The sequence below is a fragment of the Saccoglossus kowalevskii genome, chromosome 21, assembly GCF_978046115.1.
Source record: "Saccoglossus kowalevskii chromosome 21, keSacKowa6.1, whole genome shotgun sequence".
Lineage (NCBI taxonomy): Eukaryota > Metazoa > Hemichordata > Enteropneusta > Harrimaniidae > Saccoglossus > Saccoglossus kowalevskii.
Genome location: NC_140661.1, coordinates 13,575,747 through 13,647,835, shown reverse-complemented (window position 1 = coordinate 13,647,835; position 72,089 = coordinate 13,575,747). Strand labels below are relative to the sequence as shown.

Sequence of the window (72,089 nt, the reverse complement as noted above, 5' to 3'; positions counted from 1 at the left end):
GTAGATTCAGATGTTGTAATCTTTGTAGATTGAAGTTTTGGAATCTCTGTCGATTCAGACTCAGCTGTCCCTTTGTTCGGCAGTAGTGTTGTTATCGCCGTGATAGACGCAGTTTGTGTATTTAAATCGCGTGTTATTCTATCTGTGGTAGATTCAAGCATTGCTATTTTCGTTGTAGATTCAGGTGTTGTAATCTTTGTAGATTGAAGTGTTGGAATCTCTGTCGATTCAGACTCAGCTGTCCCTTTGTTCGGCAGTAGTGTTGTTATCGCCGTGATAGACGCAGTTTGTGTATTTAAATCCCGTGTTATTCTATCTGTGGTAGATTCAAGCGTTGCTATTTTCGTTGTAGATTCAGGTATTGTAATCTTTGTAGATTGAAGTGTTGGAATCTCTGTCGTAAATTCAGACTCAGCTGTCTCTTTGTTCGGCAGTAGTGTTGTTATCGCTGTGATAGACGCAGTTTGTGTATTTAAATCACGTGTTATTCTATCTGTGGTAGATTCAAGTGTTGCAATTTTCGTTGTAGATTCAGGTGTTGTAATCTTTGTAGATTGAAGTGTTGGAATCTCTGTCGTAAATTCAGACTCAGCTGTCTCTTTGTTCGGCAGTAGTGTTGTTATCGCCTTGATAGACGCAGTTTGTGTATTTAAATCGCGTGTTATTCTATCTGTGGTAGATTCAAGCGTTGCTATTGTCGTTGTAGATTCAGGTGTTGTAATCTTTGTAGATTGAAGTGTTGGAATCTCTGTCGATTCAGACTCAGCTGTCCCTTTGTTCGGCAGTAGTGTTGTTATCGCCGTGATAGACGCAGTTTGTGTATTTAAATCGCGTGTTATTCTATCTGTGGTAGATTCAAGCGTTGCTATTTTCGTTGTAGATTCAGGTGTTGTAATCTTTGTAGATTGAAGTGTTGGAATCTCTGTCGTAAATTCAGACTCAGTTGTCTCTTTGTTCGGCAGTAGTGTTGTTATCGCCTTGATAGACGCAGTTTGTGTATTTAAATCACGTGTTATTCTATCTGTGGTAGATTCAAGCGTTGCTATTTTCGACAATGTTATCCAATTTGTTGAATCAGATGTTATATCTGTGGATGTTTCATCCGTAGCAATTCTTGTAGTAGAATCAGATATTGTAATCACTGTGGTAGATTCAAGTGTTAGTAGATTTGTGGTAGCTTCAGGTGTTGTTGTCATTGTAGCCTCAGGGGTTGGTATCTCTGTAGTAGATTCTGACATAGTTTTGTTACTGGTGGGCGGTAGTGTCGTTATTCCTGTAATAGATCCAGTTTGTATAGATGAGTCAAGTAATGTTATATCAGTGGTAGTTTCAATTGATGATATTTCTACAGTAGATTCAGGTGCTGTTTCTATTGCCGTGTTAGATTCAGGTGTTGCTAATGTCGACATAGTTTCTTGCACAGTCATCATTGGTGTAGTTTCAAGTGATGTTATCTTTATGGAAGACTCGGTTAATGTAGTTGCTGCAGTAGATTCTAAGTTTGTTATCCATTGTGTTGAATCATATGTTGTTATACCTGTGGAGGATCCGTCTGTATTTATCCTTGCAGTAGAATCATGTATTGCATTGTTTGTGGTAGATTCAGGTGTTAGTAGATTCATGGTAGCTTCAGGTGTTGTTGTCATTGTAGCCTGAGGTGTTGGTATCTCTGTATTAGATTCTGGCATAGTTATGTGACTGGTGGGCGGTAGTGCCGTTATTCCTGTAATAGATTCAGTTTGTATAGATGAGTCAAGTTTTGTTATATCAGTGGTAGTTTCAATTGATGATATTTCTACAGTAGATTCAGGTGCTGTTTTTGTTCCAGAGTTAGATTCAGGAGTTGCTAATGTTGACATAGTTTCTTGCACAGTCATCATTGGTGTAGCTTCAAGTGATGTCATCTCTATGGAAGACTCGGTTAATGTAGTTGCTGCGGTAGATTCTAAGTTTGTTATCCATTGTGTTGAATCAGATGTTGTTATACCTGTGGAGGATCCGTCTGTATTAATCCTTGCAGTAGAATCATGTATTGTATTGTTTGTGGTAGATTCAGGTGTTAGTAGATTTGTGGTAGATTTAGGTGTTGTTATCATTGTACCCTGAGGGGTTGGTATCTCTCTAGTAGATTCTGGCATAGTTATGTGACTGGTGGGCAGTAGGTTCGTTATTCCTGTAATAGATTCAGTTTGTATAGATGAGTCAAGTTTTGTTATATCAGTGGTAGTTTCAATTGATGATATTTCTACACTAGATTCAGGTGTTGTTTCTATTCCAGAGTTAGATTTAGGTGTTGCTAATGTTGACATAGTTTCTTGCACAGTCATCATTGGTGTAGTTTCAAGTGATGTTATCTTTATGGAAGACTCGGTTAATGTAGTTGCTGCAGTAGATTCTAAGTTTGTTATCCATTGTGTTGAATCATATGTTGTTATACCTGTGGAGGATCCGTCTGTATTTATCCTTGCAGTAGAATCATGTATTGCATTGTTTGTGGTAGATTCAGGTGTTAGTAGATTCATGGTAGCTTCAGGTGTTGTTGTCATTGTAGCCTGAGGTGTTGGTATCTCTGTATTAGATTCTGGCATAGTTATGTGACTGGTGGGCGGTAGTGCCGTTATTCCTGTAATAGATTCAGTTTGTATAGATGAGTCAAGTTTTGTTATATCAGTGGTAGTTTCAATTGATGACATTTCTACAGTAGATTCAGGTGCTGTTTTTGTTCCAGAGTTAGATTCAGGAGTTGCTAATGTTGACATAGTTTCTTGCACAGTCATCATTGGTGTAGCTTCAAGTGATGTCATCTCTATGGAAGACTCGGTTAATGTAGTTGCTGCGGTAGATTCTAAGTTTGTTATCCATTGTGTTGAATCAGATGTTGTTATACCTGTGGAGGATCCGTCTGTATTAATCCTTGCAGTAGAATCATGTATTGTATTGTTTGTGGTAGATTCAGGTGTTAGTAGATTTGTGGTAGATTCAGGTGTTGTTATCATTGTACCCTGAGGTGTTGGTATCTCTGTATTAGATTCTGGCATAGTTATGTGACTGGTGGGCGGTAGTGTCGTTATTCCTGTAATAGATTCAGTTTGTATAGATGAGTCAAGTTTTGTTATATCAGTGGTAGTTTCAATTGATGATATTTCTACAGTAGATTCAGGTGCTGTTTTTGTTCCAGAGTTAGATTCAGGAGTTGCTAATGTTGACATAGTTTTTTGCACAGTCATCATTGGTGTAGTTTCAAGTGATGTCATCTCTATGGAAGACTCGGTTAATGTAGTTGCTGCGGTAGATTCTAAGTTTGTTATCCATTGTGTTGAATCATATGTTGTTATACCTGTGGAGGATCCGTCTGTATTTATCCTTGCAGTAGAATCATGTATTGCATTGTTTGTGGTAGATTCAGGTGTTAGTAGATTCATGGTAGCTTCAGGTGTTGTTGTCATTGTAGCCTGAGGTGTTGGTATCTCTGTATTAGATTCTGGCATAGTTATGTGACTGGTGGGCGGTAGTGCCGTTATTCCTGTAATAGATTCAGTTTGTATAGATGAGTCAAGTTTTGTTATATCAGTGGTAGTTTCAATTGATGACATTTCTACAGTAGATTCAGGTGCTGTTTTTGTTCCAGAGTTAGATTCAGGAGTTGCTAATGTTGACTTAGTTTCTTGCACAGTCATCATTGGTGTAGCTTCAAGTGATGTCATCTCTATGGAAGACTCGGTTAATGTAGTTGCTGCGGTAGATTCTAAGTTTGTTATCCATTGTGTTGAATCAGATGTTGTTATACCTGTGGAGGATCCGTCTGTATTAATCCTTGCAGTAGAATCATGTATTGTATTGTTTGTGGTAGATTCAGGTGTTAGTAGATTTGTGGTAGATTCAGGTGTTGTTATCATTGTACCCTGAGGTGTTGGTATCTCTGTATTAGATTCTGGCATAGTTATGTGACTGGTGGGCGGTAGTGTCGTTATTCCTGTAATAGATTCAGTTTGTATAGATGAGTCAAGTTTTGTTATATCAGTGGTAGTTTCAATTGATGATATTTCTACAGTAGATTCAGGTGCTGTTTTTGTTCCAGAGTTAGATTCAGGAGTTGCTAATGTTGACATAGTTTTTTGCACAGTCATCATTGGTGTAGTTTCAAGTGATGTCATCTCTATGGAAGACTCGGTTAATGTAGTTGCTGCGGTAGATTCTAAGTTTGTTATCCATTGTGTTGAATCATATGTTGTTATACCTGTGGAGGATCCGTCTGTGTTTATCCTTGCAGTAGAATCATGTATTGCATTGTTTGTGGTAGATTCAGGTGTTAGTAGATTTGTGGTAGCTTCAGGTGTTGTTGTCATTGTAGCCTGAGGTGTTGGTATCTCTGTATTAGATTCTGGCATAGTTATATAACTGGTGGGCGGTAGTGTCGTTATTCCTGTAATAGATTCAGTTTGTATAGATGAGTCAAGTTTTGTTATATCAGTGGTAGTTTCAATTGATGATATTTCTACAGTAGATTCAGGTGCTGTTTTTGTTCCAGAGTTAGATTCAGGTGTTGCTAATGTTGACATAGTTTCTTGCACAGTCATCATTGGTGTAGCTTCAAGTGATGTCATCTCTATGGAAGACTCGGTTAATGTAGTTGCTGCGGTAGATTCTAAGTTTGTTATCCAATGTGTTGAATCATATGTTGTTATACCTGTGGAGGATCCGTCTGTATTAATCCTTGCAGTAGAATCATGTATTGCATTGTCTGTGGTAGATTCAGGTGTTAGTAGATTCGTGGTAGCTTCATGTGTTGTTCTCATTGTAGCCTGAGGTGTTGGTATCTCTGTAGTAGATTCTGGCATAGTTATGTGACTGGTGGGCGGTAGTGTCGTTATTCCTGTAATAGATTCAGTTTGTATAGATGAGTCAAGTTTTGTTATATCAGTGGTAGTTTCAATTGATGATATTTCTACAGTAGATTCAGGTGCTGTTTTTGTTCCAGAGTTAGATTCAGGTGTTGCTAATGTTGACATAGTTTCTTGCACAGTCATCATTGGTGTAGCTTCAAGTGATGTCATCTCTATGGAAGACTCGGTTAATGTAGTTGCTGCGGTAGATTCTATGTTTGTTATCCATTGTGTTGAATCAGATGTTGTTATACCTGTGGAGGATCCGTCTGTATTAATCCTTGCAGTAGAATCATGTATTGTATTGTTTGTGGTAGATTCAGGTGTTAGTAGATTTGTGGTAGATTTAGGTGTTGTTATCATTGTACCCTGAGGGGTTGGTATCTCTCTAGTAGATTCTGGCATAGTTATGTGACTGGTGGGCAGTAGGTTCGTTATTCCTGTAATAGATTCAGTTTGTATAGATGAGTCAAGTTTTGTTATATCAGTGGTAGTTTCAATTGATGATATTTCTACACTAGATTCAGGTGCTGTTTCTATTCCAGAGTTAGATTTAGGTGTTGCTAATGTTGACATAGTTTCTTGCACAGTCATCATTGGTGTAGTTTCAAGTGATGTTATCTTTATGGAAGACTCGGTTAATGTAGTTGCTGCGGTAGATTCCAAGTTTGTTATCCATTGTGTTGAATCATATGTTGTTATACCTGTGGAGGATCCGTCTGTATTAATCCTTGCAGTAGAATCATGTATTGCATTGTTTGTGGTAGATTCAAGTGTTAGTAGATTTGTGGTAGCTTCAGGTGTTGTTGTCATTGTAGCCTGAGGGGTTAGTATCTCTGTAGTAAATTCTGGCATAGTTTTGTGACTGGTGGGCAGTAGGTTCGTTATTCCTGTAATAGATTCAGTTTGCATAGATGAGTCAAGTTTTGTTATATCAGTGGTAGTTTCAATTGATGATATTTCTACTGTAGATTCAGGTGCTGTTTCTATTGCCGTGTTAGATTCAGGTGTTGCTAATGTCGACATAGTTTCTTGCACAGTCATCATTGGTGTAATTTCAAGTGATGTTATCTTTATGGAAGACTCGGTTAATGTAGTTGCTGCGGTAGATTCTAAGTTTGTTATCCATTGTGTTGAATCATATGTTGTTATACCTGTGGAGGATCCGTCTGTGTTTATCCTTGCAGTAGAATCATGTATTGCATTGTTTGTGGTAGATTCAGGTGTTAGTAGATTTGTGGTAGCTTCAGGTGTTGTTGTCATTGTAGCCTGAGGTGTTGGTATCTCTGTATTAGATTCTGGCATAGTTATATAACTGGTGGGCGGTAGTGTCGTTATTCCTGTAATAGATTCAGTTTGTATAGATGAGTCAAGTTTTGTTATATCAGTGGTAGTTTCAATTGATGATATTTCTACAGTAGATTCAGGTGCTGTTTTTGTTCCAGAGTTAGATTCAGGTGTTGCTAATGTTGACATAGTTTCTTGCACAGTCATCATTGGTGTAGCTTCAAGTGATGTCATCTCTATGGAAGACTCGGTTAATGTAGTTGCTGCGGTAGATTCTAAGTTTGTTATCCATTGTGTTGAATCATATGTTGTTATAATTGTGGAGGATCCGTCTGTATTAATCCTTGCAGTAGAATCATGTATTGCATTGTATGTGGTAGATTCAGGTGTTAGTAGATTCGTGGTAGCTTCATGTGTTGTTCTCATTGTAGCCTGAGGTGTTGGTATCTCTGTAGTAGATTCTGGCATAGTTATGTGACTGGTGGGCGGTAGTGTCGTTATTCCTGTAATAGATTCAGTTTGTATAGATGAGTCAAGTTTTGTTATATCAGTGGTAGTTTCAATTGATGATATTTCTACAGTAGATTCAGGTGCTGTTTTTGTTCCAGAGTTAGATTCATGTGTTGCTAATGTTGACATAGTTTCTTGCACAGTCATCATTGGTGTAGCTTCAAGTGATGTCATCTCTATGGAAGACTCGGTTAATGTAGTTGCTGCGGTAGATTCTAAGTTTGTTATCCATTGTGTTGAATCAGATGTTGTTATACCTGTGGAGGATCCGTCTGTATTAATCCTTGCAGTAGAATCATGTATTGTATTGTTTGTGGTAGATTCAGGTGTTAGTAGATTTGTGGTAGATTCAGGTGTTGTTATCATTGTACCCTGAGGTGTTGGTATCTCTGTATTAGATTCTGGCATAGTTATGTGACTGGTGGGCGGTAGTGTCATTATTCCTGTAATAGATTCAGTTTGTATAGATGAGTCAAGTTTTGTTATATCAGTGGTAGTTTCAATTGATGATATTTCTACAGTAGATTCAGGTACTGTTTTTGTTCCAGAGTTAGATTCAGGTGTTGCTAATGTTGACATAGTTTCTTGCACAGTCGTCACTGGTGTAGCTTCAAGTGATGTCATCTCTATGGAAGACTCGGTTAATGTAGTTGCTGCGGTAGATTCTAAGTTTGTTATCCATTGTGTTGAATCAGATGTTGTTATACCTGTGGAGGATCCGTCTGTATTAATCCTTGCAGTAGAATCATGTATTGCATTGTTTGTGGTAGATTCAGGTGTTAGTAGATTTGTGGTAGATTCAGGTGTTGTTATCATTGTACCCTGAGGTGTTGGTATCTCTGTAGTAGATTCTGGCATAGTTATGTGACTGGTGGGCGGTAGTGTCGTTATTCCTGTAATAGATTCAGTTTGTATAGATGAGTCAAGTTTTGTTATATCAGTGGTAGTTTCAATTGATGACATTTCTACAGTAGATTCAGGTGCTGTTTTTGTTCCAGAGTTAGATTCAGGAGATTCTAATGTTGACATAGTTTCTTGCACAGTCATCATTGGTGTAGCTTCAAGTGATGTCATCTCTATGGAAGACTCGGTTAATGTAGTTGCTGCGGTAGATTCTAAGTTTGTTATCCATTGTGTTGAATCAGATGTTGTTATACCTGTGGAGGATCCGTCTGTATTAATCCTTGCAGTAGAATCATATATTGCATTGTTTGTGGTAGATTCAGGTGTTAGTAGATTTGTGGTAGATTCAGGTGTTGTTATCATTGTACCATGAGGTGTTGGTATCTCTGTAGTAGATTCTGGCATAGTTATGTGACTGGTGGGCGGTAGTGTCGTTATTCCTGTAATAGATTCAGTTTGTATAGATGAGTCAAGTTTTGTTATATCAGTGGTAGTTTCAATTGATGACATTTCTACAGTAGACTCAGGTGCTGTTTTTGTTCCAGAGTTAGATTCAGGAGTTGCTAATGTTGACATAGTTTCTTGCACAGTCATCATTGGTGTAGTTTCAAGTGATGTTATCTTTATGGAAGACTCGGTTAATGTAGTTGCTGCGGTAGATTCTAAGTTTGTTATCCATTGTGTTGAATCATATGTTGTTATACCTGTGGAAGATCCGTCTGTACTTATCCTTGCAGTAGAATCATGTATTGCATTGTTTGTGGTAGATTCAGGTGTTAGTAGATTCGTGGTAGCTTCATGTGTTGTTGTCATTGTAGCCTGAGGTGTTGGTATCTCTGTATTAGATTCTGGCATAGTTATGTGACTGGTGGGCGGTAGTGTCGTTATTCCTGTAATAGATTCAGTTTGTATAGATGAGTCAAGTTTTGTTATATCAGTTGTAGTTTCAATTGATGATATTTCTACACTAGATTCAGGTGCTGTTGTTATTGCAGTGTTAGATTCAGGTGTTGCTAATGTCGACATAGTTTCTTGCACAGTCATCATTGGTGTAGCTTCAAGTGATGTCATCTCTATGGAAGACTCGGTTAATGTATTTGCTGCGGTAGATTCTAAGTTTGTTATCCATTGTGTTGAATCATATGTTGTTATACCTGTGGAGGATCCGTCTGTATTTATCCTTGCAGTAGAATCATGTATTGCATTGTTTGTGGTAGATTCAGGTGTTAGTAGATTTGTGGTAGCTTCAGGTGTTGTTGTCATTGTAGCCTGAGGGGTTGGTACCTCTGTAGTAAATTCTGGCATAGTTTTGTGACTGGTGGGCAGTAGGTTTGTTATTCCTGTAATAGATTCAGTTTGTATAGATGAGTCAAGTTTTGTTATATCAGTGGTAGTTTCAATTGATGATATTTCTACTGTAGATTCAGGTGCTGTTTCTATTGCCGTGTTAGATTCAGGTGTTGCTAATGTCGACATAGTTTCTTGCACAGTCGTCATTGGTGTAGTTTCAAGTGATGTCATCTCTATGGAAGACTCGGTTAATGTAGTTGCTGCGGTAGATTCTAAGTTTGTTATCCATGGTGTTGAATCAGATGTTGTTATACCTGTGGATGATCCGTCTGTATTAATCCTTGCAGTAGAATCATGTATTGCATTGTTTGTGGTAGATTGAGGTGTTAGTAGATTTGTGGTAGCTTCAGGTGTTGTTATCATTGTAGCCTGAGGTGTTGGTATCTCTGTATTAGATTCTGGCATAGTTATATAACTGGTGGGCGGTAGTGTCGTTATTCCTGTAATAGATTCAGTTTGTATAGATGAGTCAAGTTTTGTTATATCAGTGGTAGTTTCAATTGATGACATTTCTACAGTAGATTCAGGTGCTGTTTTTGTTCCAGAGTTAGATTCAGGAGTTGCTAATGTTGACATAGTTTCTTGCACAGTCATCATTGGTGTAGCTTCAAGTGATGTCATCTCTATGGAAGACTCGGTTAATGTAGTTGCTGCGGTAGATTCTAAGTTTGTTATCCATGGTGTTGAATCAGATGTTGTTATACCTGTGGATGATCCGTCTGTATTAATCCTTGCAGTAGAATCATGTATTGCATTGTTTGTGGTAGATTGAGGTGTTAGTAGATTTGTGGTAGCTTCAGGTGTTGTTATCATTGTAGCCTGAGGTGTTGGTATCTCTGTATTAGATTCTGGCATAGTTATATAACTGGTGGGCGGTAGTGTCGTTATTCCTGTAATAGATTCAGTTTGTATAGATGAGTCAAGTTTTGTTATATCAGTGGTAGTTTCAATTGATGACATTTCTACAGTAGATTCAGGTGCTGTTTTTGTTCCAGAGTTAGATTCAGGAGTTGCTAATGTTGACATAGTTTCTTGCACAGTCATCATTGGTGTAGCTTCAAGTGATGTCATCTCTATGGAAGACTCGGTTAATGTAGTTGCTGCGGTAGATTCTAAGTTTGTTATCCATCGTGTTAAATCAGATGTTGTTATACCTGTGGAGGATCCGTCTGTATTTATCCTTGCAGTAGAATCATGTATTGCATTGTTTGTGGTAGATTCAGGTGTTAGTAGATTCGTGGTAGCTTCAGGTGTTGATATCATTGTAGCCTGAGGTGTTGGTATCTCTGCAGTAGATTCTGGCATAGCTATGTGACTGGTGGGTGGTAGTGTCGTTATTCCTGTAATAGATCCAGTTTGTATAGATGAGTCAAGTTTTGTTATATCAGTGGTACCTTCAATTGATGATATTTCTACTGTAGATTCAGGTGCTGTTGTTATTGCCGTGTTAGATTCAGGTGTTGCTAATGTTAACATAGTTTCTTGCACAGTCATCATTGGTGTAGTTTCAAGTGATGTTATCTTTATGGAAGACTGAAGTGCTGTTGTTGCTGTGGTAGATTCCGGCAATGTTATCCAATTTGTTGAATCAGATGTTATATCTGTGGATGTTTCATCCGTAGCAATTCTTGTAGTAGAATCAGATATTGTAGTAGAATCAGATATTGTAATCACTGTGGTAGATTCAAGTGTTAGTAGATTTGTGGTAGATTCAGGTGTTGTTATCATTGTAGCCTGAGGTGTTGGTATCTCTGTAGTAGATTCTGGCATAGTTATGTGACTGGTGGGTGGTAGTGTCGTTATTCCTGTAATAGATTCAGTTTGTATAGATGAGTCAAGTTTTGTTATATCAGTGGTAGTTTCAATTGATGATATTTCTACACTAGATTCAGGTGCTGTTGTTATTGCAGTGTTAGATTCAGGTGTTGCTAATGTTGACAAAGTTTCTTGCACAGTCATCATTGGTGTAGCTTCAAGTGATGTCATCTCTATGGAAGACTCGGTTAATGTAGTTGCTGCGGTAGTTTCTAAGTTTGTTATCCATTGTGTTGAATCAGATGTTGTTATACCTGTGGAGGATCCGTCTGTATTAATCCTTGCAGTAGAATCATGTATTGCATTATTTGTGGTAGATTCAGGTGTTAGTAGATTTGTGGTAGCTTCAGGTGTTGTTGTCATTGTAGCCTGAGGTGTTGGTGTCTCTGTATTAGATTCTGGCATAGTTATGTGACTGGTGGGCGGTAGTGTCGTTATTCCTGTAATAGATTCAGTTTGTATAGATGAGTCAAGTTTTGTTATATCAGTGGTAGTTTCAATTGATGATATTTCTACTGTAGATTCAGGTGCTGTTTCTATTGCCATGTTAGATTCAGGTGTTGCTAATGTCGACATAGTTTCTTGCACAGTCGTCATTGGTGTAGTTTCAAGTGATGTCATCTCTATGGAAGACTCGGTTAATGTAGTTGATGCGGTAGATTCTAAGTTTGTAATCCATTGTGTTGAATCAGATGTTGTTATACCTGTGGAGGATCCGTCTGTATTAATCCTTGTAGTAGAATCATGTATTTCATTGTTTGTGGTAAATTGAGGTGTTAGTAGATTTGTGGTAGCTTCAGGTGTTGTTGTCATTGTAGCCTGAGGTGTTGGTATCTCTGCAGTAGATTCTGGCATAGTTATGTGACTGGTGGGCGGTAGTGTCGTTATTCCTGTAATAGATCCAGTTTGTATAGATGATTCAAATATATTTATATCAGTGGTACCTTCAATTGATGATATTTCTACTGTAGATTCAGGTGCTGTTTTTATTGCCGTGTTAGATTCAGGTGTTGCTAATGTTGACATAGTTTCTTGCACAGTCATCATTGGTGTAGTTTCAAGTGATGTTATCTTTATGGAAGACTCAAGTGCTGTTGTTGCTGTGGTAGATTCCGGCAATGTTATCCAATTTGTTGAATCAGATGTTATATCTGTGGATGTTTCATCCGTAGCAATTATTGTAGTAGAATCAGATATTGTAATCACTGTGGTAGATTCAAGTGTTAGTAGATTTGTGGTAGCTTCAGGTGTTGCTGTCATTGTAGCCTGAGGTGTTGGTATCTCTGTATTAGATTCTGGCATAGTTATATGACTGGTGGGCGGTAGTGTCATTATTCCTGTAATAGATTCAGTTTGTATAGATGAGTCAAGTTTTGTTATATCAGTGGTAGTTTCAATTGATGACATTTCTACAGTAGATTCAGGTGCTGTTTTTGTTCCAGAGTTAGATTCAGGAGTTGCTAATGTTGACATAGTTTCTTGCACAGTCATCATTGGTGTAGCTTCAAGTGATGTCATCTCTATGGAAGACTCGGTTAATGTAGTTGCTGCGGTAGATTCTAAGTTTGTTATCCATTGTGTTGAATCAGATGTTGTTATACCTGTGGAGGATCCGTCTGTATTAATCCTTGCAGTAGAATCATGTATTGCATTGTTTGTGGTAGATTCAGGTGTTAGTAGATTTGTGGTAGCTTCAGGTGTTGTTGTCATTGTAGCCTGAGGTGTTGGTGTCTCTGTATTAGATTCTGGCATAGTTATGTGACTGGTGGGCGGTAGTGTCGTTATTCCTGTAATAGATTCAGTTTGTATAGATGAGTCAAGTTTTGTTATATCAGTGGTAGTTTCAATTGATGATATTTCTACTGTAGATTCAGGTGCTGTTTCTATTGCCATGTTAGATTCAGGTGTTGCTAATGTCGACATAGTTTCTTGCACAGTCGTCATTGGTGTAGTTTCAAGTGATGTCATCTCTATGGAAGACTCGGTTAATGTAGTTGATGCGGTAGATTCTAAGTTTGTAATCCATTGTGTTGAATCAGATGTTGTTATACCTGTGGAGGATCCGTCTGTATTAATCCTTGTAGTAGAATCATGTATTTCATTGTTTGTGGTAAATTGAGGTGTTAGTAGATTTGTGGTAGCTTCAGGTGTTGTTGTCATTGTAGCCTGAGGTGTTGGTATCTCTGCAGTAGATTCTGGCATAGTTATGTGACTGGTGGGCGGTAGTGTCGTTATTCCTGTAATAGATCCAGTTTGTATAGATGATTCAAATATATTTATATCAGTGGTACCTTCAATTGATGATATTTCTACTGTAGATTCAGGTGCTGTTTTTATTGCCGTGTTAGATTCAGGTGTTGCTAATGTTGACATAGTTTCTTGCACAGTCATCATTGGTGTAGTTTCAAGTGATGTTATCTTTATGGAAGACTCAAGTGCTGTTGTTGCTGTGGTAGATTCCGGCAATGTTATCCAATTTGTTGAATCAGATGTTATATCTGTGGATGTTTCATCCGTAGCAATTATTGTAGTAGAATCAGATATTGTAATCACTGTGGTAGATTCAAGTGTTAGTAGATTTGTGGTAGCTTCAGGTGTTGCTGTCATTGTAGCCTGAGGTGTTGGTATCTCTGTATTAGATTCTGGCATAGTTATATGACTGGTGGGCGGTAGTGTCATTATTCCTGTAATAGATTCAGTTTGTATAGATGAGTCAAGTTTTGTTATATCAGTGGTAGTTTCAATTGATGACATTTCTACAGTAGATTCAGGTGCTGTTTTTGTTCCAGAGTTAGATTCAGGAGTTGCTAATGTTGACATAGTTTCTTGCACAGTCATCATTGGTGTAGCTTCAAGTGATGTCATCTCTATGGAAGACTCGGTTAATGTAGTTGCTGCGGTAGATTCTAAGTTTGTTATCCATTGTGTTGAATCAGATGTTGTTATACCTGTGGAGAATCCGTCTGTATTTATCCTTGCAGTAGAATCATGTATTGCATTGTTTGTGGTAGATTCAGGTGTTAGTAGATTCGTGGTAGCTTCAGGTGTTGATATCATTGTAGCCTGAGGTGTTGGTATCTCTGTAGTAGATTCTGGCATAGTTTTGTTACTGGTGGGCGGTAGTGTCGTTATTCCTGTAATAGATCCAGTTTGTATAGATGAGTCAAGTTTTGTTATATCAGTGGTAGTTTCAATTGATGATATTTCTACAGTAGATAACGGTGCTGTGGTTATTGCCGTGTTAGATTCAGGTGTTGCTAATGTCGACATTGTTTCTTGCACAGTCATCATTGGTGAAGTTTCAAGTGATGTCATCTCTATGGAAGACTCGGTTAATGTAGTTGCTGCGGTAGATTCTAAGTTTGTTATCCATTGTGTTGAATCATATGTTGTTATACCTGTGGAGGATCCGTCTGTATTTATCCTTGCAGTAGAATCATGTATTGCATTGTTTGTGGTAGCTTCAGGTGTTGTTGTCATTGTAGCCTGAGGTGTTGGTATCTCTGCAGTATATTGTGGCATAGTAATGTGACTGGTGGGCAGTAGTGTCGTTATTCCTGTAATAGATTCAGTTTGTATAGATGAGTCAAGTATTGTTATATCACTGGTAGCTTCAATTGATGATATTTCTACTGTCACTGTGGTAGATTCAGGTGTTAGTAGATTCGTGGTAGTTTCAGGTGTTGATATCATTGTAGCCTGAGGTGTTGGTATCTCTGCAGTAGATTCTGGCATAGTTATGTGACTGGTGGGCGGTAGTGTCGTTATTCCTGTAATAGATTCAGTTTGTATAGATGAGTTAAGTTTTGTTATATCAGTGGTAGTTTCAATTGATGATATTTCTACTGTAGATTCAGGTGCTGTTTCTATTGCCGTGTTAGAATCAGGTGTTGCTAATGTCGACATAGTTTCTTGCACAGTCATCATTGGTGTAGTTTCAAGTGATGTTATCTTTATGGAAGACTCGGTTAATGTAGTTGCTGCGGTAGATTCTAAGTTTGTTATCCATTGTGTTGAATCAGATGTTGTTATACCTGTGGAGGATCTGTCTGTATTAATCCTTGCAGTAGAATCATGTATTGCATTGTTTGTGGTAGATTCAAGTGTTAGTAGATTTGTGGTAGCTTCAGGTGTTGTTGTCATTGTAGCCTGAGGGGTTGGTATCTCTCTAGTAGATTCTGGCATAGTTATGTGACTGGTGGGCAGTAGGTTCGTTATTCCTGTAATAGATTCAGTTTGTATAGATGAGTCAAGTTTTGTTATATCAGTGGTAGTTTCAATTGATGATATTTCTACACTAGATTCAGGTGCTGTTTCTATTCCAGAGTTAGATTTAGGTGTTGCTAATGTTGACATAGTTTCTTGCACAGTCATCATTAGTGTAGTTTCAAGTGATGTTATCTTTATGGAAGACTCGGTTAATGTAGTTGCTGCGGTAGATTCTAAGTTTGTTATCCATTGTGTTGAATCATATGTTGTTATTCCTGTGGAAGATCCATCTGTATTTATCCTTGCAGTAGAATCATGTATTGCATTGTTTGTGGTAGATTCAGGTGTTAGTAGATTCGTGGTAGCTTCAGGTGTTGATATCATTGTAGCCTGAGGTGTTGGTATCTCTGCAGTAGATTCTGGCATAGTTATGTGACTGGTGGGCGGTAGTGTCGTTATTCCTGTAATAGATTCAGTTTTTATAGATGAGTCAAGTATTGTTATATCAGTGGTAGTTTCAATTGATGATATTTCTACACTAGATTCAGGTGCTGTTGTTATTGCAGTGTTAGATTCAGGTGTTGCTAATGTTGACATAGTTTCTTGCACAGTCATCATTGGTGTAGCTTCAAGTGATATCATCTCTATGGAAGACTCAGTCAATGTAGTTGCTGCGGTAGATTCTAAGTTTGTTATCCATTGTGTTGAATCAGATGTTGTTATACTTGTGGAGGATCCGTCTGTATTAATCCTTGCAGTAGAATCATGTATTGCATTGTTTGTGGTAGATTCAGGTGTTAGTAGATTTGTGGTAGCTTCAGGTGTTGTTGTCATTGTAGCCTGAGGGGTTGGTATCTCTCTAGTAGATTCTGGCATAGTTTTGTGACTGGTGGGCGGTAGGTTCGTTATTCCTGTAATAGATTCAGTTTGTATAGATGAGTCAAGTTTTGTTATATCAGTGGTAGTTTCAATTGATGATATTTCTACACTAGATTCAGGTGCTGTTTCTATTCCAGAGTTAGATTTATGTGCTGCTAATGTTGACATAGTCTCTTGCACAGTCATCATTAGTGTAGTTTCAAGTGATGTTGTCTTTATGGAAGACTCGGTTAATGTAGTTGCTGCGGTAGATTCTAAGTTTGTTATCCATTGTGTTGAATCATATGTTGTTATACCTGTGGAGGATCCGTCTTTACTTATCCTTGCAGTAGAATCATGTATTGTATTGTTTGTGGTAGATTCAGATGTTAGTAGATTCGTGGTAGCTTCAGGTGCTGTTGTCATTGTAGCCTGAGGTGTTGGTATCTCTGTAGTAAATTCTGGCATAGTTTTGTGACTGGTGGGCAGTAGGTTCGTTATTCCTGTAATAGATTCAGTTTGTATAGATGAGTCAAGTTTTGTTATATCAGTGGTAGTTTCAATTGATGATATTTCTACACTAGATTCAGGTGCTGTTGTTATTGCAGTGTTAGATTCAGGTGTTGCTAATGTTGACATAGTTTCTTGCACAGTCATCATTGGTGTAGCTTCAAGTGATGTCATCTCCATGGAAGACTCGGTTAATGTAGTTGCTGCGGTAGATTCTAAGTTTTTTATCCATTGTGTTGAATCATATGTTGTTATACCTGTGGAGGATCCGTCTGTACTTATCCTTGCAGTAGAATCATGTATTGCATTGTTTGTGGTAGCTTCAGGTGTTGTTGTCATTGTAGCCTGAGGTGTTGGTATCTCTGCAGTATATTGTGGCATTGTAATGTGACTGGTGGGCAGTAGTGTCGTTATTCCTGTAATAGATTCAGTTTGTATAGATGAGTCAAGTATTGTTATATCACTGGTAGCTTCAATTGATGATATTTCTACTGTCACTGTGGTAGATTCAGGTGTTAGTAGATTCGTGGTAGTTTCAGGTGTTGATATCATTGTAGCCTGAGGTGTTGGTATCTCTGCAGTAGATTCTGGCATAGTTATGTGACTGGTGGGCGGTAGTGTCGTTATTCCTGTAATAGATTCAGTTTGTATAGATGAGTTAAGTTTTGTTATATCAGTGGTAGTTTCAATTGATGATATTTCTACTGTAGATTCAGGTGCTGTTTCTATTGCCGTGTTAGAATCAGGTGTTGCTAATATCGACATAGTTTCTTGCACAGTCATCATTGGTGTAGTTTCAAGTGATGTTATCTTTATGGAAGACTCGGTTAATGTAGTTGCTGCGGTAGATTCTAAGTTTGTTATCCATTGTGTTGAATCATATGTTGTTATACCTGTGGAGGATCCGTCTGTATTTATCCTTGCAGTAGAATCATGTATTGCATTGTTTGTGGTAGATTCAGGTGTTAGTAGATTCGTGGTAGCTTCAGGTGTTGTTGTCATTGTAGCCTGAGGTGTTGGTATCTCTGTAGTAGATTCTGGCATAGTTTTGTGACTGGTGGTCAGTAGGTTCGTTATTCCTGTAATAGATTCAGTTTGTATAGATGAGTCAAGTTTTGTTATATCAGTGGTAGTTTCAATTGATGATATTTCTACACTAGATTCAGGTGCTGTTTTTATTGCAGTGTTAGATTCAGGTGTTGCTAATGTTGACATAGTTTCTTGCACAGTCATCATTGGTGTAGCTTCAAGTGATGTCATCTCCATGGAAGACTCGGTTAATGTAGTTGCTGCGGTAGATTCTATGTTTGTTATCCATTGTGTTGAATCAGATGTTGTTATACCTGTGGAGGATCCGTCTGTATTAATTCTTGCAGTAGAATCATGTATTGCATTGTTTGTGGTAGATTGAGGTGTTAGTAGATTTGTGGTAGCTTCAGGTGTTGTTGTCATTGTTGCCTCAGGGGTTGGTATCTCTGTAGTAGATTCTGGCATAGTTTTTTTACTGGTGGGCGGTAGTGTCGTTATTCCTGTAACAGATCCAGTTTGTATAGATGAGTCAAGTTTTGTTATATCAGTGGTAGTTTCAATTGATGATATTTCTACAGTAGATAACGGTGCTGTGGTTATTGCCATGTTAGATTCAGGTGTTGCTAATGTCGACATAGTTTCTTGCACAGTCATCATTGGTGTAGTTTCAAGTGATGTTATCTTTATGGAAGACTCAAGTGCTGTTGTTGCTGTGGTAGATTCCGGCAATGTTATCCAATTTGTTGAATCAGATGTTATATCTGTGGATGTTTCATCCGTAGCAATTATTGTAGTAGAATCGGATATTGTAATCACTGTGGTAGATTCAAGTGTTAGTAGATTTGTGGTAGATTCAGGTGTTGTTATCATTGTACCCTGAGGTGTTGGTATCTCTGTAGTAGATTCAGGCATAGTTATGTGACTGGTGGGCGGTAGTGTCGTTATTCCTGTAATAGATTCAGTTTGTATAGATGAGTCAAGTTTTGTTATATCAGTGGTAGTTTCAATTGATGACATTTCTACAGTAGATTCAGGTGCTGCTTTTGTTCCAGAGTTAGATTCAGGAGTTGCTAATGTTGACATAGTTTCTTGCACAGTCATCATTTGTGTAGTTTCAAGTGATGTCATCTCTATGGAAGACTCGGTTAATGTAGTTGCTGCGGTAGATTCTAAGTTTGTTATCCATTGTGTTGAATCATATGTTGTTATACCTGTGGAGGATCCGTCTGTATTTATCCTTGCAGTAGAATCATGTATTGCATTGTTTGTGGTAGATTCAGGTGTTATTAGATTTGTGGTAGCTTCAGGTGTTGTTGTCATTGTAGCCTGAGGTGTTGGTATCTCTGTATTAGATTCTGGCATAGTTATGTGACTGGTGGGCGGCAGTGTCGTTATTCCTGTAATAGATTCAGTTTGTATAGATGAGTCAAGTTTTGTTATATCAGTGGTAGTTTCAATTGATGATATTTCTACACTAGATTCAGGTGCTGTTGTTATTGCAGTGTTAGATTCAGGTGTTGCTAATGTTGACATAGTTTCTTGCACAGTCATCATTGGTGTAGCTTCAAGTGATGTCATCTCTATGGAAGACTCAGTCAATGTAGTTGCTGCGGTAGATTCTAAGTTTGTTATCCATTGTGTTGAATCAGATGTTGTTATACCTGTGGAGGATCCGTCTGTATTAATCCTTGCAGTAGAATCATGTATTGCATTGTTTGTGGTAGATTCAGGTGTTAGTAGATTTGTGGTAGCTTCAGGTGTTGTTGTCATTGTAGCCTGAGGGGTTGGTATCTCTGTAGTAGATTCTGGCATAGTTATGTGACTGGTGGGCAGTAGGTTCGTTATTCCTGTAATAGATTCAGTTTGTATGGATGAGTCAAGTTTTGTTATATCAGTGGTAGTTTCAATTGATGATATTTCTACACTAGATTCAGGTGCTGTTTCTATTCCAGAGTTAGATTTAGGTGTTGCTAATGTTGACATAGTTTTTGGCACAGTCATCATTAGTGTAGTTTCAAGTGATGTTATCTTTATGGAAGACTCGGTTAATGTAGTTGCTGCGGTAGATTCTAAGTTTGTTATCCATTGTGTTGAATCATATGTTGTTATACCTGTGGAGGATCCGTCTGTACTTATCCTTGCAGTAGAATCATGTATTGTATTGTTTGTGGTAGATTCAGGTGTTAGTAGATTTGTGGTAGCTTCAGGTGCTGTTGTCATTGTAGCCTGAGGTGTTGGTATCTCTGTAGTAGATTCTGGCATAGTTATGTGACTGGTGGGTTGTAGTGTCGTTATTCCTGTAATAGATTCAGTTTGTATAGATGAGTCAAGTTTTGTTATATCAGTGGTAGTTTCAATTGATGATATTGCTACTGTAGATTCAGGTGCTGTTGTTATTGCCGTGTTAAATTCAGGTGTTGCTAATGTCGACATAGTTTCTTGCACAGACATCATTGGTGTAGTTTCAAGTGATGTCATATCTATGGAAGACTCGGTTAATGTAGTTGATGCGGTAGATTCTGAGTTTGTTATCCATTGTGTTGAATCATATGTTGTTATTCCTGTGGAAGATCCGTCTGTATTTATCCTTGCAGTAGAATCATGTATTGCATTGTTTGTGGTAGATTCAGGTGTTAGTAGATTCGTGGTAGCTTCAGGTGTTGATATCATTGTAGCCTGAGGTGTTGGTATCTCTGCAGTAGATTCTGGCATAGTTATGTGACTGGTGGGCAGTAGGTTCGTTATTCCTGTAATAGATTCAGTTTGTATAGATGAGTCAAGTTTTGTTATATCAGTGGTAGTTTCAATTGATGATATTTCTACACTAGATTCAGGTGCTGTTTCTATTCCAGAGTTAGATTCAGGAGTTGCTAATGTTGACATAGTTTCTTGCACAGTCATCATTGGTGAAGTTTCAAGTGATGTCATCTCTTCGGAAGACTCGGTTAATGTAGTTGCTGCGGTAGATTCTAAGTTTGTTATCCATTGTGTTGAATCATATGTTGTTATACCTGTGGAGGATCCGTCTGTATGTATCCTTGCAGTAGAATCATGTATTGCATTGTTTGTGGTAGATTCAGGTGTTAGTATTGCTACTGTAGATTCAGGTGCTGTTGTTATTGCCGTGTTAGATTCAGGTGTTGCTAATGTCGACATAGTTTCTTGCACAGACATCATTGGTGTAGTTTCAAGTGATGTCATATCTATGGAAGACTCAGTTAATGTAGTTGATGCGGTAGATTCTAAGTTTGTTATCCATTGTGTTGAATCATATGTTGTTATTCCTGTGGAAGATCCGTCTGTATTTATCCTTGCAGTAGAATCATGTATTGCATTGTTTGTGGTAGATTCAGGTGTTAGTAGATTCGTGGTAGCTTCAGGTGTTGATATCATTGTAGCCTGAGGTGTTGGTATCACTGCAGTAGATTCTGGCATAGTTATGTGACTGGTGGGTGGTAGTGTCGTTATTCCTGTAATAGATTCAGTTTGTATAGATGAGTCAAGTTTTGTTATATCAGTGGTAGTTTCAATTGATGATATTGCTACTGTAGATTCAGGTGCTGTTGTTATTGCCGTGTTAGATTCAGGTGTTGCTAATGTCGACATAGTTTCTTGCACAGACATCATTGGTGTAGTTTCAAGTGATGTCATATCTAAGGAAGACTCGGTTAATGTAGTTGATGTGGTAGATTCTAAGTTTGTTATCCATTGTGTTGAATCATATGTTGTTATTCCTGTGGAAGATCCGTCTGTATTTATCCTTGCAGTAGAATCATGTATTGCATTGTTTGTGGTAGATTTAGGTGTTAGTAGATTCGTGGTAGCTTCAGGTGTTGATATCATTGTAGCCTGAGGTGTTGGTATCTCTGCAGTAGATTCTGGCATAGTTATGTGACTGGTGGGCGGTAGTGTCGTTATTCCTGTAATAGATTCAGTTTTTATAGATGAGTCAAGTATTGTTATATCAGTTGTACCTTCAATTGATGACATTTCTACAGTAGATTCAGGTGCTGTTTTTGTTCCAGAGTTAGATTCAGGTGTTGCTAATGTTGACATAGTTTCTTGCACAGTCATCATTTGTGTAGTTTCAAGTGATGTCATCTCTATGGAAGACTCGGTTAATGTAGTTGCTGCGGTAGATTCTAAGTTTGTTATCCATTGTGTTGAATCATATGTTGTTATACCTGTGGAGGATCCGTCTGTATTTATCCTTGCAGTAGAATCATGTATTGCATTGTTTGTGGTAGATTCAGGTGTTAGTAGATTTGTGGTAGCTTCAGGTGTTGTTGTCATTGTAGCCTGAGGTGTTGGTATCTCTGTATTAGATTCTGGCATAGTTATGTGACTGGTGGGCGGCAGTGTCGTTATTCCTGTAATAGATTCAGTTTGTATAGATGAGTCAAGTTTTGTTATATCAGTGGTAGTTTCAATTGATGATATTTCTACACTAGATTCAGGTGCTGTTGTTATTGCAGTGTTAGATTCAGGTGTTGCTAATGTTGACATAGTTTCTTGCACAGTCATCATTGGTGTAGCTTCAAGTGATGTCATCTCTATGGAAGACTCAGTCAATGTAGTTGCTGCGGTAGATTCTAAGTTTGTTATCCATTGTGTTGAATCAGATGTTGTTATACCTGTGGAGGATCCGTCTGTATTAATCCTTGCAGTAGAATCATGTATTGCATTGTTTGTGGTAGATTCAGGTGTTAGTAGATTTGTGGTAGCTTCAGGTGTTGTTGTCATTGTAGCCTGAGGGGTTGGTATCTCTGTAGTAGATTCTGGCATAGTTATGTGACTGGTGGGCAGTAGGTTCGTTATTCCTGTAATAGATTCAGTTTGTATGGATGAGTCAAGTTTTGTTATATCAGTGGTAGTTTCAATTGATGATATTTCTACACTAGATTCAGGTGCTGTTTCTATTCCAGAGTTAGATTTAGGTGTTGCTAATGTTGACATAGTTTTTGGCACAGTCATCATTAGTGTAGTTTCAAGTGATGTTATCTTTATGGAAGACTCGGTTAATGTAGTTGCTGCGGTAGATTCTAAGTTTGTTATCCATTGTGTTGAATCATATGTTGTTATACCTGTGGAGGATCCGTCTGTACTTATCCTTGCAGTAGAATCATGTATTGTATTGTTTGTGGTAGATTCAGGTGTTAGTAGATTTGTGGTAGCTTCAGGTGCTGTTGTCATTGTAGCCTGAGGTGTTGGTATCTCTGTAGTAGATTCTGGCATAGTTATGTGACTGGTGGGTTGTAGTGTCGTTATTCCTGTAATAGATTCAGTTTGTATAGATGAGTCAAGTTTTGTTATATCAGTGGTAGTTTCAATTGATGATATTGCTACTGTAGATTCAGGTGCTGTTGTTATTGCCGTGTTAAATTCAGGTGTTGCTAATGTCGACATAGTTTCTTGCACAGACATCATTGGTGTAGTTTCAAGTGATGTCATATCTATGGAAGACTCGGTTAATGTAGTTGATGCGGTAGATTCTAAGTTTGTTATCCATTGTGTTGAATCATATGTTGTTATTCCTGTGGAAGATCCGTCTGTATTTATCCTTGCAGTAGAATCATGTATTGCATTGTTTGTGGTAGATTCAGGTGTTAGTAGATTCGTGGTAGCTTCAGGTGTTGATATCATTGTAGCCTGAGGTGTTGGTATCTCTGCAGTAGATTCTGGCATAGTTATGTGACTGGTGGGCAGTAGGTTCGTTATTCCTGTAATAGATTCAGTTTGTATAGATGAGTCAAGTTTTGTTATATCAGTGGTAGTTTCAATTGATGATATTTCTACACTAGATTCAGGTGCTGTTTCTATTCCAGAGTTAGATTCAGGAGTTGCTAATGTTGACATAGTTTCTTGCACAGTCATCATTGGTGAAGTTTCAAGTGATGTCATCTCTTCGGAAGACTCGGTTAATGTAGTTGCTGCGGTAGATTCTAAGTTTGTTATCCATTGTGTTGAATCATATGTTGTTATACCTGTGGAGGATCCGTCTGTATGTATCCTTGCAGTAGAATCATGTATTGCATTGTTTGTGGTAGATTCAGGTGTTAGTATTGCTACTGTAGATTCAGGTGCTGTTGTTATTGCCGTGTTAGATTCAGGTGTTGCTAATGTCGACATAGTTTCTTGCACAGACATCATTGGTGTAGTTTCAAGTGATGTCATATCTATGGAAGACTCAGTTAATGTAGTTGATGCGGTAGATTCTAAGTTTGTTATCCATTGTGTTGAATCATATGTTGTTATTCCTGTGGAAGATCCGTCTGTATTTATCCTTGCAGTAGAATCATGTATTGCATTGTTTGTGGTAGATTCAGGTGTTAGTAGATTCGTGGTAGCTTCAGGTGTTGATATCATTGTAGCCTGAGGTGTTGGTATCACTGCAGTAGATTCTGGCATAGTTATGTGACTGGTGGGTGGTAGTGTCGTTATTCCTGTAATAGATTCAGTTTGTATAGATGAGTCAAGTTTTGTTATATCAGTGGTAGTTTCAATTGATGATATTGCTACTGTAGATTCAGGTGCTGTTGTTATTGCCGTGTTAGATTCAGGTGTTGCTAATGTCGACATAGTTTCTTGCACAGACATCATTGGTGTAGTTTCAAGTGATGTCATATCTAAGGAAGACTCGGTTAATGTAGTTGATGTGGTAGATTCTAAGTTTGTTATCCATTGTGTTGAATCATATGTTGTTATTCCTGTGGAAGATCCGTCTGTATTTATCCTTGCAGTAGAATCATGTATTGCATTGTTTGTGGTAGATTTAGGTGTTAGTAGATTCGTGGTAGCTTCAGGTGTTGATATCATTGTAGCCTGAGGTGTTGGTATCTCTGCAGTAGATTCTGGCATAGTTATGTGACTGGTGGGCGGTAGTGTCGTTATTCCTGTAATAGATTCAGTTTTTATAGATGAGTCAAGTATTGTTATATCAGTTGTACCTTCAATTGATGACATTTCTACAGTAGATTCAGGTGCTGTTTTTGTTCCAGAGTTAGATTCAGGTGTTGCTAATGTTGACATAGTTTCTTGCACAGTCATCATTGGTGTAGCTTCAAGTGATGTCATCTCTATGGAAGACTCGGTTAATGTAGTTGCTGCGGTAGATTCTAAGTTTGTTATCCTTTGTGTTGAATCAGATGTTGTTATACCTGTGGAGGATCCGTCTGCATTAATCCTTGCAGTAGAATCATGTATTGCATTGTTTGTGGTAGATTCAGGTGTTAGTAGATTCGTGGTAGCTTCAGGTGTTGATATCATTGTAGCCTGAGGTGTTGGTATCTCTGCAGTAGATTCTGGCATAGTTATGTGACTGGTGGGCAGTAGGTTCGTTATTCCTGTAATAGATTCAGTTTGTATAGATGAGTCAAGTGTTGTTATATCAGTGGTAGTTTCAATTGATGATATTTCTACACTAGATTCAGGTGCTGTTTCTATTCCAGAGTTAGATTCAGGAGTTGCTAATGTTGACATAGTTTCTTGCACAGTCATCATTGGTGAAGTTTCAAGTGATGTCATCTCTATGGAAGACTCGGTTAATGTAGTTGCTGCGGTAGATTCTAAGTTTGTTATCCATTGTGTTGAATCATATGTTGTTATACCTGTGGAGGATCCGTCTGTATTTATCCTTGCAGTAGAATCATGTATTGCATTGTTTGTGGTAGATTCAGGTGTTAGTATTGCTACTGTAGATTCAGGTGCTGTTGTTATTGCCGTGTTAGATTCAGGTGTTGCTAATGTCGACATAGTTTCTTGCACAGACATCATTGGTGTAGTTTCAAGTGATGTCATATCTAAGGAAGACTCGGTTAATGTAGTTGATGCGGTAGATTCTAAGTTTGTTATCCATTGTGTTGAATCATATGTTGTTATTCCTGTGGAAGATCCGTCTGTATTTATCCTTGCAGTAGAATCATGTATTGCATTGTTTGTGGTAGATTTAGGTGTTAGTAGATTCGTGGTAGCTTCAGGTGTTGATATCATTGTAGCCTGAGGTGTTGGTATCTCTGCAGTAGATTCTGGCATAGTTATGTGACTGGTGGGCGGTAGTGTCGTTATTCCTGTAATAGATTCAGTTTTTATAGATGAGTCAAGTATTGTTATATCAGTGGTACCTTCAATTGATGACATTTCTACAGTAGATTCAGGTGCTGTTTTTGTTCCAGAGTTAGATTCAGGTGTTGCTAATGTTGACATAGTTTCTTGCACAGTCATCATTGGTGTAGCTTCAAGTGATGTCATCTCTATGGAAGACTCGGTTAATGTAGTTGCTGCGGTAGATTCTAAGTTTGTTATCCTTTGTGTTGAATCAGATGTTGTTATACCTGTGGAGGATCCGTCTGCATTAATCCTTGCTGTAGAATCATGTATTGCATTGTTTGTGGTAGATTCAGGTGTTAGTAGATTCGTGGTAGCTTCAGGTGTTGATATCATTGTAGCCTGAGGTGTTGGTATCTCTGCAGTAGATTCTGGCATAGTTATGTGACTGGTGGGCAGTAGGTTCGTTATTCCTGTAATAGATTCAGTTTGTATAGATGAGTCAAGTTTTGTTATATCAGTGGTAGTTTCAATTGATGATATTTCTACACTAGATTCAGGTGCTGTTTCTATTCCAGAGTTAGATTCAGGAGTTGCTAATGTTGACATAGTTTCTTGCACAGTCATCATTGGTGTAGCTTCAAGTGATGTCATCTCTATGGAAGACTCGGTTAATGTAGTTGCTGCGCTAGATTCTAAGTTTGTTATCCTTTGTGTTGAATCAGATGTTGTTATACCTGTGGAGGATCCGTCTGCATTAATCCTTGCAGTAGAATCATGTATTGCATTGTTTGTGGTAGATTCAGGTGTTAGTAGATTCGTGGTAGCTTCAGGTGTTGATATCATTGTAGCCTGAGGTGTTGGTATCACTGCAGTAGATTCTGGCATAGTTATGTGACTGGTGGGTGGTAGTGTCGTTATTCCTGTAATAGATTCAGTTTGTATAGATGAGTCAAGTTTTGTTATATCAGTGGTAGTTTCAATTGATGATATTGCTACTGTAGATTCAGGTGCTGTTGTTATTGTCGTGTTAGATTCAGGTGTTGCTAATGTCGACATAGTTTCTTGCACAGACATCATTGGTGTAGTTTCAAGTGATGTCATATCTATGGAAGACTCGGTTAATGTAGTTGATGCGGTAGATTCTAAGTTTGTTATCCATTGTGTTGAATCATATGTTGTTATTCCTGTGGAAGATCCGTCTGTATTTATCCTTGCAGTAGAATCATGTATTGCATTGTTTGTGGTAGATTCAGGTGTTAGTAGATTCGTGGTAGCTTCAGGTGTTGATATCATTGTAGCCTGAGGTGTTGGTATCACTGCAGTAGATTCTGGCATAGTTATGTGACTGGTGGGTGGTAGTGTCGTTATTCCTGTAATAGATTCAGTTTGTATAGATGAGTCAAGTTTTGTTATATCAGTGGTAGTTTCAATTGATGATATTGCTACTGTAGATTCAGGTGCTGTTGTTATTGCCGTGTTAGATTCAGGTGTTGCTAATGTCGACATAGTTTCTTGCACAGACATCATTGGTGTAGTTTCAAGTGATGTCATATCTAAGGAAGACTCGGTTAATGTAGTTGATGCGGTAGATTCTATGTTTGTTATCCATTGTGTTGAATCATATGTTGTTATTCCTGTGGAAGATCCGTCTGTATTTATCCTTGCAGTAGAATCATGTATTGCATTGTTTGTGGTAGATTTAGGTGTTAGTAGATTCGTGGTAGCTTCAGGTGTTGATATCATTGAAGCCTGAGGTGTTGGTATCTCTGCAGTAGATTCTGGCATAGTTATGTGACTGGTGGGCGGTAGTGTCGTTATTCCTGTAATAGATTCAGTTTTTATAGATGAGTCAAGTATTGTTATATCAGTTGTACCTTCAATTGATGACATTTCTACAGTAGATTCAGGTGCTGTTTTTGTTCCAGAGTTAGATTCAGGTGTTGCTAATGTTGACATAGTTTCTTGCACAGTCATCATTGGTGTAGCTTCAAGTGATGTCATCTCTATGGAAGACTCGGTTAATGTAGTTGCTGCGGTAGATTCTAAGTTTGTTATTCTTTGTGTTGAATCAGATGTTGTTATACCTGTGGAGGATCCGTCTGCATTAATCCTTGCAGTAGAATCATGTATTGCATTGTTTGTGGTAGATTCAGGTGTTAGTAGATTCGTGGTAGCTTCAGGTGTTGATATCATTGTAGCCTGAGGTGTTGGTATCTCTGCAGTAGATTCTGGCATAGTTATGTGACTGGTGGGCAGTAGGTTCGTTATTCCTGTAATAGATTCAGTTTGTATAGATGAGTTAAGTTTTGTTATATCAGTGGTAGTTTCAATTGATGATATTTCTACACTAGATTCAGGTGCTGTTTCTATTCCAGAGTTAGATTCAGGAGTTGCTAATGTTGACATAGTTTCTTGCACAGTCATCATTGGTGTAGCTTCAAGTGATGTCATCTCTATGGAAGACTCGGTTAATGTAGTTGCTGCGGTAGATTCTAAGTTTGTTATCCTTTGTGTTGAATCAGATGTTGTTATACCTGTGGAGGATCCGTCTGCATTAATCCTTGCAGTAGAATCATGTATTGCATTGTTTGTGGTAGATTCAGGTGTTAGTAGATTCGTGGTAGCTTCAGGTGTTGATATCATTGTAGCCTGAGGTGTTGGTATCACTGCAGTAGATTCTGGCATAGTTATGTGACTGGTGGGTGGTAGTGTCGTTATTCCTGTAATAGATTCAGTTTGTATAGATGAGTCAAGTTTTGTTATATCAGTGGTAGTTTCAATAGATGATATTGCTACTGTAGATTCAGGTGCTGTTGTTATTGCCGTGTTAGATTCAGGTGTTGCTAATGTCGACATAGTTTCTTGCACAGACATCATTGGTGTAGTTTCAAGTAATGTCATATCTATGGAAGACTCGGTTAATGTAGTTGATGCGGTAGATTCTAAGTTTGTTATCCATTGTGTTGAATCATATGTTGTTATTCCTGTGGAAGATCCGTCTGTATTTATCCTTGCAGTAGAATCATGTATTGCATTGTTTGTGGTAGATTCAGGTGTTAGTAGATTCGTGGTAGCTTCAGGTGTTGATATCATTGTAGCCTGAGGTGTTGGTATCTCTGCAGTAGATTCTGGCATAGTTATGTGACTGGTGGGCGGTAGTGTCGTTATTCCTGTAATAGATTCAGTTTTTATAGATGAGTCAAGTATTGTTATATCAGTTGTACCTTCAATTGATGACATTTCTACAGTAGATTCAGGTGCTGTTTTTGTTCCAGAGTTAGATTCAGGAGTTGCTAATGTTGACATAGTTTCTTGCGCAGTCATCATTGGTGTAGCTTCAAGTGATGTCATCTCTATGGAAGACTCGGTTAATGTAGTTGCTGCGGTAGATTCTAAGTTTGTTATCCTTTGTGTTGAATCAGATGTTGTTATACCTGTGGAGGATCCGTCTGCATTAATCCTTGCAGTAGAATCATGTATTGCATTGTTTGTGGTAGATTCAGGTGTTAGTAGATTCGTGGTAGCTTCAGGTGTTGATATCATTGTAGCCTGAGGTGTTGGTATCTCTGCAGTAGATTCTGGCGTAGTTATGTGACTGGTGGGCGGTAGTGTCGTTATTCCTGTAATAGATTCAGTTTGTATAGATGAGTCAAGTTTTGTTATATCAGTGGTAGTTTCAATTGATAATATTGCTACTGTAGATTCAGGTGCTGTTTCTATTGGCGTGTTAGATTCAGGTGTTGCTAATGTCGACATAGTTTCTTGCACAGTCATCAATGGTGTAGTTTCAAGTGATGTTATCTTTATGGAAGACTCGGTTAATGTAGTTGCTGCGGTAGATTCTAAGTTTGTTATCCATTGTGTTGAATCAGATGTTGTTATACCTGTGGAGGATCCGTCTGTATTAATCCTTGCAGTAGAATCATGTATTGCATTGTTTGTGGTAGATTGAGGTGTTAGTAGATTTGTGGTAGCTTCAGGTGTTGTTGTCATTGTAGCCTGAGGTGTTGGTATCTCTGTATTAGATTCTGGCATAGTTATGTGACTGGTGGGCGGTAGTGTCGTTATTCCTGTAATAGATTCAGTTTGTATAGATGAGTCAAGTTTTGTTATATCAGTGGTAGTTTCAATTGATGACATTTCTACAGTAGATAACGGTGCTGTGGTTATTGCCGTGTTAGATTCAGGTGTTGCTAATGTCGACATAGTTTCTTGCACAGTCATCATTGGTGTAGTTTCAAGTGATGTTATCTTTATGGAAGACTCAAGTGCTGTTGTTGCTGTGGTAGATTCCGGCAATGTTATCCAATTTGTTGAATCAGATGTTATATCTGTGGATGTTTCATCCGTAGCAATTATTGTAGTAGAATCAGATATTGTAATCACTGTGGTAGATTCAAGTGTTAGTAGATTTGTGGTAGATTCAGGTGTTGTTATCATTGTACCCTGAGGTGTTGGTATCTCTGTAGTAGATTCTGGCATAGTTATGTGACTGCTGGGTGGTAGTGTCATTATTCCTGTAATAGATTCAGTTTGTATAGATGAGTCAAGTTTTATTATATCAGTGGTAGTTTCAATTGATGATATTTCTACAGTAGATTCAGGTGCTGTTTTTATTCCAGAGTTAGATTCAGGTGTTGCTAATGTTGACATAGTTTCTTGCACAGTCATCATTGGTGTAGTTTGAAGTGATGTCATCTCTATGGAAGACTCGGTTAATGTAGTTGCTGCGGTAGATTCTAAGTTTGTTATCCATTGTGTTGAATCATATGTTGTTATACCTGTGGAAGATCCGTCTGTACTTATCCTTGCAGTAGAATCATGTATTGCATTGTTTGTGGTAGATTCAGGTGTTAGTAGATTCGTGGTAGCTTCATGTGTTGTTGTCATTGTAGCCTGAGGTGTTGGTATCTCTGTATTAGATTCTGGCATAGTTATGTGACTGGTGGGCGGTAGTGTCGTTATTCCTGTAATAGATTCAGTTTGTATAGATGAGTCAAGTTTTGTTATATCAGTGGTAGTTTCAATTGATGATATTTCTACAGTAGATTCAGGTACTGTTTTTGTTCCAGAGTTAGATTCAGGTGTTGCTAATGTTGACATAGTTTCTTGCACAGTCATCATTGGTGTAGTTTGAAGTGATGTCATCTCTATGGAAGACTCGGTTAATGTAGTTGCTGCGGTAGATTCTAAGTTTGTTATCCATTGTGTTGAATCATATGTTGTTATACCTGTGGAAGATCCGTCTGTACTTATCCTTGCAGTAGAATCATGTATTGCATTGTTTGTGGTAGATTCAGGTGTTAGTAGATTTGTGGTAGATTCAGGTGTTGTTATCATTGTAGCCTGAGGTGTTGGTATCTCTGTATTAGATTCTGGCATAGTTATGTGACTGGTGGGCAGTAAGTTCGTTATTCCTGTAATAGATTCACTTTGTATAGATGAGTCAAGTATTGTTATAACACTGGTAGCTTCAATTGATGATATTTCTACTGTAGATTCAGGTGCTGTTTCTATTGCCGTGTTAGATTCAGGTGTTGCTAATGTCGACATAGTTTCTTGCACAGTCATCATTGGTGTAGCTTCAAGTGATGTCATCTTAATGGAAGACTCGGTTAATGTAGTTGCTGCGGTAGATTCTAAGTTTGTTATCCATTGTGTTGAATCATATGTTGTTATACCTGTGGAGGATCCGTCTGTATTTATCCTTGCAGTAGAATCATGTATTGAAATCTTAGTGGTAGATTCAGGTGTTAGTAGAATTGTGGTAGATTCAGGTGTTGTTATCATTGTAGCCTGAGGCATTGGTATCACTGTAGTAGATTGTGGCATATTTGTGTGACTGGTGGGCGGTAGTGTCGTTATTCCTGTAATAGATCCAGTTTGTATAGATGAGTCAAGTATTGTTATATCAGTGGTAGTTTCAATTGATGATATTTCTACAGTAGATTTAGGTGCTGTTTTTATTCCAGAGTTAGATTCAGGAGTTGCTAATGTTGACATAGTTTCTTGCACAGTCATCATTGGTGTAGCTTCAAGTGATGTCATCTTTATGGAAGAATCAAGTGCTGTTGTCGCTGTGGTTGATTCTGACAATGTTATCCATTTTGTTGAATCAGATGTTATATCTGTGGATGTTTCATCCGTAGCTATTCTAGTAGTGGAATCAGATATTGTAATCACTGTGGTAGATTCAAGTGTTAGTAGATTTGTAGTAGATTCAGGTGTTTTTGTCATTGTAGCCTGAGGTGTTGGTATCTCTGTATTAGATTCTGGCATAGTTATGTGACTGGTGGGCAGTAAGTTCGTTATTCCTGTAATAGATTCAGTTTGTATAGATGAGTCAAGTATAGTTATATCACTGGTAGCTTCAATTGATGATATTTCTACTGTAGATCCAGGTGATGTTATTGCAGTATTAGATGCAGGTGTTGATAATGTTGACATTGTGGGCAGTAAGGTCGTCATTCCTGTAATAGATTCAGTTTGTATAGATGAGTCAAGTGTAATATCAATTGATGATATTTCTACTGTAGACCCAGGTGCTGTTGTTATGTCAGTGTTAGATTCAGGTGCTGTAATCATTATAGGTGTTGGAATCTCTGTAGTTGATCCTGGCATAGTTATTTCCCTGGTCGCCAGTATTTTTGTTATTCCCGTGATAGTCCCAGTTTGTGTTGCTGAGTCATGTTTTGTTCTGTCTGTAGTTGTTTCAAGTGTAGATTCAAGTGTTGTTATCTTGGTTACAGATTCCGGTATTGCTGTCTTTGTGATATACTCTGGCATTGTCAGAACTGTTGTATCATCGGGTATTAGTATGTTCGTTGTAGATTCATGTGTTGATAATGCTGTGGTAGGTTTAGTCATGTTTATTTTTGTTCTTGGTGAATCAGATGTTTCGATCCTTGTGGTAGATTCAGGCATTGTTATCCTTGTGGCAAAATCAGTTATTGTACTGATTTTGGTAGATTCCGGTTTTGTTTTCACTATGGTTTGTTCTGGCATTGTTATCCCTGTGCTAGTTCCAGGCGTTGTTAATTTTGCAGTTGATTCTAATGTTGTTATCATTGTCGTAGATTCAGATGTTCTTACCTTTGTAGTTAGGTCTGCTGGTGCTATTTCTGTGCTAGATATTTGCATTGCTACCTCTGTAGTAGACTCAGGTATTGTTATACTTGTTGTAGATACAGGTTTTATATGTGTTGTAGTGTCAGTACTTGTTATTGTAGTATCCTGAAATGTCACCATAGTAGTTTTTCTTGTGGTTGTTTCTATGAAGAATAAGAGTAAATATGCGTAATGAAATTATATTCATACTCTTTTTTAAGTCTGGCCATCCTAATCAATTCTCAGAAATATCAGTTTTTGACATGGTGTAAAGTTCACATGACAAGTGCGTTCAGGATAGTTTTTCCATTCATTATTATTTACCAATATATTATGTTCATGTTGTAACTTCCTCCGTACAAAGTGTTCAAAGTGAACTGATTTGGGAATTGGAGAACACAAATGACTATTTAATATAAAGTAATTATCATATCCAATAAGGTTGTATACAACGTATACAATGCATTCAAAATACTTTATTTGCTAGTTTGGTTGTCAAATGCCAATACATACTGGTTACTTTTACAATAAGGTGAAATTCAGCAATCCTACTGTGTTATGTTTATTCCATGTTGATACAAGTAACCAAGTGATATGTTATTCAATCATATTGTAGCATACCTATTTTAACACATTCCGGTATTGTGTTATTCCAGTTGTATGCAGCACTGCATAGCCCTACACCACAAATAATTGACATGTCACCAATCAGCTGGAAACCAGGAAGACAATTGAATGTGAGTATTTGAAAATAGTCAGCTGGAAAAATCACCGGGGTTAGTAGTTCGCCATTAGCTGGTATACCGGGGTCATCACAGGTTATTAGACCACCTGAGAAATGTAACAACCAAGACATAAATTATTAATTATTAACAGGGGCGTTTTCCATGCAAGGCTATTTAAACGTATATGTTATCACTAACGACAATTGTTGTGAACCACAAAGGCCAATTCATTTACGTTCATTATATTCATATTTAGATAATGTAGAGATGAGCACCATGTTGAGTACAGTTCCTTTGTTACATTCTCATCTACTATCAACTCCACTCACTCAAGTCTTCAAGTTCAAGTTTTTAGAGTGTAAATGGAGTGACAATAGTCGTATTGTAAGCTCAATACAAATGGGCACAAAATCAGATCCGGCTTGCGTGTGTTCATCGTGTCACTGTATAGGCCCGCGTTCATTACAAACAATTTGAACCGTTCTATTTTTGTAGTACGGTTAGTTTGGATATGGTTACTTTTTGTTTTATGCGTATGTTGTACTGCGTACACCTAATTCATCACTTCATATCCGCTGTACATTTCAAAATCATAATAATGTTTTCAGCTGGTTAAGAGCACATATGATCTGCAATCAATTCAAATCCCCGTCCCTTTTCGACACATAGTGACATATATTGTATGTCAGTCATGTGTGTTCCATTTTCTTGAATCTAAACGACTAGAAATTGTAGATATTTGTTAGGGTATATTTTCATTTAACAGATGATCCGTGACCTCGCCGATTGTCCATTTTCTTCTATGAATTTCCAACTACACGCATTGTCAGTGTTTTCCCTCGGAGTTTTTCCGAAGTATGTTTGTTGTGTGATCGAAAGAATATTCTGGCGGGCAAGAATGGTACAACTCTGGTTGCACGTATCGCTGATTTTGAAAGTCGACATTTATTAAATTAGTAAGGTGCATACTAGTTTGTCAACTTCTGCGTACAATTATCATGATTTATATTTCAGTCAGTCAGTCTTGTATCTTAAAAACTGCAGAGTCATAAGATGTTTTTGGTTGATTTCGACCAGCTCGCCATCTGGTCTTGTCATTAACATTTATCAGTATATGTCATGGCAACCACTGTCAAACTGACTGAAATATAAATCATGATACAATACTCGAAGTCTGTCGTCAAATCTACAACTCATAATATATTTGAATTGATCAGACCACTAACTTACAATTATTATTCTGTAATGCTTATTGATTTAAATGCTATACTTACTTCGTTCGCATATAAATACACTTGTTGTTCCGCAGGGGACATCGGACATATAATATCCTCCTTGTTTTGTAAGGACGCCACATTGTTGCTGCGCATCTGATGGATTACCAGGTTCCCATATTTGAGTATATGTTATAGGGTCTCCGGAATGCCAACGCCAAATCCCATCAGGAACAGCAGTTGCCCCAACCCAGTATCTTATACCCTTCCGATTTTGGAGAATATCGATTAAAATTTGGTGCTCGTCAAAACTGTCAACTATTGCTGCGTAGTAACCTAAATTTGTACACTCCGCAACACCATCGTCCCAGGATCCTTTCTTAGGACTTATATAATAGCAAGTTAGTCCAGTCTTGATTTCATCAGCGTTACAAACTAAATATAAACAAACGAAAGTATAGTTCAGTACACGTGAAAGTTTGTCGATTAAAACACCTGGTATGGTAATCACTATTCAATTAATAGATACTAAGGTACGCTGAGTGCATGACAGGGTTCATATCAGCATATCAAGTTAAGAATGGTTTAAAAAAATAAATTGTGATTGTATTACAGAAATAATGAGCACATAAACTATAATGTTCTTGCGCTCGTTCGTATAAATATCGTACAATCAGTGCAATCTCGATATTGGTGAGATCGGGCGATGGTATTGCTTGAATGATCGCAGTTACTTACTTATATCGCATATGACTTCGCTTGGCTGCCAGAACGAACCCGAAGCATCTTCCATGCAAGTCATACGGTCGACACCACCCAGGGGTTCAAAACCAGCACAGCAGGTGAAGTCAACTGTTGTGCCCGGATCAACAGGAAATCTTATGCTGTCCATATTGACGAGTTCTCCATTCATTGGATGCCATGGGTTGCTGCAGGTAAAGGCTCGGCAACCTAAAGTAAAAAAGTTAGACTGATGTTAAAACACTTTAATATTTTGTCGCATGTCACCTATTACTTAGTTCCAACAGACCATTCGTGGACATCCCGTGTGCGTGTTATTATATCTGATTACATCATCAAATTGTGGCCTCGTTCGCTGGCCATGACGCACACGGTGACCGTCTTTTCTATATAAACAAATGAGGCGAATGAATGCAACTACTAAAGCGGAGATTCGTCACCTGCGCATGCGTCAGATGGCCATAGCAGGTCATTGTTTACAAACAAGCGTCTACCCATGAGCGTTTGCGTTTTTAGCATGTGTTGTTATCGTCTCTTGGGACTCAATTCTCGCGCGTGCGCAGGTTACGACCCCTCCACTTTAAAGGATTCTGATCCAATATTTCCATGCCATACAATGGTGATACATAGGTATTTATTATACGTGGAACGCGTAGTATCTTTGATTTTACGGTGAAATATGACGTCATATTTGACGACTTAAATACGGAGAATAATTTTACTGTGTGTCCTGAACTATTTACTTGTTACCACTATACATTTAAAAAAACGTTGTGTTCCAATGTTATCCTTACAACCGTTTATGACCACTGATTGAGAACTGTAGATTTTTGTACTTGGAAAGTTCTAGCGACTGTCTTAGAAAGAGCAATCAAATAGAAAGCACGGTAGTTTGCGCAAATCAACGCATGTCGTCTAGAATATTATGTTATAGCTTTGTACAATCTGTCACCCCGACATATATTTTCTAGCATTTTTCAAAATAGTTACTAAAATAATTTAAGGAGCAGTGATCGTCGCACAGTGCTTGTTTGAGTTCCGTGTGAACAAAAATTTGATTGTACATGCTTTGTGTACCTCGCTATGGGTGCCATATCGAACACGACGCGATGCGGCGACCACCGCGCTTGTCTCCGCGTCGTTGACAGTAAGTTTTCAGTGCATATAGCGGGGATCAAGTTCTAAAGGGAAAACACGACATCTGCTGCGAAATCAACTTTATTTGTTCACAACACAACATACAGATCGCAAAAAAACATGTATGATAAAGGGGTTATTACACCCTATGAAATTGCACTGTTCCCCTTCGTGATCTTGGTATTTTGATACCACAGTGTCGTGCAATATTTAAATAATAAAACATGTTTGTGAGGGTAATATTACGATTTATCACATGTCACTGCTGTTACGCCTGCTATGATTGGTTGAAACTCATTATGATTGGCAAATCGTGATATTGCCCGAATTACCATGTGTTATTTATTTTATCACATCGAGCAGACATCCACAGTGCACAAGTACATCTAACCATACATCACTCACACCCACTCTCCCACAAAATAACAACACTTATATTTGAAGTATGGAATATTTTATTTTATGTATTATAACAAGTTTCACATTGTATACATACGGCGTGGACATACTTGAACGCGTGGAAATGCTTACAGCGTAGAACGCGGCGCAGCAATCCTGGCTGCTACGTTTCAGTGACGGTTTTACCGTACATTTTTGCTGCATATAAAGAATAGCCTAAACATCAAAACAGAGTATCTTACTTATTATCCAATCTGACACGTTCGCTGTCTATTTAGGATGACTAAAGTTCCTTCAAAACCTTGAAAGCAACAACCGAAAGCATCAGCGGCCGGGGCTGCACCAATGCAGCGAACGACAATGTGTTATGCACAATTGTTTTCAATGACGTCATCCATGTAATAAACCCATGTAATATCTTGGCGTGCAATATACTGTACAATTTTCGCTGGGTTTAATTTTCACTGATTGAGCATTTCAGGCATATTCAGTGGGTTTTAAATTCACGGTTTTATCATTTAGATAATGTTTTTTATTCTCAATTTGACATATTCACCGGGTTTTAATTCAGCGCATTTTCCAGTCAGCAAAATAAGCAAAATTAAAACCCAGTGAATAATTAACCCTTTTACAGTACCATAAGGTATTCAATGTCACGTGACCGAGTCTAAACCTATCACAGCATGCGTAACAACAGTGAGATGTGATAAACCCACCTTGCAATTGCCTGAATACGTATTTCTGATAGGGCAATAGAATGTTTTTATTTACGCAAGTCGAAGTTAATTGTACGAAAAATTAATGAAATGACTGTGGTGCGTTTTTTTTAAATGTAGTCTATCGTGCTGAATGCCTGCGCTTTCATCGCATTCGACAAATCAATCTCACTGTCCGTATTTACTGATAATATAAACATAACGCCAATGACACCAGTGTGTTGTAGTGAACAGGTGTTTAAGTTTATCACATGGCAATTATTCGATATGTATGGATTGACCTTGTTTAAAGTGTACACAGGAAAGTTTGATCAAAGCTCACTATTTGTAAGGATGGTGGATTTAACGAAAAATATAATGGGACCACCCTATTTTATCCAACGATTACAATAGATTTAACAAAAGCATAAACGGCGGGACCAAGCTATTTTTTGTTATTCATAAATGATAATAGAATTGAGAAAAATAAACTGAGGCCACATTTTAAAAATTATATCTGTCGATATTTTTATTTATCTTGCTTAGAACAGTCATATCAATGACTATATAAATATATTATAAAAATGCAAACGATTTTGCCAAAACATAAAGTAGCTTACTTGCCTAAAAAGTAGTCACATGCCAACAAACAGATCAACCAATAAACGATGTTCAGTTTGGACAGTTGGCGAGTTTCTCCGAGCCTCGGCAACCTCATCGTTACATATCCCGAGTTTCATACAGTGTCATCATTTGATTGTCTAAATTCAGAAATACCGCTCAACAGATTGTTTTCTGACTGGCGAAATACCTTGAACACCAACAGCAATAAGTTGTGCTCGAAAACTAGTTCCGTCCGCTCAGATTCAGTCATACTATTTAGTGAACTTGAGAGCAGTACGGAGTGCAATTATTTGACCTTGTCGTGTTCGTCATCATATTTTACAAATGGTATTGTTCATCTTTAAGATCTATAAAATCCGGGTGGGGTGAGTCAAATGGGCAAACAATGCGTTTTTTGAAAAGCCGTAGAAAGGGGTGTGTACAATTATTAAAATCGCCATGACAAACTATATGTTCATGTATGGTATAATTGTTAACACGAAACAGGGTGTACTGATCTAGCTTAATAAACAATTGTGTTCCATTTTGGTGTCGAGTCACAGAAATTAACAGAAAAGGTCATGCCGAGTTTGCTGAATACGTCATATGAACACAGTTCATAGAAATTATAACAACGCCCTACATTTCAGTCACAGAACATCGTCATAAGTATGTTGCAAGCGAAAGTTCAGTACATAGATACTTGTTTTGAGAAGATCAGCACAACATTTTTGAGCAAATCTTCTCAACAAATAAATTGCTTTCTGAGGATTGAGTTCTGATGAGCAGCCATTCTAAACGTTCGTTTGTGTCTGCACAGTTCTCACTATGTACTAGTACAATTATTCATTCACCCAAAAACATACATACCTAAAAAGAGAAATATCTACACTTGATGAAAATATGACGTGACTATATGTTACGAACACGGGACTAGTGATATTCCATAACCGATGTCTCAGTTAGTATATTTTTTGTAATTGATATTTGAAAATTCAAACCACTAGGATAAACTACCGCGGTAGTTAACGAAACGATCGATCTCATAATTAAAGTAGTCTTAATGTGTTTTAACATCCATTTTTTTTCCTGTAAAGAAGAACATTTGATTCATTTCTGCAACTACTGTAATTGTACTGTAACTTGGAACGTGTATGTACGCTTGATGCGTTATTCATACTGACCGTCTCGCCCTCACGTCCCATCATGCAACAGGTTCTTCCGGTTACGTAGTCTGTCATTGTTTGGAATGGGATCCAATGTGTTCTGATGAATACTTCCAAGCAATTATATTTTAGTGACTATTGAGCGACTCAATAAAAGGGCGGATGCTATGACGTATTCAGACATAAATAGACCAGTACCACAATTGACGATTGATATGGAGGTGCGCTTTCAATCTCTTTAATTTTACTAGAACTTGAAACTGATGTTATTTAATATTGCAGACGACATTTAGAACTTGTAACCAGAAGTTATATCACATAGAGTACAACGAATATATTTTTCTTTATTTTTCACAATACGGGATGCTGTACTTTTCAAACTACTGGTTGGGTGCGATTGTATTGGTAACCATCCATATATGTATGCCATACTAAGATTGAACATATCTACTACGCTGAACACCAAAAAATGCCGACTCTTACCTTGGGTGAGTGTGCCACAAACTCATTCATTCACTAACGAGTGTATATTTTTGTGCTGTAGGGGATTGTGTTTGACCGGCCCTGGTTTACTCCAGCGTAGCGCATTAAATTGCCATTTGATAGCGAGATGGCCGCACAGCCCTGCTATGTAGTCCCAAACATAAATATGGCTTCTGTTGCAAAAATGTTGTGTATGTCACTTGCAATGTGCACATAAAATAATGAGAGAGACAACAATGACATTCAATGTTCGAAACTGCTGCCTGGCACATTTATTTAAAGAAAAAAAGGTTATTAATTAATACAATTTTCAACGAGTGCTATCTCGTGATGGTACTTATAGTGTGAGACATATTATTGGCTTGGTGCCATGCAAATGAATGTTAATTCCCCACAATGCTTGATCGGAAGAATGAACTGAAATTTCCCACTATACCATATAATTGGGCATACATAAATTCACTTTTAATCTACAACAAAACTTATAATATTCATGTGTGCATGACACAACCATGAATCTGTGACTTCCCGGAACCCCCTTCTCCAATAAAACATGACAATCAGTCGTATTCTTTTTAAAATTGGAGAGGTCAACACTGCAAAATACTAATACAATTGTTGTACAAACTAAAATTATAGTTACTAATGAAGCCCTTGGACGAAGGTAGGAAAGACGCGCAACTGCGGCAAACATCAAAGACAAACGTCGGATGCCCAACGCAAGTTGGGCTGGAATATTCTAATGAGCAACGAGTCGTTTTCTTTCCGCAATACGCATCTTTCGATCACACAATGGTTATCAGATGTTCTCGTGACCGTGGTTCACTAGTAAATATTACTTTTAATATATATGTTCCTGTTTAATTGAATAAAATTGAAAGTTAGTTTCAGACGGCAGTAATGTTTCCGTACATGTTAACTAAATGTAGTGGTAGCAAAATGTTATATTCAGTTTGTACCCCGTTTTCGACAAAATATTTGAATGTTTGTTTTCATGATGCATAAATCTTCTTATTATGTCATTTTCACCGACTATAGTCTTTTTTATCGTTCTCTGCCTCGTAATTTTGTTCAAACGGACTGTCAATCCGTCTGTTTTCACGTCTGTCGCCATCTTGACTACATGCTCACACTCTTTCCTACTATACTGTCTATAGTTTAACTGGATTCTTGCTTGTCTGGATTAGTCATTAGGCAAATAATGATGATGCAGTTAGTCCTCTTTTGTCTCTGTAAAGAAGGGGCCAATTTTTGTTCATGTGATTCACCTGAGTCAGGTGTACCATGGAAAAGTACTAAACTATACTTACGACGTCTTGTAGTAGACAAAGCTATCATATGGGTATGTTCGCTTAAATAGTAGATGCGAATGCGTCTCACCCATAACTGCTCACACACACCCATGCCTTATTAATTAAACGATAGTGAATCGCTCAAAGCGTTTTATTGGATGAGAAGAGTCTATGGCAAGATATCATGCGAGGCGAAACAGCGCCTAGAATCCGAATTCTATATGACGATGTTGGAGATTCATTATATTTTCCATAAATCACCACCATCGGAAACAAATTTAGTGTTTTTGTACTTTCAAATAGAGGTTTACATTATCGTTTGATATATTTAAGATAACACAATAATCTCTAATTTTCTGATAGTGGTAATTGATAACACGAAATAGTGGGCAGCGCATTGGTCTTATTTTCCTAATTAGCGTGTGCTGCCCATTATTGAAACGCCACGTTCTCATTGCCAATCAACACCATGTGCTTGAGACTAATGTAATACTTTTCCACATAAATAGTAAAAATTTGGGATAAAAACTGTAAATTAAATATTCTGTTCTCACGTATTGTTTTGGGGGTTCTTATTTGTTGTATAAGCCTACCTACATTAGTGAAATTCGCTTTAAATATATTGTACGAACCGAACGTCGGTATCGTAGTGTCAACGACCACTGGACCAGGACAGAGTCGACACATTACGATCACGGTCTGGCTAAAGAGACAGAGTCGGGGTCGAAATTCAGCCACTTCCAGATCGAGATGAATTTAAATCTCGACACATGTCGAAACGGTGGAAACGGTCGGAGCCGAGTCGGCACGTGCTCAGTTAAGGGGTATCTCGGTCAGCACGTGCTGACTTTGTGCATCGGAACGCATTTAGAGGTTGGAAAAACGACAATTAGCAAATATGGTGACTGAAATAACTGGTACGTAAGAATGGTTTCAATCTAGTCATATCTGCATATGTACAAATACATTATGACTATTCATGAAATTATATAGCCTAAGCTGAATTCTACTTTCTTTATTGAAGTTGTGTTTTGCGGTAATAATCAGGCAACTTCACGTTGATTTGCACCAAGTGTCGAAGATTAACCTTATGTCAATCCGAATCTAATTCTCCAATGAGAACACGGCTAATATATTGATTTGTTAAGTTTTCTTTGGCAACTATGTCATCATATATTGATAAAACTACAGTATCCAACCAATAAGTACCCGGTGTACGTATCCACACTGTTCGAATCACCTTGTTGGTTTGAATACCAACTACTATCATGAACAAACAGAATGCAGAACGTTGGAAATTGAGTCCCAAGCGACGATAACAACACACGATAAAAACGCAAAGGCTCATGTTTGTAAACAATGACACGCTATGGCCACCTGTTCCTCCAATGCACGTTGATGCAACATTCAGCATATCCCTATTCATTCACTGCCAAACCAGTTTTCCCACACAAAGGGGGCTCCATGCTACAAACAACCCTCTACAATAACTTACTGAGTCCCGTTCTGTACTCATGCACCAGTGGCGGAATATGTTCACAGATATTGTGATTCAAAAATATTCACTGTATGATGTTCATTATAATAACAAAAAATGGCTAACTGCTTACAAACTCCAGAATGGCGAGTGGCGTCTAAATCGCCTGCTATCCACCTTTCATCATAATCTTCAACAATTCATAACAATAATGCAAAATTCTGATTGGGAATTTCATTGCAAAATAATGTAATATTTGAAAGCTTGAAATCTTGGGAAGGGAGCTTTGAAGATGAATTTTACGGGATTTTTTCATTTTTTTTTACAACGTGGTCTGTAATCATGTTTGCAATTATGTTTGCTCATTTATAAAGTGGCTTAGCATTAATTGGATGACGTTCATCTGCAAATCGTGATTTGGATTAGACATCTCCCAGATATATATTTTGTATAGCACTAAACTAAAATATATTTAAAAAATGAAAACGCCAGAAGACAACTTTCCCTGAGTAAAAAGACACGCTTAAAGATTTTATTCAATCATATGTTATGTTTTCCATACATCGTCAAATTACCAAAAAACTGACATCAGCATAATGTGTTGACCCACAGCGTAATCCTTTATGTCGATATATATATATATATACAATTGATAACCACTTCAGACTACTAAATATACGTTTTGTGGATTTCAAGTATTCGATTATGTCAGGATAGTTCGAAGTTCTTGCATAACGCGTATTGTGATTGACTGCTGTTCAAAAAAATGTACAAAGCGACTGGACCTTTCCAGGAGTGCAGGCACAATAAGTCGAACGTTTACCTACGAACACTTGTTGTAATAAACGTATATATAAATGGACTATTATCTTAGTTGTTTTTGTATTATCCAGCTACAAACATGAGCAAAATGATGAACAATTGTAACACATTCGGACAAAAATACCACGTGACACAGAAACCCGTGAATAGTCTACTCCTCTACATGAATGCATGTCTTGAGCGCTCCAAATAAAATATTAACATTGCGTATGCGTTCGTTTTTTTTCAGTAAACCCAATTAATCCCAGTAAGATTTTGTTTAAATTAAAAATGAATCCGAATTATTAATTATTTGAAATATTATCAAATTCTAACAATTAAAATATACAACTGGAGCCATATCTATACATTGATACTATCATGGTACACCTAATTTCTGCAAAACTACCTTCCGCCTAAATAAACAGGTTAATATATTATTCACAGAATAATGAATAAATAAACCTAGTTTATCAAATTCGGATATATATAATCGGACTGAAATCATATACTTACAATATATTGTAGCCTCCCGCATTCTAAACGTAATACTAACAATGCACTTTATTCGGCGCTAGAGTGCGTAAACTATGTTTTCTTCCTTGTGGCCTCGTGAATTAGTGTGTTATATTTGGTACCCTTAACGCCACGGGACATGGAATAGAGATTTATTCTATTCTCTAATCGAGTTTATTCTATCATATTCAAATATTCATGATATATTTAAAACAAACAAACATGCAATCATGAATATATGTACTCGAAAAAAAGTACTGCAAACATATACACAGCGTACTGCGGCAGCACAGCAAATAATCACACCAATATACCATTTTTTCTATTCAGTAATCTAGCGCACCCGGATCTACGGTAGTATAAGATTCGCCTGTCATATTTATCCATGAATACGGTGATTTATGTACCATTTCGATCTGTGAAACAATAAACACATTAAAAAAATGTACACGATTCACTCTTGTTGCTACCTTAAATACGTACAATGAACCTATAATGCAAATAACCACCGACATCTTATTAAGAACGAGAGCTACGGGACTTTTATGTCCCTAATAGTATATATTCTAACCCACATCGCGTTCACTCATTCAAATATCATTATTTCATAGATCTGCAGAACAATGGACACGATGATGGATGGGAAATTACAAATTGCAACGGCCGATACAAAATCAATCAGGCACGAAACACCCCGGATGTGCCTATTCCTAATTATGTATCCCAAAGGCGAAACAACGATGACATACTATTAAACATTGAATATTATATGTGTCCTATTATATAGTATGTATGATCATATTTCAGTGGCCATGCTGCTACTTGCGCCATGCAAGGCCAGTTACGAAGATTGTAAGCATTGTTTGTGTCTACTCACATAGTGGCGCTCTTCATTTATATCCTTCATAAGTTTCTTCTTACGTTTACGTATTCTGCAAAATACAATACATGATCAAAGCGGTGTATAGGTAAATAAGTTAAAAATAAGTTAAACCATCTATATTATGGCATGTATGCAAGTGTGCATGTTATCTTAGCTTGAAGTAAAAGATAAGTTAAGTTAAGTTTTCAGATGGAAACTCATTTAGTGCATGTGCATTATATATTATCTTTCATTAACATACGCAAATTAACATGACATTTATCAACAGTCTACAATGTGCATTTTCATCGACAATCCACACACAAGCGCCAAACACCTGACGCTTGACTCTATGGAGCAAGTATATAATAGTTTTATATAAAACATTGATTGGTCTACATGCATATACCTTCTGAATAATAAAACGATTGACGGCAAGGCACAAAATGTAATAACAACAGCCACAATTGCTATTATACCAGATATCTTGGTGATGTTGTCCAGAGCGTCTGTAAGCAAGCATGAACACTAATTAAATCACATTTTTTGAACTCAAAATTGAGCTCACATTTGTGGTATGGGGAGGGGGGGGGTGTTAAGTGATGTATTTGACGATATATGCTCAAATTGTGGAAAATATACGAGAATTTGTTTCAAGATATCGCGGAAATCAATAATTCAAAACAAATGCGACTCCATGCTCGTTGCAAAGTTAAGGAATAGATACAGGTTGGTAGGCACAAGCAGGCGTTATACTGTTTACAAATATTTTATATCCAGTAGGATTCGGGTATACATTGGTAAGATAAAAGTATGCAATTTTGTAAAGCCTCTACATAGCTTGCAAGACATTACATACATAATGGAATATATTACTGGGTTTTTAATTTTTTTTACGAGAATCTCCATTTATTTCACTGTAAATAATATTTTACAAAATAGTAGTCGGTCTGTTTATATCATAATTATAGCCTTTTTTTATACCTGTCTATACACTTGCACGGAGTGACTAGTAACTTTTCCAACTCGTTTCGCTTCAATTTTTGTAAAACTTCCAAATAATGGTATTGTGGCGTATTGGAAGCATGAAGTCTTAACAAACAAATCTTCTAACGAATGTGAGTCATACTCAAAACATTAACACAAAGCTTGAAGCAAGACTTATAAGCAATATCGATTACTAACCAGATACCACCAGGTCGACTCTGGCATTTGATTGTTCACAATGTGTACCAGTAAATACCTCAGTGCATCTACATTTTATGAAAAGATGGAAATGGAAAGATGTAGTCAATCGAGTGAAGTAGCGCAGTTGTTTTCAATATGTATAATTATTATATTTAATTCCTTTTACCTGCATGTAAAATTGTTGTTTGAATATGATATAATGCACTGTCCACCATTCTGACAGTATCCGTTCGGACATACAATTGCTGCAAAATATATAAATAAAGCATATAAAACTAATTGACAATTCTTATGTATAAATGGTGATAATATATGTCCAACATATCAACGTTGAGTAAACCATACACGAACACTGATCACTGCTTATTATTTGTTGCTTGTGCTGTTGTTTTCGGCTATTTATCTGGGGGTGTAGCATGTATTATGATCTGAAATATTCAATTGTTGCAATATACTTATGTTGCAATGTTATGTTACTTACCTGTGGTTGTATTAATATAAGCCGTTTCTAATGTTAGTTGTTCCGTTGTGTTATCTTCACTAGAACTAGGAGTTAGTATCATTGTGGTAGGAATAAGGGATGTGTTTTCTGAAATAAGTTGAATCTCTGTAGTATACAATGACCCAGTCGACTCAAGAGTTGTTTGCAGTCTGGTTTTCGAGTTTGTATGTGTTTCTGTTATTTTTGCAGGAATTTCTGGAGTTGTAAACTTTGTAAGAGGTTCTGGACTTTTTGTAGGAATTTCTGAAGCTGTAATTTTTGTAGAAAGATCTGGAGTTGTAATTCTTGTAGGACGTTTGGAGTTGCTTGTTGTAACGGAAGTGCTAAAAGTTGTGATTTTCGTGGGCCTTTCTGGAGTTATAATCGTTGTAGGATTTTCAGGAGTTGTGATTTTTCCGGGAGTTTCTGGAGTTGCAATCTTTGTGGGTATTTGTGAGGTTGTAATCTTTGTAGAAATTTCTGAAGTTGCAAGCTTTGTAGAAGCTTCTGGAGTTAAAAATTTTGTAGGAGTTTCGGAATTCCTTGTTGTAACGGAAGTGCTAAAAGCTGTTATTTTCGTGGGCTTTTCTGGAGTTATAATCGTTGTAGGATTTTCAGGAGTTGTGATTTTTCCGGGAGTTTCTGGAGTTGCAGTCTTTGTAGGACTTTCTGAGGTTGTAATCTTTGTAGGAATTTCTGAAGTTGCAAGCTTTGTAGGAGCTTCTGGAGTAAAAAAAAATGTAGGAGTTTTGGAATTCCTTGTTGTAACGGAAGTGTTAAAAATTGTGATTTTCGTAGGCCTTTTAGGAGTTATAATCGTTGTAGGATATTCTGGATTTAAAGACTGTGTAGGAGTTTCAGAACTTATGTCAAAGGAAGTTTGAGGAGTTGAGATAGTTATGGGCATTTTAGAAGCTGTAATCGTTTTTGGAAGTTCTGAAGTTGTAATTTTTGTATAAATATCTGCAATTGTAATATTTGTAAGAGTTTCAGGGGTTGTAGTATTTGTAGGAATATCTAAAGTTGCAATCTCTGTAGGGGTATCTGGATTTGTAATATTTGTAGGAATTTCAGAAGTTGGAATCTTTCTAGGAGTTTCTGACGTTGTAATCTTTGTAAGAAATTCATGAGTTGTAACCTTTGTAGCGGTTCCTTGATTTAAAAACTTTGTAGGAGTTTTGGAATTTATTATTGTAATGGGCGTATCAAGAGTTGTGGTGTTTGTGGGCGTTCCCGGAGTTACAAACTTAGTAGGTGGTTTGGGACTTGTAAAATGTGTATGAGGGTTTGGAGTTGTAATCGTTTCAGTCGTCTCTAGAAGAATCTTCGTATGAGTGTCAGAAGTAGTAATCGTTGTACTAGTGTTTGCAGTTGTAATATTTGTTGTGGTTTCAGTCACTGTTGTCATCCTTGTTGGTGTTTCAAACGTACTATTTGTAGGAATTTCAGGAGTTGTTATTTTTCGGTTAACCTCTGTGGCAGATGTAATCTCGGCAGTTGTTATTTTTCTCGTATACGTAGATGTTGGTTGTAGCGCGATATCTACAAATGACATGAATTAGTATTTAGTGGTTATGCATGTTTTTTAAAATAAAGATTATCAGTCGGGCATTGCAAGAAGACAATTAATCAGCATTATATTAAACTTGCGATGAAGACAATACTCTCCACATACAGTGCTTTCTAATTTACATAGTTGTCTGTTCGCGTAGTGGTCTTTGTTGAGAATTTAGTAGTTTAATTGTCGTAACTATTATTTCCCAACCTGTGCGTTCTATTGTAGAGTAGGTTAATCTTCCTTATTGGTAATATTGTCTTGTCATAAATATCTTTGAAAACATTTTAGTTATTCTAGGATAATTGTGCTGCTGTAATCACAGTTTTTTATACAAATATTACAAATATTGCAGTTTTGATAAAGGTAATCAGATAATATGTAGCAACAATGTACGTAGACAAGTATATGATCAACAGTACAATCGTGACAACAAATCAATCCTGCAATGAATTACAATAAGATCATCGTTATGAATTAGGAAACTAAATACTAGTACACCAATTTCACATAAAAATAACTTACATAAACATAAACTACATAACTTAGACCGAAATCACATGACACCGTGATGAGACATGTGTAATTGTTTCTCCAAAATATCTATCAATCAATCAATCAGCTATATTTGAAAATTTGTCCTAATAAATTTGAAATATAGCGGCAACCAATCAATGCAGAATCCATGTATTCACTTACTTCTTTCACATATAGGAAAACTATTCGTGTTACATCTGATATCTTTCATATTATATTGTGATTTGCTTTCCAATATACCACACTCCCGACCCCCACCAGCTACTGGTCGACCTGCATCCCACAGGTCAGTGTACGTTAGGTTGGTCCCTGAATTCCAATGCCAGACACCGTCAGGGAGAGATGTTGCTCCGACCCACAGTTTATTTTCATTAATCAAGTTAGGATCGCCTTGTATATAATTTATAATAGATTGGTGTTCATCAAAACTATCAATTTCAGCAAGATAATAACCCAAACTAGAACATTCTGTAACTCCGGCATCCCAAGATCCTGAATTGGTACTTATGTAATAACAAGATTCTTCAAAACCGAATTCGTCGATATCGCAAGCTAAAAAGTAAATAAACAACAAATAAATAAAACTTACGTTTTCCTCATATATTTCATAAATATAATTGTCGATCTTGTGCGTACAACAACGGAACTTAATTTGCAGTTTTGAAATTGTCAGATATTTAATCAAAAAGACGCTACTAGGCCATCAGATAAACATAAAATGAAAAACAATACAGTTTCATTTAGATTTTAAAACAACAAATTGACAATGGCACGATTGTTATTCAAGTTTGTGTACTATGCATAACTTAGGATAAAAGAATACCTGCATATGATGGTGTTAATATGTTTGGAAACGGTATTTCAGTTGCGATCTTCGCGGAGGCAGCTGCTGTTGCAGCTGCAGTTGCAGCTGCAGTTGAACTTGCATCGAAAGACAGAGTCTCTAAATATAAAAACGATAAATAAGTGATACACTGAATAGTGACGTAATTCTTAAATACAGTATGTAGATTGTATGGGAACAATGACCAAAAAATACGAAATGTAACATACACGAGTAATGAATTTTATAGATATTCCATTTGAAACAAAACGCATATTTCAATTTTCTGAACATGACACAATGGAACACATTCAAAACGCGGGCAGAAATAACTTCCTTAATATATAACAATATATGTACTATCACATCATGTAGCGTTGCTTCAATGTATTTTTATGTGCGCTTTTATAATGCAAGTATATATTATTCTGCGCTATTTCAACAATTGCTGCGTCTTGGACACATAGTTTAAAGTGTTTTCGAGAAAAATCTGAGAACAATTATAATACATTTCCACTGATCTAATTATTTATATTCAGCCGATGAGTGACTATGCTGTGTTATCACGAACTAGACAGTCGTACATACCAATTGTTGGTTCGTTAGCCAATTCCGTTGTATTACCAAACGTGGTTGTTATGGTGGAATCTACGGTTGTTTCAGGTGCTGTAAGTTCATGTAGAGTTGTTAAGTCTGTTGCACGAGTGTGTACATTTTCATCTGTGGTGTATAACGGTGATGATATCTCAGTAACAGGTGGAGCTGGTCCAGTTGTATGCTGTGATGTAGTTCTCTCTGTTGTTAATTCTGTGTCAGTAGTTCGTATCGTAGTAGGATTGACAATGCTCACAATTGTAGGATGTAGGGCTAATAAGAGAAGAATGTGCTTTATTAGCAATGTTTATTAACATGAATCGCACGCTTGAAATAGGGCAAACAAAACTTAATGTTGCAGATTGAAATATAGTAAAAAATTAAAGTGATGACGGAATGCGTCATTAAATTTAGTTGATATGATAGACGTTTTATTAAATATTAAACATGTAACCTGGTTTCTGTTGGTATGTGAGTTACTAATTTTTTTACATTCTTTTGTGGTCATCTTGGTAGATGTTGCTGCTGTAACCACCAGACCTTTGTAAAATCTTAAAACAAAATACCATATTTTGGGTGCTTAATTTCACCGCCCCATTTCCACCCACAACATGCATCATTTAATAGCGATTCATCTGTAGTTGGAGCTATAGAACTGAAATATAGTATCGTTGCTATGAAAACAAGGTTGAATACTCCAAGTGTCGCGTAAAATATTAACATAAACATTAAGAGTGTTATTAATCACAGTGAAACACACTCAATAAATATGCGGAGTTTACTTTCATGTTGCATTGCGTAGATTTGTTTATGTGTGCATATTTAGAATGCAAGGGAATATTTCTCTGCATTATCAAACAAATGTTGCATCCTGAACGCATACTTTACATTTACGTGGTTTTTGAAAAAAATGTAAAAATTTGTTATAAAACATTAATATTAATCTAAATATTTTGATGCAGCCATTAAGTGGTCTCGCCAGTTTGTCGTGACCTAGACAGTCGTACATACCACTTGTGGATTCGTTAGTCACTTCTGTCGTATTACCAAACGTAGTTGTTGTGTTGTAACCTCCTGTTGTTTCAGCTGCAGTAAGTAAAGTCAGAGTTGTTGATAAATTATTTGCACGAGTTTGTACTTCTACATCCGTGGTGTATAACGGTGATGATTTCGCAGTAGAAGCTATAGCTGATCCTGTTGTGAGTGGTGGTGTAGTTGCCTCTGTTGTTAATTCTTTGCCGGTAGTTTGAAACTGTGTTGTAGGGTTGACAGTGCTATGTATAATTAATGGTTGTTGGTCTGATGAGAGAAAAATGGGATTTAATGTCAGGATAATTACAAATGTGTTCAATGGCACAGTCTGTACCGTGAGCGATATGGGATCCGTGCGATAAGTGCAATGCAAATAAAATCCAATGACTGCTTACACTAACTCAGAACGCGCGGTTCATAGTGATTGTGACAATTTCCTTTTAAATGGGAGAGCATGTGATGTTATGCCTATATTATTGAAATGTTTAAAAAGATCTTTTTGTGATGACCTCTTTTGGTTGTAATAAAGGTTATTCAAGAGTTTTGATTGTGTGCATTTTGTTCCAGTGTTCTTTATCAAATCTAGTGTAAACAGCGAATACTATTATTGTCAAAATTAAAAAGCAAGTAATTAGATTTCAAGGGTTAAATTGGCTCATGGCCTGATCATCTTAGATTTTGCATTGACCTATCAATCTAGGGCTAGTATAACTCATTATATCTTGCATTAATTATCATTATAATATGACAGGAGTGCCATACAGTTCCCATGTGTTGAGATCTACTACAACACGCTCAGATATGTCTTTTTATATACTTACTTCTTTCACATATAGGAATACTATTCGTGTTACATCTGATATCTTTCATATTATATTGTGATTTGCTTTCCAATATACCACACTCCCGACCCCCACCAGCTACTGGTCGACCTGCAACCCACAGGTCAGTGTACGTTAGGTTGGTCCCTGAATTCCAATGCCAGATACCGTCAGGGAGAGATGTTGCTCCGACCCACAGTTTATTTTCATTGTTCAAATTAGGATCGCCTTGTATATAATTAATAATAGATTGGTGTTCGTCAAAACTATCAATTTCAGCAAGATAATAACCCAAACTAGAACATTCTGTAACTCCGGCATCCCAAGATCCTGAATTGGTACTTATGTAATAACAAGAGTCTTCAAAACCGAATTCGTCGATATCGCATGCTGAAAAGTAAATAAAACAAAAAATAAATAAAACTTACGTTGTCCTCATATATTACATAAATATAATTGTCGATCTTGTGCGTACAACAACGGAACTTAATGTGCAGTTTTGAAATTGTCAGATATTTAATCAAAAAGACGCTACTAGGCCATCAGATAAACATAAAATGAAAAACAATACAATTTCATTGAGATTTTAAAACAACACATTGACAATGGCACGATTTTTATTCAAGTTTGTGTACTATGCATAACTTAGGATAAAAGAATACCTGCATATGATAGTGTTAATATGTTTGGAAACGGTATTTCAGTTGCGATCTTCGTGGAGGCCACAGCTGTTGCAGCTGCAGTTGAACTTGCATCGACTGACCCAGTTGTAAGTTGTTGTGTAGTACTTGCTGATGTCATTCTCCCTGTTAATTCTGTGCCAGTAGATTGTATCTTTGTAGTAGGGCTAACAGTGCTATGTACAATTGTAGCCTGTGGTTCTAATGAGAGGCGAAAGTGATTTAATACCTGGCTTATTACAGATATTTTAGCGGTGAAGTTCTGCGAGTATAATAGACAGTAAAGGTCCATTGAGATACATAATATGTAACCAGATTACATCCCCATGTAGCGCGCGTATTATTAGCCTACACATTGCGGGTGATATACGATTCAGAAACTTGTTGAATCCGCACATGTGTCGTTTTTTGAACATGACACAGTGGAAAACATTCAAAACCCAGGCAGAAATAACTTCCTTAATATATAACAATATAAGTATGATCATATCACGTGGCGTTGCGTCAATGTATTTTTATGTGCGCTTTCATAATGCAAGTATATATTACTCTGCGCTATTTCAATAATTGCTGCGTGATAGACACATAGTTTAAAGTGTTTTCGAGAAAAATCTGAGAACAATTATAATACATTTCCACTGATCTAATTATTCATATTCTGCCAATGCGTGGCTATGCTATTACAAACTAGACAGTCGTACATACCACTTGTTGATTCGTTAGCCAATTCCATTGTATTACCAAGCGTAGTTGTCATGGTGGAATCTACAGTTGTTTCAGGTGCTGTAAGTTCATGTAGAGTTGTTAAGTCTGTTGCACGAGTGTGTACATTTTCATCTGTGGTGTATAACGGTGATGATATCTCAGTAACAGGTGTAGCTGGTCCAGTTGCATTTTGTGATGTAGTTCTCTCTGTTGTTAATTCTGTGTCAGTTGCTTGTATCTTCGTAGTAGGATTGACAGTTCTCAAAATTGTAGGATGTGGGGCTAATGAGAGAATAATGTGATTTAATGCCAAAGTTTATTAACATGAATCTGAAATGAACGTTGTGAAGAAGTTGTGCCGCTTTAAATAGAGCAAACAAAACTGAATGTTGCAGATTGAAATATTGTAATTTTAAAGTGATGTCGGAGTGCGTCATTAAATTTATTTGATGTTATAGACAGTGAAGTTTAACTAAATATTAAACATGTAACCAAATTTCTGTTTTGGTGTGAATTACTTATTTACATTCTTTTGTGGTAATCTTGGAAAATGTTGCTGCTGTAACTACCAGACCTTGATAAAACTCTGACAAAATGCCATATATGGGGTATTTAATGTCACCCACAACATGTATCATTTGAAAGCGAATCAGCTTTATTTGGTGCTATAGAACTGCAAAGTGGTATCGTTGCTATGACAACAAAGATGGATACTCCAAGTGTCGCGTAAAATATTAACATAAACATTAAGAGTGGTATATTGCACAATGAAACATACTCAATAAATGGGCAGAGAATACTTTCATGTTGCATTGCGTAAATGTGTTTCTGTGTGCATATATAGAATGCAAGTAAATGTTTCTCTGCATTATCAAACAAATGTTGCATCCTGAACGCATACTTTACATTTACGTGGTTTCTGAGAAAATGTAAAAAAATTATATAACATTAATTTTAATCAAAATATTTTGAATTCAGCCATCAAGTGGTCTCGCCAGTTTGTCATGACCTAGACAGTCGTACATACCACTTGTGGATTCGTTAGTCACTTCTGTCGTATTACCAAACGTAGTTGTTGTGTTGTAACCTCCTGTTGTTTCAGCTGCAGTAAGTAAAGTCAGAGTTGTTGATAAATTATTTGCACGAGTTTGTACTTCTACATCCGTGGTGTATAACGGTGATGATTTCGCAGTAGAAGCTATAGCTGATCCTGTTGTGAGTGGTGTTGTAGTTGCCTCTGTTGTTAATTCTTTGCCGGTAGTTTGAAACTGTGTTGTAGGGTTGACAGTGCTATGTATAATTAATGGTTGTTGGTCTGATGAGAGAAAAATGGGATTTAATGTCAGGATAATTACAAATGTGTTCAATGGCACAGTCTGTATCGTGAGCGATATGGGATCCGTGCGATAAGTGCAATGCAAATAAAATACAATGACTGCTTACACTAACTCAGAACGCGCGGTTCATAGTGATTGTGACGATTTCATTTCAAATGGGAGAGCATGTGATGTTATGCCTATATTATTGAAATGTTTTAAAAGATCTTTGAGTGATGACCTTTTTTGGTTGTAATAAAGGTTATTCAAGAGTTTTGATTGTGTGCATTTTGTTCCAGTGTTCTTTATCATATCTAGTGTAAACAGCGAATACTATAATTGTCAAAATTAAAAAGCAAGTAATTAGATTTCAAGGGTTAAATTGGCTCATGGCCTGATCATCTTAGATTTTGCATTGACCTATCAATCTAGGGCTAGTATAACTCATTATATCTTGCATTAATTATCATTATAATATGACAGGAGTGCCATACAGTTCCCGTGTGTTGAGATCTACTACAACACGCTCAGATATGTCTTTTTATATACTTACTTCTTTCACATATAGGAAGACTATTCGTGTTACATCTGATATCTTTCATATTATATTGTGATTTGCTTTCCAATATACCACACTCCCGACCCCCACCAGCTACTGGTCGACCTGCAACCCACAGGTCAGTGTACGTTAGGTTGGTCCCTGAATTCCAATGCCAGATACCGTCAGGGAGAGATGTTGCTCCGACCCACAGTTTATTTTCATTAATCAAGTTAGGATCGCCTTGTATATAATTAATAATAGATTGGTGTTCATCAAAACTATCAATTTCAGCAAGATAATAACCCAAACTAGAACATTCTGTAACTCCGGCATCCCAAGATCCTGAATTGGTACTTATGTAATAACAAGAGTCTTCAAAACCGAATTCGTCGATATCGCATGCTGAAAAGTAAATAAAACAAAAAATAAATAAAACTTACGTTGTCCTCATATATTACATAAATATAATTGTCGATCTTGTGCGTACAACAACGGAACTTAATTTGCAGTTTTGAAATTGTCAGATATTTAATCAAAAAGACGATACTAGGCCATCAGATAAACATAAAATGAAAAACAATACAGTTTTATTGAGATTTTAAAACAACACATTGACAATGGCACGATTGTTATTCAAGTTTGTGTACTATGCATAACTTAGGATAAAAGAATACCTGCATATGATGGTGTTAATATGTTTGGAAACGGTATTTCAGTTGCGATCTTCGCGGAGGCAGCTGCTGTTGCAGCTGCAGTTGCAGCTGCAGTTGAACTTGCATCAAAAGACAGAGTCTCTAAATATAAAAACGATAAATAAGTGATACACTGAATAGTGACGTAATTCTTAAATACAGTATGTAGATTGTATGGGAACAATGACCAAAAAATACGAAATGTAACATACACGAGTAATGAATTTTATAGATATTTGAAACAAAACGCATATTTCAATTTTCTGAACATGACACAGTGGAACACATTCAAAACGCGGGCAGAAATAACTTCCTTAATATATAACAATATACGTACTATCACATCATGTAGCGTTGCTTCAATGTATTTTTATGTGCGCTTTTATAATGCAAGTATATATTATTCTGCGCTATTTCAACAATTGCTGCGTCTTGGACACATAGTTTAAAGTTTTTTCGAGAAAAATCTGAGTACAATTATAATACATTTCCACTGATCTAATTATTCATATTCTGCCAATGAGTGACTATGCTGTGTTATCACGAACTAGACAGTCGTACATACCACTTGTTAGTTCGTTAGCCAATTCCGTTGTATTACCAAACGTGGTTGTTATGGTGGAATCTACAGTTGTTGTAAGTTCATGTAGAGTTGTTAAGTCTGTTGCACGAGTGTGTAATTCTTCTTCTGTGGTGTATAACGGTGATGATATCTCAGTAACAGGTGGAGCTGGTCCAGTTGTATGCTGTGATGTAGTTCTCTCTGTTGTTAATTCTGTGTCAGTAGTTCGTATCGTAGTAGGATTGACAATGCTCACAATTGTAGGATTTAGGGCTAATAAGAGAAGAATGTGCTTTATTAGCAATGTTTATTAACATGAAACGCACGCTTGAAATAGGGCAAACAAAACTTAATGTTGCAGATTGAAATATAGTAAAAAATTAAAGTGATGACGGAATGCGTCATTAAATTTAGTTGATATGATAGACGTTTTATTACATATTAAACATGTAACCTGGTTTCTGTTGGTATGTGAGTTACTAATTTGTTTACATTCTTTTGTGGTCATCTTGGTAGATGTTGCTGCTGTAACCACCATACCTTTGTAAAATCTTAAAACAAAATACCATATTTTGGGTGCTTAATTTCACCGCCCCATTTCCACCCACAACATGCATCATTTAATAGCGAATCATCTGTAGTTGGAGCTATAGAACTGAAATATGGTATCGTTGCTATGAAAACAAGGTTGGATACTCCAAGTGTCGCGTAAAATATTAACATAAACAATAAGAGTGTTATTAATCACAGTGAAACACACTCAATAAATGGGCAGAGTTTACTTTCATGTTGCATTGCGTAGATTTGTTTATGTGTGCATATTTAGAATGCAAGGGAATATTTCTCTGCATTATCAAACAAATGTTGCATCCTGAACGCATACTTTACATTTACGTGGTTTTTGAAAAAATGTAAAAAATAGTTATAAAACATTAATATTAATCTAAATATTTTGATTCAGCCATCAAGTGGTCTCGCCAGTTTGTCGTGGCCTAGACAGTCGTACATACCACTTGTGGATTCGTTAGTCACTTCCATCGTATTACCAAACGTAGTTGTTGTGTTGTAACCTCCTGTTGTTTCAGCTGCAGTAAGTAAAGTCAGAGTTGTTGATAAATTATTTGCACGAGTTTGTACTTCTACATCCGTGGTGTATAACGGTGATGATTTCGCAGTAGAAGCTATAGCTGATCCTGTTGTGAGTGGTGGTGTAGTTGCCTCTGTTGATAATTCTTTGCCGGTAGTTTGAAACTGTGTTGTAGGGTTGACAGTGCTATGTATAATTAATGGTTGTTGGTCTGATGAGAGAAAAATGGGATTTAATGTCAGGATAATTACAAATGTGTTCAATGGCACAGTCTGCATCGTGTGCGATATGGGATCCGTGCGATAAGTGCAATGCAAATAAAATACAATGACTGCTTACACTAAATCAGAACGCGCGGTTTATAGTGATTGTAGTGATTTCATTTCAACTGGTAGAGCGTATGATGTCTATAATATTGAAACATTTTGAAAGATTTTTGAGTGATGACCTCTTTTGGTTGTAATAAAGGTTATTCAAGAGTTTTGATTGTGTGCATTTTGTTCCAGTGTTCTTTATCAAATCTAGTGTAAACAGCGAATACTATAATTGTCAAAATTAAAAAGCAAGTAATTAGATTTCAAGGGTTAAATTGGCTCATGGCCTGATCATCTTAGATTTTGCATTGACCTATCAATCTAGGGCTAGTATAACTAATTATATCTTGCATTAATTATCATTATAATATGACAGGAGTGCCATACAGTTCCCATGTGTTGAGATCTACTACAACACGCTCAGATATGTCTTTTTATATACTTACTTCTTTCACATATAGGAATACTATTCGTGTTACATCTGATATCTTTCATATTATATTGTGATTTGCTTTCCAATATACCACACTCCCGACCCCCACCAGCTACTGGTCGACCTGCAACCCACAGGTCAGTGTACGTTAGGTTGGTCCCTGAATTCCAATGCCAGATACCGTCAGGGAGAGATGTTGCTCCGACCCACAGTTTATTTTCATTGTTCAAATTAGGATCGCCTTGTATATAATTAATAATAGATTGGTGTTCGTCAAAACTATCAATTTCAGCAAGATAATAACCCAAACTAGAACATTCTGTAACTCCGGCATCCCAAGATCCTGAATTGGTACTTATATAATAACAAGAGTCTTCAAAACCGAATTCGTCGATATCGCATACTGAAAAGTAAATAAAACAAAAAATAAATAAAACTTACGTTGTCCTCATATATTACATAAATATAATTGTCGATCTTGTGCGTACAACAACGGAACTTAATATGCAGTTTTGAAATTGTCAGATATTTAATCAAAAAGACGATACTAGGCCATCAGATAAACATAAAATGAAAAACAATACAATTTCATTGAGATTTTAAAACAACACATTGATAATGGCACGATTTTTATTCAAGTTTGTGTACTATGCATAACTTAGGATAAAAGAATACCTGCATATGATAGTGTTAATATGTTTGGAAACGGTATTTCAGTTGCGATCTTCGTGGAGGCCACAGCTGTTGCAGCTGCAGTTGAACTTGCATCGACTGACCCAGTTGTAAGTTGTTGTGTAGTACTTGCTGATGTCATTCTCCCTGTTAATTCTGTGCCAGTAGATTGTATCTTTGTAGTAGGGCTAACAGTGCTATGTACAATTGTAGCCTGTGGTTCTAATGAGAGGCGAAAGTGATTTAATACCTGGCTTATTACAGATATTTTAGCGGTGAAGTTCTGCGAGTATAATAGACAGTAAAGGTCCATTGAGATACATAATATGTAACCAGATTACATCCCCATGTAGCGCGCGTATTATTAGCCTACACATTGCGGGTGATATACGATTCAGAAACTTGTTGAATCCGCACATGTGTCGTTTTTTGAACATGACACAGTGGAAAACATTCAAAACCCAGGCAGAAATAACTTCCTTAATATATAACAATATAAGTATGATCATATCACGTGGCGTTGCGTCAATGTATTTTTATGTGCGCTTTCATAATGCAAGTATATATTACTCTGCGCTATTTCAATAATTGCTGCGTGATAGACACATAGTTTAAAGTGTTTTCGAGAAAAATCTGAGAACAATTATAATACATTTCCACTGATCTAATTATTCATATTCTGCCAATGCGTGGCTATGCTATTACAAACTAGACAGTCGTACATACCACTTGTTGATTCGTTAGCCAATTCCATTGTATTACCAAGCGTAGTTGTCATGGTGGAATCTACAGTTGTTTCAGGTGCTGTAAGTTCATGTAGAGTTGTTAAGTCTGTTGCACGAGTGTGTACATTTTCATCTGTGGTGTATAACGGTGATGATATCTCAGTAACAGGTGTAGCTGGTCCAGTTGCATTTTGTGATGTAGTTCTCTCTGTTGTTAATTCTGTGTCAGTTGCTTGTATCTTCGTAGTAGGATTGACAGTTCTCAAAATTGTAGGATATGGGGCTAATGAGAGAATAATGTGATTTAATGCCAAAGTTTATTAACATGAATCTGAAATGCACGTTGTGAAGAAGTTGTGCCGCTTTAAATAGAGCAAACAAAACTGAATGTTGCAGATTGAAATATTGTAATTTTAAAGTGATGTCGGAGTGCGTCATTAAATTTATTTGATGTTATAGACAGTGAAGTTTAACTAAATATTAAACATGTAACCAAATTTCTGTTTTGGTGTGAATTACTTATTTACATTCTTTTGTGGTAATCTTGGAAAATGTTGCTGCTGTAACTACCAGACCTTGATAAAACTCTGACAAAATGCCATATATGGGGTGTTTAATGTCACCCACAACATGTATCATTTGAAAGCGAATCAGCTTTATTTGGTGCTATAGAACTGCAAAATGGTATCGTTGCTATGACAACAAAGATGGATACTCCAAGTGTCGCGTAAAATATTAACATAAACATTAAGAGTGGTATATTGCACAATGAAACATACTCAATAAATGGGCAGAGAATACTTTCATGTTGCATTGCGTAAATGTGTTTCTGTGTGCATATATAGAATGCAAGTAAATGTTTCTCTGCATTATCAAACAAATGTTGCATTCTGGCCGCATGTGTTACATTTACGTGGTTTCTGAGAAAATGTAAAAAAATTATATTACATTAATTTTAATCTAAATATTTTGATTCAGCCATCAAGTGGTCTCGCCAGTTTGTCGTCACCTAGACAGTCGTACATACCACTTGTGGATTCGTTAGTCACTTCCGTCGTATTACCAAACGTAGTTGTTGTGTTGTAACCTCCTGTTGTTTCAGCTGCAGTAAGTAAAGTCAGAGTTGTTGATAAATTATTTGCACGAGTTTGTACTTCTACATCCGTGGTGTATAACGGTGATGATTTCGCAGTAGAAGCTATAGCTGATCCTGTTGTGAGTGGTGGTGTAGTTGCCTCTGTTGTTAATTCTTTGCCGGTAGTTTGAAACTGTGTTGTAGGGTTGACAGTGCTATGTATAATTAATGGTTGTTGGTCTGATGAGAGAAAAATGGGATTTAATGTCAGGATAATTACAAATGTGTTCAATGACACAGTCTGTACCGTGAGCGATATGGGATCCGTGCGATAAATGCAATGCAAATAAAATACAATGACTGCTTACACTAACTCACAACGCGCGGTTCATAGTGATTGTGACGATTTCATTTTAAATGGGAGAGCATGTGATGTTATGCCTATATTATTGAAATGTTTAAAAAGATCTTTGAGTGATGACCTCTTTTGGTTGTAATAAAGGTTATTCAAGAGTTTTGATTGTGTGCATTTTGTTCCAGTGTTCTTTATCAAATCTAGTGTAAACAGCGAATACTATAATTGTCAAAATTAAAAAAGCCAGTAATTAGATTTCAAGGGTTAAATTGGCTCATGGCCTGATCATCTTAGATTTTGCATTGACCTATCAATCTAGGGCTAGTATAACTCATTATATCTTGCATTAATTATCATTATAATATGACAGGAGTGCCATACAGTTCCCGTGTGTTGGAATCTACTACAACACGCTCAGATATGTCTTTTTATATACTTACTTCTTTCACATATAGGAATACTGTTCGTGTTACATCTGATATCTTTCATATTATATTGTGATTTGCTTTCCAATGTACCACACTCCCGACCTCCACCAGCTACTGGACGACCAGCAATCCACAGGTCAGTGTACGTTAGGTTGGCCCCTGAATTCCAATGCCAGATGCCGTCAGGGAGAGATGTTGCTCCAACCCACAATTGTTTGTTGTTGTTCAAGTTAGGATCACCCTGTATATAATTTATAATAGATTGGTGTTCGTCAAAACTATCAATTTCAGCAAGATAATAACCCAAACTAGAACATTCTGTAACTCCGGCATCCCAAGATCCTGAATTGGTACTTATGTAATAACATGAGTCTTCAAAACCAAATTCATCGGGGTTGCACGCTGAAAAAATAATAATAAATAAATAAATAAATAAATAAATAAATAAATAAATAAATAAATAAATAAATAAATAAATAAATAAATAAATAAATAAATAAATAAATAAATAAATTAATATAAATAAATAAATAAATAAATAAATAAATTAATTAATTAACAAATTCAGACAGAATGATAAGAATTTCTAATGTTGTTGGGTCAAGCAGAAGCGGATTATCACATGACATGATAAAGTCAATGTATGCATTGAACGTCAAGTTACACAGTTACTAATATTAGTTGACTGGACAGTGATAGATCTTATACCTAATTTGGTGTACCCCCTGTCTTCAAAATATATTATTTGATTGAACAAACAGTTCTCACTGCTTTTCACATACAATGATATTTTAAAGTTATGTGCAGCTTTAATAACACACTATACTATTCTATTAGAAACAGATCGCCGGGCGTGAACATATAGTGATGACTTTTAAATAAGTACCGCTGATGTATGTATCTTCGTTCATTCAACACTTGACAAGAGGAATATTTATTTTAGTCAAGCATAAAATCTGCATGAAGGTCTCCCATCACATGACAAAGACTGACATTAGGCATTGAAAGATAAGCTGCCCAACAATTGAAACCAACTTGAGTGTATCGCAACAGAAATTCCACACCTTAACTAAACTCTAGCGCTCTCAACCGACATTCCAATTTTGATTCATGGTGTGTAAATTACCAATATATTTCAAAAGGGGAATGTTGTCGCTCGCACATACATTACGGCACTCCGATATACATTTTGAAAGATTGTGGCCATGGACCTTTTCCTCGACATTTTCTCAATATTCAATGATGATCAATGCGCCCTTCTTGAACTGATCGAACGTCTGCATCACACCGATCATATATACTGGCAACGGAAAATGTGTGAACTATATGTATAGACAATTGCATTATTGGTACAATGAATATGTGTCACATACATCAGAGTAAAATACATTGACGTGCTATGTTCTGTGTTCGCTTTCATTATCCTTCCAAACTTTATACTATCTTTTCTAGTTCATACAATCAGTATATTATATATGATCTCATAAACATATATATACTTATATCGATTGCTATAAAACTATTATATATTTTTTGTATATTCCCTTAGCAAAAGAGCCAGTTACTTATTAGAATACGTTATATGATATGTTTTTCACGTAAACAATTGTCTATGTTCCTTACCTATGCAGACGTGACATATTACCAAAACCAACACACCAGCAAATATCCATGTGTTTTTACGATGAGTTGAACACCTCATAGCTGTAGCAGGAATATAGCGGGCAATATTGCCACACAAAAATATTATCTTCTTCTTTTTGTTAATATTAGACTAACAATTTTCGCGTTTGCTGCCGCTCATATTTCTGATATGCGTCATTGTGAATAAAGTTTATTTCAACTGGAGCACTGCACTATTTGCAAATATGATTATTAACTGGAACTTGATAACATTCATGATTTCTATTTTCATTATCCGATGATCACTTCTTTGGGATGGTACCTCTTGGCATTGTATTACTGCTATTCCACGTATGTAATTTGTCTTTGTGTGAATTTGAGAAGCTATGTGGAGTCCATAAACATCGAAAATAAAACTGTACAATAGAATACGCGTTAAGAAAGGAGTGGGCGTTTAATAATTAAGATCACCACGGCGAACGCTAAAAGGCAGCATTGTGTTGGCAATTGGGTGTGATTATCAATACAAACATTGCCTATTGAGTATAGGCGCATGCGTAAAGCCGATTGTCAACGGAAATTAGATCTAAAGTCAATTAGCGCAGAAGAAGGCATGAACATACCCAGATTTGGGACACCCTTTTTTTAATTTGAGTATTACCACGCTTCAATATTGTCTAATAGAATTACAGCCTCTGCATTTACAAGAGAAAATACATTCAACATTGTTTCGTGGATTATATTGTCTTATATAATTGTTGTATATTATATATAAATGCAAATATTATTGTTTACTTCGACATACGTTACCTTCTCTTAGTATTATTTTTTCGGCTCATCAGGCGGACGATAATATCAACAGATAATTTTTTTTTTAAATTAAAAAATAACTATAGTTTGGAGTAAAATTGTATTATTGATAGACAAGTCATGTAGCTCTCTCTCGTCTTCAAATTATTAAATATTAGTTCCTTAATGCATGTAAATGATACTCAATCCTTGAATGTTCAATTTTGCAATTAGACAATTTATTTTCGGCATACTCAAAGCGCATTGATCGTCTAACCACGCAATGATTTGCGATTAATGTTACTCAAGCTTGATGTGTTATAAAGTAAGTTTCGAGTTAATATCTACTTATTAATATGTTCGAACAATCGAGTCAGGGAGAAGAACCAAACAGGGCGATGAGAATGTGAGGGAGTGAACGTGACTGAGAGAGCGTATTGACTTAACTTGGGCCATATTCAAAACCTTTCCCTCCATATAGAACAATACTTTAGACATGCCTTCTTACAGTGAAAACAATGCATATCGACCTCGCCTAAGCGTGACTTTCAGCGCGAAGTTCCAAGTTGAAATGTCATGACAACAGCAATCAGTATGACAAAATTAAAGGACGGTTGTCGTTGTGCCACGTCGTGTTTGATATGGAACCCATAGCGACGTATACAACGCGTGTTGAACATTGTTAGTTCAAGCGAAATTCAAAAACGCGATGTACGAATGAAGCGTAGACACGGTTTATTGTACTCATTGTATGACTACATAACCCCCCTAAATGCTTGTGCCAATTATCATTGTTCCGTGTACTTACTGATAATAATGAAATAATAATGACAGTGACATCACCAAGCCGAAATAACTGGACGATAGATGCATACTATTAGATATTGTACATTGTGACCCAAGCTAAATACAAAGGCCGGTGCGCGGTCGCGAAAACCCGTGAGAAGTCAGTTGAAATGTCCCATGATACAATTTACTTGCACTTGTGTGAACAATCAATGACATCACCATCGGACTAAGCCAGAAGCGAATCAAAACAATATGTTTCCCTCTTGTGATTTTAAATGATGGTAAGCAAACATTACTACACTGAATTTAAAGTAAGCAATATCGTAAATAAACAACAAACAACGGTGTGTCTCCATAGCGAAATTCGTCGCGTACCTATTTCGTAATGAAACATGCTTTTTGTCTGTTTAGGGAGGTGTGAATTGATGTTACACAGTAGTGCACGAGTTGCATCCTTTTTCTGTTTTTATAGTATCACTCATTCACATCCCTTGCAATTGGCTCGGTCGGGATTATATTTTTGGCAACAATTGCAACATTTTAATATCTAAACCTTTATCAAACTAACATTTATCAACATATTCGCATTTATCATTTGCGTGTATATTTATGCATCAACAGAGAAACTGACGGTAAGAGTTGATTGGAGATCTGCGATAAGTCAAGTGATTTACAGCTTTTTATGTCGGATACATTATACTGTTGTTTCTCAAGGAGTGATCACAATGTGTATTCCGTTCGATTCGGCCCTGCATAATAATAAATTTAAATAGTCAGCTAAACCAACTCAGATATCATCATGTTCTTTTATTATTAGGTTTGCTTGTTAGGGAAAATAATGCTTTAATAAATACAATACTAGTAGAAAATAGAAAAAAAACTTATTAAAACCACCAAATTACATTTATGAGAATGATGTTCCTATATTGCGTGTTCTTCTGAATCTTGATGACAGTTAATCAATTACAAAACGATACATTTGACGACAATCTACATGCTTCTATTTATATTTTGGTAGGTAATTTACAAAGATGTATTATCCAAGTACAAGTATGGTCTAATCTCAGTTAAATTAAGTTCCTACTGTTTTTTTTAAATATAAAAATTGGTTGACATACCCGCCGTGTTTTACTTCAACATGAGAAACAAATAACCGTCTTGTCATTGGTAGTTCTCAAAATTTAAAGCAACAAACACAAACAACGGATTAAACCCCCGTACTAATTCTATTTTTGAGATTCGTATCTATTCTCACGAGATTTCGGAATATATACCACATTTTGGGAACTATTAATAACTTTAATCAGTAGAAATGCTCAGACACAAAAATACATAATATTGTTTACAAAAACTGGTAATATAATAAATGCAGTCAAACATCATCATCGCATAGTGTATTGTATTGTATTAGTATATTAAAACGTTCATTGATCTTATTTTTCTGTCACATAAATATATTCGTTTTGGGATTTATTTGTTGGTTTGAATAACAATATTTGAAAGTAACTATCATCTTTACATTCGACAAATTACCACATTGATAGTTGTGTGAAGTGTGATTGAAATTACATTAGAAGATTACGGTCTTTTAAATTCCCAATTTAGTTCGAAATCATGTTGAAACAACAAATGTTCGCAACAATTCCAATTAATCTTGTTTTATTTCTACAGACACACCTCGTCCCACAAGTAGAAATATTTAAGTTCAATATAGCTGTTCCTCCAACTATGCCGAACCTAGGTGAGTGAGTAATTTGTATTTGCATTTGAAATGAAGTTCACTTTTCCATGGTGTTTGGCAGATAAGAGGTCATTGTTACATTGACGTACAGCCATGTAGGTATTTCTTTTAAATGAGGTGATTCTTACACGTAACGCATCGAGCAACTGATTGTGGCGACTTCTGACTATTTGCCCGACAAACCGACATTACGATACTTCAGGCGATGTGTTGCTTTACCGTTGCCATGGAATAGCCTTGTGTAAAACGACCATATGATGACGATGTAAGAATTTGTCATTATTAGTATAAAGGCATTATTGCTTTACGAACAACACCGATCATATTTTAATATTTGAAATGCCATTGTATAAATCTTAAAAATATCTTATACATCAGTGAATACTGTAATATTGTATATATTGATACGTAATATAATTAATGTGTTGTTAAGAAATTTCCCAAATAATAAAACAAAAATAATAAGTAAGCCAGGGGTCCAAGGAGGGCTCATAGAGCATGTGCCATTTAATTGGTTCTGATTGGTATAAACTGCTTAAAACGTCAGGTGTGTAAAGGTAGTTAATAAATTAATAAACGCAGCTCGGACTAAATATAAATAAGATATATAGAAGATAATATTTGGTAATTGTAAATAATATTTGGCTCATTATCGATAGCATAGAAGAAACATGCGATAGGCAAGTAAAGGGGTGGGCAAGTAAAGGGGTGGGCAAGTAAAGGGGTGGGCAAGTAAAGGGGTGGGCAAGTAAAGGGGTGGGCAAGTAAAGGGGTGGGCAAGTAAAGGGGTGGGCAAGTAAAGGGGTGGGCAAGTAAAGGGGTGGGCAAGTAAAGGGGTGGGCAAGTAAAGGGGTGGGCAAGTAAAGGGGTGGGCAAGTTGGAGCAATTTATTTGCACCAATGCAAAATTGAGACTACATATCTTTTATAAAATAGTTTGGTAGAAATTTGAACCTTTTCGTCAAATTCAAGATTCACTAAAATGAACTAAAATGAACACGGAGCCCTATTGTTATCGTTAAGATTTGTCTTCCACTTCTTCCAGCTCTTTGTTTTTTGTCAAATCGTTTTAAAAATCGACTGAACGAACTGATCTCAAACGTTCTATGTAGACTGGTGCACACCACATTTCCTTGGTCAACTGGTTCAGTAATTACCATGGATTATGTTTAAACCAGAATAGGCTTTTTGAACATTACGGAGTGTCTAGGCATACTGTATATTTGTCCTTATGCAGTTACTGATCTACTACAATTGTAATCATATGCAAAGTTTAATTGATATCAGTTAACTGACAGTACAATTATGGCTACGAAGGCGTTAAAAACGTAGGTAACGGTCTGTTTGCGGTCTCAGGGCTCAGTAAACGTCTGGGCCGAGAACGTTTACTAGAATTGAGACCCAAAACAGGTCGTTGTATGCCGTTAACATTTGAGTGCCATAATTTTAAGTTATACGAATTCGACAAGTTTTGGGTGGTTTTTTTCTCTAGAGCCTCATTGCGCCGGGGTCGCGTGCGACACGGTACATTTGTGTTGCGTGTAACCCCTTTTGTATAGAAATGACCTGTAGAATTCGTATTGTATTCATGTACGTATCACAGTGAGCTACATGTTGCAGGCAAATTACCTGCTTATTCATACTTTGTAAATGCGAATATAAAAGTGCATGATAATGCGAGATTGCAATGATGTGTTTTGACGCGAGTTTAAAACGGTGTGTTATATTTCGATATCGCATTGAAGTATAACGCGAGTTTCTATTTTTAAATATGTCAACGTGTAATTGGCATTACATTGCTGGGGCGCTATACTAAGACTCGGCTGTGGTGAACCAGAAAAAGGGCGCACTGGCACAGCACGAACACAAACTAATCTTGTTTGCATCCTGTACATCAATCACAATTTCAAGTAATTTCATCGTCGCTGTTGATAGAAATTAAACCTATCCCTCCATTCAAATCGATGCATTTCCAATGCATGCTCGTAGTAACAAAAACTAATAAGCGTGAATATAGACGTTCCCAATATTTGATTAACAGTGCGCATGTATTACCAATCAAGGATGAGATTCACAGTTTAGGTACTTTTTGGGCGTCGGTCTAGAATAAAGGTTTGTAGTTATTTTACATTATGAATCTCAATAATTATAAAATTTTTAACAATGTTTTAAATACATCATGTCAAAGCCTTTGTAGACCCACAACCTAAACTCCCCTAATTTCCGAGAATTGTATATTAGTTCGACATTTCGATGGCTTGACTGATACAGCAGCTCATTTCGAAGCCCAACTACCGTTGTTTAAGTCGACCATGTCGACGCCTGTGATGGTTCTTGACGTTCGGTAAAACAGTTCAAACGCGTTCAAGCCCCGAGAAGTGCTAATATTTGCAAATCATTGCCTAATTGGATAATATATTGGTCTGAATATGTCCACAGTAAACCTGGTTCAGTCTGTTTTATTTATTTTTTTCAAAGTGAACTTGCAAATACCTACCTAAAATTCCAAATAATTTCGTCCCAATTCACATTCGTCCCACAAGTCGATTCGTCCAAATTCACATTTATTTAGTCAATTTTTTTAAATTTTTGGTCAGCATTACAATCTTGAGCATGGTCAATTTCTATGTCTGTGTGCAAGAGCTTGACATCGATGGCGGTAAATCCTTTGTTTTGTCGGTTTACGTTGCAGGTTTGGCCAACTGCTACCGACATGCTAACTAATAACTCCACGTTACGTGTACGGTGTATTTGTATTTATTAACTAATATCGTGTACGTTGCGTGTATTTGTATGAATTATAGGTAACAGATGTAACTTGCATTTCAATTTCTTTTGAGCATTCCACCATTCGCTACTTCTCACTTACATGTTATTGTCAAATGTGTGTTTTACTGATCTTGCGGAATTATTAGATTATGTTCACGCATCGGCTGTCAACCATGGTATTGAATAAACCTAGCTGTTGCTAATATTAATAGTGTATTTTTAATGTGATAAATATTCGGATATAACTTTGTAACTTTCATATTATATTTTCACGTTCGAATATGTCCGAGAAAGTTGGTGTGATTTGTTGTAATATGCCATTTTATAAATATATACAACTTCCATGGAAGATAGTCGGGGAAGAGAGAGGAAAAGTTTTAATTCAGATTTAACTCTTAACCGTCGGCAAAAGCAAAATGGCGTACCGAACAATTCCGCATGCCAGTGCACGTGAACAGTTTGTTGTTTGGCGAGTTAGTAGTGGGCTAACCTTAAATCTGACGAATCGACTTGTGGGACAAATCGACCGACTTTGGGACGAATTAACTTGTGGGACGAATCGACCGTCTCCCTTGAAGTCAATTGGGATAAGTGTTCTCCATCTTCATACTCATCCCGGTGAGTAGACAAATCCATTTATTGTTCTAAACCAATGAATATAATTTTGAGCATGCCTTGAACACCCCGCCACCTTTCCTGTGAATCTACAAACATTCTCTACTTTGGCGTAATTCATTTAAACTACATTACACCCATAGGGGAAAATCTGACTGGTCCTTTCATGCAATTTCTCATCGTGGTTTCAACGACCTTCAAAAATGCCAACACGTTTAATGACTAGATAAATGATGTTTGTGATCATAACAAATCAGAGCAATTTCAGAGTTTTTACTGTGCATATCTATATGCTAACATAATTCCATCTCTGATTTTTACCACGTAAATTGTTATTGACCACATCCCCAACATGTATTTTTTTCTCCAGCTATTCAGTAACCGTGTTAACAACCTATTTACATAATAATCGAATTGATTTTATGCTAGCAATGTTTAGTTTTGGATTACAGATAATGGATGACTAACAACTGATACATTTATAGTATTTATTGACGTCCATGTAACATAGAAACAAAAGTTTGAATGTATCAATTTATTTGATTATACAATAATCTCGAGCTGAAACTACATTGTTCAATAAAAGAAACAACAATTCAGTTCGACATGAATATTTCTACTTCGTCATCGAAGAATATTTGTAACCATGCTCAATCAGTATTGAAGAGCAAATTCACTAGTATTGTTATTTTGCTAATGCTACTTTTTTGGAGTAAACACCGTTTGTGTAAAATTCTATGCGATGGACATAAATCTACATATTCGATACCAATTTAATAAAATATTTGTAATCGTTCTAAAATATAATTAATTAACAAAATAAAATAGTTATATATATATTACAATATAAATATAATTAAAACTTGCTATAAAATTAACAACATAAAACCTTGGAAGCGTACCCACGCTTTAATCTATGTTTGGTATACGTATGTTCTCATTACCAATATACATTCATCGTGGGGGCCAATCCCGGTTCTAAATCTGCAAGGATTAAATAATAACATACACGTCATTAATGTAACTTGTCATATCAGTATGACTGAGAATAATATATGACAAGTGTCAAAAGTAGATCGGTTTTCAATGCACTCAAAACAGAAATCACCTTTTGGTTGTGTACCTCGAGGTTCGTGTATCATTTTATTCGTTCATGAAAATAATGTTATAAAGTTGTAATCAATTATGTCTTCAAGCTGACAATGCTTACCTGTTATTTTATATTATGTGGGTCCAATACGTCGTAAAAGTTGCCTTTACTCAACACAGGGTAAGTATTCGGTCCGGTATCCATCAAATCCACTGTGTACATGTTTCCTTCGCTGTAATCATCATTATATTCTTCGCTTGAGATATTTACATTGTCGGTGGTGCTATAAGTTTCTGACTCGTAGATGCTATCTTCGTGCAGTTCCTGTATCAGCTTCTTCTGGCGGTTACGTCGTCTGTGAGTGAAGATTAATGTTTAATGTATTATATAATATCACTGGTACGAGGTCGTTCGTATTCTATCAAAATATGAGTCATGTTGCCTGTGAGTGGTTAAATGAATTTTAATCTAGACAAATGTTTGAATGAATCGACCAGTGGCTTACCTTCTGAACACTGCTGCAGCCATTGGTATTGTGCAGCAGCTGAGAATAGCAGCCATTATTGCTATTCCACCAGCTACTTCAAGGATTGGATCCAATGGGTCTACAAAACAACATACGATTAAGCTAATGCTTAATAGTTCGACATACAATTGGATCTAACATATAGGTTGCATAACTACATATCAGTCGAATGTCCAAATTGTTCTTGGTTTATTTATTGTTATAAACAATTAAACATAAGTAGACAATAAAAAACAAAATATTGATCAATTCATATCAAATTGAATTGTTCAATAGGCTCGATTTTGTGGTAATAGCCCCCCCAAATAGGATATAACAAGACTTGTGCATCTCTTTTCGGTATAGTGGATTTATTTTTATTTAGACTAAATTTATTGCTGTTATTTGTTGACAGTGCACACAACCAAAAATAAATGCACAAGTAGTTCAAAAAAGACAGGCAAAGGCAAAAAAGTATACAAGTTATCATATTGCTAAAAATTAATACAAAGAAAACTAACCTGGATCTGGTGATAACACGTTAACTGTCACGACTTTTACCTCTTCTTCACAATATCTACCAGTGAATCCTTCAGTACACCTGCGAGTCAAGAAACAAACATTATCAGAGTCTGATTAATTACTCCCGATACACGTGTGTATACTGAGTTGTATTATTATATATCATGTATACATTTACTAACCTGCACGAAAGAGTCCTGTTTGCATAGTGTATAGTGCAATTGCCGTCATTCTCACAGAAATTGTCCGGACACACTGGCGCTGTGAAGAATATAATCAGAATGAACTCAACAAATATTTTCAATTTCATATTAAGCCAGCAAAAATAGTATGTTATTTATCCACACATTCATCTTATTACATCTAAGGTTTAAAGATGTAATATGAAAGAACATACAGATTGTTTATATTGT

General features: G+C 36.6%; 1 protein-coding gene across 1 annotated transcript in view; it reads right to left on the bottom strand.

Annotated features, from left to right (window-relative positions):
• Positions 1-70,033: 70,033 nt before the first annotated feature.
• LOC102804186 (uncharacterized) overlaps positions 70,034-72,089 on the bottom strand; it is a 9,518-nt gene continuing 7,462 nt past the window's right edge. The window contains exons 12-16 of the mRNA XM_078011390.2: positions 71,859-71,937; positions 71,676-71,755; positions 71,155-71,254; positions 70,770-71,004; positions 70,034-70,543 (exon numbers count right to left, since the gene is read on the bottom strand). Of these exons, the coding sequence (XP_077867516.2) occupies positions 70,773-71,004; positions 71,155-71,254; positions 71,676-71,755; positions 71,859-71,937 (491 nt within the window). The 3' untranslated portion in view covers positions 70,034-70,543; positions 70,770-70,772. The remainder of the gene's footprint in view (positions 70,544-70,769; positions 71,005-71,154; positions 71,255-71,675; positions 71,756-71,858; positions 71,938-72,089) is intronic.